Consider the following 72,089-nt stretch of genomic DNA (forward strand, 5'->3'; position numbering starts at 1 on the left):
ACAAACAGCTGCTGGCTAACCAACCAGACATCATGGTGGTTGACAAACACCAGAAGAGGGCAGTGGTGGTAGATGTGGCGATACCAGCCATCAACAATTCATTCAAATAAACACAAGAAGTCTGTGCTCTACAGAAAGGATCAGGACTCGATACGATAAGCTATTATGGCAAGGCTTAACTATACAGACCAGTGAGCAGTGATAACTAACATGTCTTTGGGGGTCATCAGGTGGGAACCTCCTTTCACCAGTGTTTCGTCTAGTTGGTCCCACAACACCTCCAGGAGGCTAGACAGTGATCTCTGGCATCCCAGAGACACTCCCCTAATGCCAGGTCTCACTGCTCCCCGCACCAACAGCATCAGAAAGAAGGAACATGTAAAGGTGGACAAGTATCAAGGGTTTAAAGAACTACTGGAACAGATGTGGAAGGTTGATGTGGTCCCCGTGCTAGTAGGAGCACACGGGGCAGTGAGAGTGGCTCCGGCAGATTCCAGGAATAACACCTGAAGCCTCAGTCCAGAAGTGTGCAGTCCTAGGAACAGCTAAGATACTGCGCAGAACCCTCAAACTCCCAGGCCTCTGGTAGAGGACCCGAGCTTGAGGATGACACAGATATCACCCTGAGAGGGTGTGAGGGGGATTTTATCTGTCTGTCTGTCTGTCTGTCCATCCGTCCGTCTCCGTCCGTCTATGTAGTTCATGGAGAATAAGCATTTTTGAGGGCATGTAGCCTATAGTAAATGACACCATTTTTAATTTAATGCAAGTTCTTTGAACACAGGTATAGTTTTGAGGTGGCAATCTGAATAATTTGCAACCAGCTGATTGCAAACCAATCACGGTGGTCAGCAATGTAGACAAATTTAAGGGAAGTTTCTCTTCTTTTATAATCACACAAAAGAAGAAATTCAAGGCCTCGAATCTTAGAGAAAATATTGTTAAGTATAAAGTTTCAAATAGAAGAAGTGTTGTTTAGAAATCACTTTATGCAATTAACCTTGAAGGTATTATCAAGAGTGGTAAAATTGAGAAGTTGAGTCCACCGGCGTCATGATTATTCATTGTAACAGATTTTTTCCACGTGAGTCCTGTTTTTTTTCCAAACAGAGTTGAACAGTATTTTGTCAGTTGTATTACATATTTGCTTATTATCCAACAGAGAGATTGCTGGATATTTTTTAAAAACAAAGTAGTGTCATAAGCATTATTATATCTGTTTGCAGTGGATATTCCTTGGATGTGTTATTTTTAATATGATTAGTAAGAAGCTGAGTACAAAGAATGAATAAATATGGGGAGGCCAGACAAGACAACCCTGATTGACCCTGATGGATTTTAAACCAAACTGGGGATGTATCATTTTTCAATCTGATTGAGCTATTACGTTTGGAGAACGTAGTTTTAATGGCTTTAAAGAAAAAGTCCCCAAATCCAATTTTTTTCAATGGAACGAAATATGAAAATATGTTCTACCGTATCACACGCTTTATAGTCCAGGCAAATGATAGTTTTAAGTCCAGAAAAAGGATACATTTCATCAAGGAATAAAAATGAATAATCACTTTCATCTAAAACAAGCCTGATTCATAATATGATGATATATTAGAAATATGTATTTTTTTATTTGACTTTATCAGTAATTGGATCTGATACATTTTTAATTCGTTCAGCAATTACTGAGGTAAATCTCTTGTTGTCATTGTTCAGTAAAGAAATAGGGAGTCAATAAAAGGGAGATCTTTTTGTGTTGGGAATTAAAGTAATCAAATCTTGTGTCACTGAGGGAGGAGTAGATCTTTTTTCAATACTTTCTACTTCTGCAGCTTTTTGTCATCGCCCCCTGCTGCCTCTGCTGCCTCTGCTGCTGCTGCTGCTGCGTCATTTCCTTCACTCTTGAGGTGAGGTGCAGTGTTATCATCCTTCAGGAGCAGATCATGAGATGGCAGGAATGAAGGAAGACGCTGAGAAGAAAGTGAGAAGATAATGAAAATGGACGCAGTCAGTCACAGTGAGAGTGAACAGGGGAGAGAGAGACTTACATGGCTGGAATGAAGATTAGGGGTTTGATCAAGGGGGCAGGAAGTGGAGTTCTGTCAAAACTAAGTCTGTTATGCTGCACTTTGATTTGGTGTACTTACCAGTACAGGAAGTATGTCCCCAAACCACTTCAGTGTAACAACTGTTTGAAGTTTGGTCATAGTTTGTGTGTGTGTAGAAGAGATTCTGAGACATGGTTAATGTAAAGAGAATGAATGTGAAGGAGACTGTGTGAAAGAACCAGAGTGTGTTCTTTGCAAAGGCAAGCATGCAGCATGGGAGGCTACCTGTCCAAAGAGAGTGAGGAAGGCAGAATGAAGAAATTAAATAGATTGGAGGAAGTAGGTAAAGACAAAATATGTACGATGGGAAGCTAAGGAGAACAAGTCAGCTAGGAAGCATTAGGAATATTGCTTGTAAAGAAGAGATGAAGTTTTTTGGCCTTTGTGATGACAGTTATTAACTGAACTGCTAGATCTGAAAGAAAATCTGAGAAAATTGAAATAATCATAGATGTGGCAAGGAGATTTCTTGATGGTGGGTGATTATTGAGAAGATGTACAGCAGCTTTTGAGAGTGTTTAGGCTCAGCTGGGAAAACTGGAAATTTTACAATAGAATGGGGACTAGATGGGAAGGGCTTATCATTATTAGGATCAGTATTATTTTAATCTTATCTAATACTATCTCAAGAAGAAGAAGAAGAAGTAGTAGTAATAGTAGTACTATCGTTTTCCAATCCCCAGGTGGCGCTGTAGAATAATCAGACGTCTCTATTTCACGGCGCTGTTTCTATGTAATAATACTTCCGGTGTACGATACGGGGGAAGCGCGAGTGCGGTTTTTTGTCAATTATAAACCATTTAGTGAAAAGTAAAACGAGTTGACTGATCTCTGGACTGTCTAATAAGGTTCAGCGGGATCGCTGTAACTGACGACAAACATGGATATGCCCAATCCCCCCGAAGGTGAGCAGTAACGTTACATTCCTTGCGTTGTATGAGCTGTGAGCTAGCACCCATGCTATCTGGAGCTAATGCTGCAATTCAACACAATGCAGCACCGCGGCATTTAGCACGTCGGCCAACGTTAGTAACGTCAGTAGGTACATGTGCATGTTTATTTAACCGGTTTTTGTGTACACCTTTGCACCAGTGTTAAGTAGTGTGAAATATGACGGCTTTTAGAGTAGTTTTGTAGTAACGTTAGCTAACGTAAAGATTGAGTAGTTGAGTGTATTTTCTAAGTCAACTAACTTTCACGGATGTAGTCATTTATTTTTCGTCCAAGTTTACGATTTCCTTCTTTTCTCTTTTGGTGCCATTGTCAAATTCTTCGTAAGTCATATAAAAAAATAGTAATATTAGCTTAGCTAATGTAGGAATGGGTAATATGTACCGTTAATATGTGACATGCTCACTTCAGTGTTTTTTGGAGTGCAGACCATCAATCCTGGATTGGGAAACTAGGATAACCTCTTCTCAGGCTAACGTTACACTACTAATATCTGTGTGTGTGTGTGTGTGTGTGTGTGTGTGTGTGTGTGTGTAAAAAAAAAAATCAGATGTCATTAAAACCGTCAGATGCCTGTACACATAGTTCTCCTTCTTGAGCGGGAATTTAGGTGTTTCAGATTAAAAACCCAAGATGAGCTGATCAGATAGGCCTACACATAACTTGTCCATTTTCACAGCGATGGTCAGAATTAGTCCTGGTTTGTGCCTCTTCGGTTTTTCTGAAAGATTATACCCATTACTACCCAGGCAGCCATTGAAAACCCAGACGATTGCTTAACTACAGGTAGCACTGTTTTGAAGGCATTTTTCAGGATTATCAACAACTCTTTTAACCACCTGGGCCCTGTTTAAAAAGCAGATTTAGTGAAAACTATGAGGTAGTTAGCACTGAGATGAGGGAAACTCTGGGTTTTCGGTTTCAGAATGAGAGTTACATTAAACTCTGTCAGTTACTGTGGTAACTGACTCTGAACCTAACCTGCCCCCTCGAAGGTTCTTCATCAACAAACCCTGCGAACGCTGTCTGTCCTCTCTGTCCCCTCCCTCTGACACAGCCAGACAGCTGTTTCATTTCCTCATTGATTCAGCTTGTAGCGCGGATAGAAGCACATTAATTCGGACCGTTTATTGTAGCCTATGTCAGAATCTAAATCCTGGTTGGATATGAGTTTGTTACTCAGGGCTATCTAAAGTTACCGCTTTTATGTGCTGTTTAAGTGTGTGTAGTCATTGCATCTCCTTATTTTTGCAATCAGTAGTGTTTTGTTTTGTTTTTTGTAGGTAATACTGGGCCTTTTTTAGGGTTGCAACAGCATGCAATTTTCACAGTACAATCATGGTGTCAGAAAGTATTGCGATTTCACAGTATTAAATAATTTATATCATTATCAGAATGACCCTTAAAGGAATGGGAACAGAAGGATTGTTGTTGGGTGAACGTTTTATTAACGTAATTGAAACTTGAAACCACTTTGTCAATGGAAGTATGTGTAAAAACAAAGTCTCCCCTTAGAAAATAACTAAAAAGGAGATTCTCCATTCAGTTGCATTTAAAAAAAAAAAGATATTGTAGATAAGCAAATGTACATGGTATGATAAAAGACACATTTTTTATCACAATGTATTTTAAAACCAGTATATCGCTGCAACCCCAATATCCTATTTCTCACCTCAAATGTTTTCACAAACATATTTTAGTGTACTGTTTACTAGTGTAAAATGAAAAGGTTAGTGATTCGGCCACCATATTGAAAATAGTTAGCCAAAGTACCAAACACCACCCATTGGCCAGACCAGTTTTCTCATTGTACAGTTAAACAGTACAACAGAAAACACTGGAGGAGAGAAACCAGCAATGCAGTAAAAGAAAGTTGATTCATATGTGATCCGCACTGCCAAGTTTGACAGTTGACCAGAGTTCATAAGCAATGATTGACATGATTGACAGTTGCATCAGATACTCCTCAGCTCTGATTGGTTGTTTTAATTCACAAGCAGTTTGCCCATTAGAAATGCTATAAGACAATGGAGTAGGCAGAGGAGTGTAATGTTTTTTCACAGATCTGTCTCATTTAGTGTGGTGTGGATATAGTGACAGTTTTTCCGCAAATGAGAAAAAAGTTATGTTTTATAAACGTTACCAACAACAGCTTTAAATAAATTTGACAACCTCATCACCCAACGTGACCTCTATAATGGAGCACTGTAGCCAGGGTTGCAGCAATATACCGGTGTCAAGGTATATTATATACAATATGATATAAGTAGATGGTTATATCATACCATATACATTTGCTTATCTATGATATTTTTTTTTAAAAATGCAACTGGATGGAGAATCTTCCCTTTATTTTAGTTATTTTCTAAGTGGAGAATTTTGACGCATACTTCCATTAACTAAATGGTTTCAAGTTTCAGTTATAGTAATAAAACGTTTGCTCAACCAAAATAATCCTTATGTTTTCAGTCCTTAAAGGGTCATTCTGACTGATAATAATATAAATTCTGTAATACTGCGTTAACATGAAACTGTGATATTTTCTGGGACGTTATGGTACTGTAAAAGTCTCATACCATTGCAACCCTAATTGTAGCCAAGCCATTTCTTAGGGTATGTCTGTCCATGACATAGAAAGAACACACATAAGGGCACTTGGATTCAGGTATAACTTTACTTTTTTTTTTTTTTTTTTTTCCTTCTTATCGTGTGTATGTCCGTGTCCCCTCTCTAAATTCGATGGTTTTTGGAGGTCTATGAACAGCAGTTTTGAGTCACGGTGTGGATACTTGATCAGTCAGTTTGATCAGATCACATCAGATTCAGTGCAATACATGGATAAGTTTCACTCTGACTGTACCTGACATTCTACTGCTCTGTCTGTACCCAGAATTTGCTCTGCACTGCAAGACTGTGCAGCTCTGAGGATCTGAATGGTATATATTTTAACAGCAATCCTAATGAATGGTCCAGCTTCAAAAACAGAAAATCAAAATGCAGATGTTTAATCATGGCGGGTTGCCACAAACAAATGTGTGGGAAACTTTGAGTTCTGCATCTGTAATATAATGATAACATATGAGAGGCACATGTTCCAACAGTGTCAGAAAAGCACAGGTTACTCTCATTTCTTCCTAAATTTTGCTATTTGTTTGTCACCACTTTTAGACAGGTCATCAGCTGCCACAGCTTTGACTGAATTTGTTTCCTCCTCTTCTTTTTCCTGGTGCAGATCAAGAACTGAGGAATGTCATTGACAAGCTGGCCCAGTTTGTTGCTCGGAACGGGCCAGAGTTTGAAAAGATGACGATGGAGAAACAGAAGGACAACCCTAAGTTCTCCTTCCTTTTTGGGGGAGAATACTTCAGCTACTACAAGTGCAAGCTTGCTATGGAGCAACAGCAGCGTATGTAGTGAAAGGGACAATCCACCATGTAACCAGGATTTGTATATCAATATTTCTATGATGTTGGAATGTTCAGTTAATGTGGTATTCAAGATAATTGGGTCTTTCCCAGTGCTACAGAATAAAAAAACATAAACAACAGAACTGAATTAAAATGAAGCTTGTGTAATTGCATAATCCAGTAGATGATTAACATGTATGTCAGTTCATCAAAATATCACATGTAAACTTGTATTCAAGGGACATAACTCAAGTGAAACTTTGTGCATCCATATACAGAAAGAAGAGATAGTGTTGACTGAACTCTTCAACATCATATTAATAATGTGTGTTCTGTTTTCGGTGTGGATTTGTCCCTCATGTTTATAGGCATCCAAAGCCTATCAAGCAAATACTGTACCTACTCACACTTACCCACTTCATGCTTCCTTATAGCACAAGATAGCTCTTAAAGGGATAGTTCTAATTTTTGTGTGGTAGTATGACGTACTTATCCATAGTCAATGTATTACCTGCAGTAGATGTCAGCATCAAAATGTCTTTCAGCCACTTAAAAAAGCCCTTAAAAAAATCATTATCTGTGTAAGTGTATGCTATAATAAGAATGTTTTCAGCATTTTACCTTTGCGTCTGACTGCCTGATCTGATGGAGAAGCCATTAATAGCTCTAGTTCCACATCTAAGCTCTCATCAAAGTCACCAGACAACACTGACAAAAACAGTTATTTTAGCTCACTGAACACAGGAGCTGTTGGTCTACCACTGCCTTGATCAGTTAATTTGTGTTAGTGTGTGACTTTGGTGAATCCAAGATAACCCTTTTATACACTGAGTCACACAATAACACAAACAAAATAACTGACAGAGGCAGTGGTAGACAAGCAGCTCCTGTGTTCAGCAACATTAAATCACTGTTTTTCTCAATGGAGTCTGCCTTTAAAGAAGTCAGTATAACGGCTTCAGATCCATGTTTGAAATTGCTTTCTGACAGAAAGGTAAAGCACCGAAAATATTCTCCATGTACCGTACACTTCAACTAATTCTGATTGTTTCAGAGGGCCTTTTTTTTTGTAGGCTAGAATATATTTTATTAGTGACTAGGGGTGGGAGATAAAATTGACAATATTGTATTGTCTCATATCGCCAAGTATCTTTTATTTTAAATTATAATTCTATTATATATATAAATTATTAACATGACAGATACAAATGAAACTTTAGGTAGCCTACTAGAATAATATAATCAATAGCTTTTTCAGTCCACTAGATACATTTTGCTGCTGCAAACAATGGTTGAAGTGGTATCAACAGACTGAAAACTTGGGGGTATAATTTACATTTGAAAAAAGGTAAGAAGTGGCAATATATTTTATTGCAGTACTCAGTATATCGCAACATATATTGCAATAATATTGTATCGTGACTTAAGTGATAATCATGATAATATCATATCGTGGATCCTCTGGTGATTCCCACCCCTATTACTGACCTCTCCTCAGCAGAACATTGCTTAGCTTCCATGTTGGACTTTAGCCTGCTCCTCCAAACTGGGAGCATGCAGACTGACCATTTACTACCAATAACTACTTCATACAACCCACTTAAAAAAAATCTGAACTATCACTTTAATGTTTGCTGCCATGTCAGCTGTGTTCTACAGTAGAGTAGGAATACAGCCACATGCTGCCTTGATGCTCTAAGTCATGTTTTCACAACAAAGCCACGTGGAGTTCACCTGCGCTGAACTCAACAGAACTTTGAACTTTATCTTTCTTTGAAACAAGAGTAGGGCTAGGTATGCAATCTTAGTGTGTTTTGAGCACAGATTGAATTGTTTACGTGGCACTAGGGGTGGGAATCTCTAGGCACCTCACGATTCAGTTGAATTCCGATTCCGAGGGCAACAATTTCGATTATAAAACGATTCTCGATTCTAAAATGAGCCAATAAGAAATTTTACACTAGATATTGAAAACATTATTGTAATAAAGCTGGGAATACATATCCAGTGCATACAAACTGTATTACTGACTGTGGTTGAAATGACTGCACTCCACCAGTCTCCTCCGGTTCATCCTCCTCATCCACAAATCTCAAGGGGACTCTCCTGTCCGTCGTCGACCTCCTCGACATTTCTCCTCCAGTATTTACAAAACTATAACTGACTATAACTATCTATGAACTATAAAAACACATACTATTAAAGCTCTCAAAAAACCACAAATACTGTTATTTACAACACTAAATATTATTTACAAAGAAAACGCCACCCAAACTCCACTAAAACTCACCAAAACACTGCTAAATCACTCCAACTTGCACTCTCCTCGTCAGCTGTCACTCTCCTCCTGCTGTGCTCACTTCCCTCCCCTCCTCCACAGGTAATGACGTCACTACCATAATGTACCGTATATCACTGGAAAGCTCAGCTTCTCAGCTTTCAGAATCCGTTGGAATTACGTTACGATAGTGTGAATGGTCGAGGAGTTACGGTGATTTGAAAAATAAAAATAAAATTTAAATCGATTTATGAGTTTTCCAAATTGATGCTCGCGTCATTTAAGACAGAATCTCGATGCATCTAAAAATCAGTTATTTCCCCCGCCCCTACTTGGCACTGAATTATCAAGTACCCACAGTTAGCATTCCATGCCAACTGATATCTCTTAATTGTGTTAACACATACTTTGATGAAATTTTTATTATTCAAATCATAATGTTCTCAGTTTTATAGTTAATTGTATTTAGGCACGGTTCCTATTAGTGGTGGGCACTACTATATAAACTGTGACATGACATAAATTTGTCAGCTGTCAGAGGTTTTGCCCTACCATTTACACCATATTATTTAATATGTCCATGTCCTCTAACATTTCTGGGTGCTCTATAACCCAAATTGTCAGCACTGTCCGGCATGTAAACCAAAATACTGTGTACTTACAATACAGTAAACCACACTGACTGATACACATACATTTTGCACAAGTCAAAGTTGTGACAACAAAGACTTGATAGGTTATTGTGCATTTGTCGTGCCTGCCCCATTGACCCCATTAGAAGTGGCACCAAAGTCTGACTCTGATGCAAAATTCAAACGCTGTCACTGATGCTTTTTCCTTCTTTTATAGTGTGCTTGGTCAGCACCAGTAGCTAAGCTGACACTACTAATGGCACACAACAGAGCTAACAGTTGTTAAGACTGCTAAAGGGGGTTTACGGCTCAAAATTGACCCGAGTGATTACCAGAGCGACCTTTGGGGATACCAAGAGAGTGGGTCTAATCTTTCCATAGGAAAACTGTTGGGTTGGGGCTGCGTTACAAGTAGGGTTGGGTACCGAAAGTCGTGTTTATATAGAACCGGTACCTATACAACCGATACCTACCGGACCGAAACAAAACGCACATTATGGTGCCTCCTTTTGGTGCTTTTCTTTAATGCTGTGTCTCCCTCTATTGGACGTTACACGTAACAGAATCAGTCATTCATTCATTCGTTCATTTGTTGAGTGTATATTATTATTTAAAGGCACACTAAGCACCACTGGGAGTCACTTCTGTTTATGTTCAGCTATGTTATCAAACACAATGGTAGGCTTGTGCTGGTTTGAAAATTTTCCAACTGGTTTGATTTAAAGCCAAATATCTAACCGAACTGATATATCGAATTATATACCTAATTTTAGCACTGGGGGTCGCATTTGAGCTATTTTTCCCAATAAAAGTCCATTATAGGTGTAATGTGCTTCCAATCCACTAGGTGGCGGTAATACTGTATTAACTACTAATACACAGGTTACACAAGAAGAAGACGACGCAGAAGGACACCAAGGAACCTTCTTCCGACTCCGCTCTCTCAGTGGAGACACGGCGGTTGAGAGGGCCGAGCGAGACGACGTTCCTGTAGTAGTTCCAGCCCCCAAATAGTATCAGGAACTTCTTCAGTGGAAACGGGTTACTAGGGCAACAAACAGCTGAGCGGAGTTGCTGAGTCCCTCTGAAGCCTCTGAGACAAACTAAACAAAACACTTGTAGGCTCCTCCACTTCATTTATAAACAAACATAAACCTTATTAAGTTGTCATAATGCATGTTACAATGCAAGATAAGTTGACATGAATTAAACCGGGTGGAGCTCTTAAACCGGACCAAACCGGTTAAACCGGAAATTGGCACAAGCCTACACAACGGAGCTAGCCCCAGATTCAAACGTCCAAAAACACATTAATTGAAACCACAAAATATCTCCATACTGCTCGTCTGTAGTGATCCAAGTGTCCTGAAGCCCCGACATAAAAAGTTGTTTGGAAAAACGTCATTTGAACTCTCTTTATAGCCTCATTGGCTCTCTGGGCACCGCGTTCACGTGTGCGCACTTGCGCGAGACCGTGAGACATGGGCACTGTGTTCATGTGTGTGTGCTTGCTTTCGCTGGTCTTGTGCTGGCTGGTTGGTACAGCTTGGACCCAAATGTTTTTGTTGCCATTTACGGAGCCTGGGCTGTCTACAGAGACCTCAGCAACAAATAAATAAAAACATTGTTTTTATTGTAATTTAAAACTGTTATACAAAATACTCACACACTTCTGAAAGGTGGCCCATTTGTGCCACTTTTCAACCTCCATAAAAAACTCATATTTTGAGGTATCGGCTCAGGCACCGTTTAAGCACCAGTACCGTTTTAAAAGTATCGGTTCGGCACCGGTATCGGAAAAAAACCCAAATACCCAACCCTAGTTACAAGCAGTGATTGCCAATTCAGTGGTGCCATTAGATAACATTAGCTTTCACCAGATCCAGGTAATACGCAGTGTTGTAAAGTGAAGCAAAATCAACCTATAGACAAGACATGCATAACTGGTCCAAAATATTCTTGGCAGTTAACTGATTAAAGATTAACCATTGACTTCCCTTGTGTGTGCCTAATAAAGTAGGTTAGTGTATGTATTGGGCATCTTTAACCACATTCAGGTATTGTATAGCACAATAACCAGCCCTACACAAGAACTCTGTTCCTCAAATTGACATCTTACACTAGTTGAAAACTGAGCGGCATGACTTGATGACATGAACTTTGACTGATCCTTTGTGGCCTTGTTGTGGAGACTGAATTGTTAGCTGTGGCTCAAATTGTCTGACCCAGTTTAAATCTTAAAGAGAAATTCAGGTTTCATGCAGACTGGATCTTACTGTGGGTAGCAGTTGTTGTTTTTTTCCCATTTCCACCAATAATGATCACTTTAGCCTGTTTGAGAAATCCAGCATTTACTCTTTTGATTACAGTGTTATCATGACTGATAGGAATGATGACCAAAAGTACAAAAATACGACCAATTTTGTAAAGCCAGATTTGTTTTTCTTTAACATTCTATACGTGCTTTAGGCTGCCTTTACACTACCATGTCTTGATGCCCAATTCCGATTTGTTGCCTATATCCGATTTTTCCTTACTGCTGTTCACATGTTCTATTCACCTTATTTTTCACGGAGACACGGAGGCAAAACAGAACGCAGCCAGCTTCCGTTTTTTTGTGTGACACTTCCGGTCCAGCACTCTTGACCACTGTGTAAATATCCCACGGTATTTGCTACAGTGACATTACTGCATGCATGTAAGTGTTTACATTACTGAAAGCAATTTTAAGGACTAACTTTAAATATTTGAAGTTAATCGTTAAAGAATAAATCACCTGGAAAGCTGGCGCTGCTCCACATAATTTAAAAGGTAACTTAGCCTAAACAGAGCGGTGGAAATGTCCGTGCAGCTGCAGACTGGTGCGGCTGGATGATTGATAGGTACATGCTGATTCGGGTGCTATCAGACCTGATCCGCGCATCACTATGGCTTAATAATCAACTCAGTCAATAAAAACAACCCGTCCTGTGTTAGGAGTGTATGTCGCTGACAGAAAGAAAGAAAGAAAAATAAAAAAAAAAGATAGAAAAGCAGCGTACACCTCACATATTTATTTCTCACAGCTGCGCACACGTTTGGCTGTCAAGCAAAAGCACCGTCTGTGTGTCGAGGGTGCGAGCCGCAACTTCAGCTGCTCAGGTAGAGAGGCTGTGTAGCCCGGTGTGCTGCTGGTACACTGGAGACGGGGATCAAGCAGTTTGTCTCACTCTGGATAGATTGTGCTTTTTTTGGTTCGTAGTTTTTGATTAACGTGCGATTTATTCGGCTTTCCTTCCTTTCCCTCGCTCATGAGCACGTCATCAAAATGCGCTGTTGTCGCATTGTTCATCACGTACGATGGGGATTGTCAGGAAATATCCGACCTGTCTGTTTAGATTACAGACCTATTGGCAGATATCTGATTCATATCCGATATATTTCCGCATATGAAGAAGGCCTGAATCTGATCTGACAATATCCAATATCATGTGTTTTTTTCCTGTTTAAACGTTCATGTTACAGATCCAATCTGTGCCACTTGAGAGGAAAAAATCGGAATTGGGTCACTTGAACCATGTACTGTAAAGTAGGCTTTAGTTGGACATTTGTATCCTCTGTGCTCTGCACTGAATGAATTGTGTGTGCATACTCATACATCTATTTTTGTGAGAACCATTTTGAGTAGCTGACCTTTAGAGTGAGGACACTTTTGGAAAGTGCAGACATTTTGGCTGGTCCTTACCTTCAGTCAGTCCTTCAAAGGCCTGTTTGAGGGTTCAGACTTTCTTTTAAGGTTCAGGTTAGAATAACAGTAGGTTTAGGTTAGGTTAAAAGAGAGATGGTAAGGTTGGGTTTAGGCTTTCAGTTTTGATGATTAAGATTAGGGTAAGCGGCTAGGGAATGCATTATGTCAGTGAAGGTCCTCACAAGTGTGTGTGTGTGTGTGTGTGTGTGTGTGTGTGTGTGTGTGTGTGTGTGTGTGCGCGCGCACGTGTGTGTGCACGTGTGTGCGTGCGCGCAACTAGGTAGTGTTTGTTGAACGTGCAATAGCAGAAAATATCTGTAAACTGAAGAAGTCTGTGCAACATCTGCATTGTAATGCACTGCTGCGTTAATGAGCCATGTGCTCAGCCAGGAAAATAGTGTGTAGACACTAGACGGCTGTTATTTGCAAAATGCAGGAACAGTTGATTACATCATGTATCATCATATCTGATGAGTCAAATGTTTAACTGAATATGTATAATACAGTGAGTTAATGTCAAATCTTTTAGATAGCATGTAAAAATAAAATGTTGTAAATAATCAAAACATGAGATGCAAAGTCTTGTTAGCAGTCTGGACATGTTAATCACAAGTAGGGATGGGAATCCCCAGGTCAGAGTCCTGTACAGGTCAATTTCTGAAAACCCTGCACCTGCCCATACCCTTAAAGCTCAATACCAGAATGACCTGTTACTCGTCATTATGTCTAAGTCAGTGCCGCACCTGCCCACACCTGTTAATAAAAGTCCCGTTACACGACCCGTACCTGTGATTTAACACACACAGGCTACACTCACTTACATTAAGCTGGGCTCTTTGTTCTTGAATTAGAAATCCAGTGGAGGAAAAGTTTCTTTCACTGGCTGTGCTCGATGCTGGGATGGTGAAAACGCAATCACTGCTAGGTTAGGAAACATTTTTGCATACTCCTTCCACCACTATAAACATCAAAATTAGGCTGCCACCTCATCTTTGGGCTGCAAAGTTTAATCGCTGGAGTCCTCCACCTGGGTGACAAATGTGACAATGGGGTCGAAGCTTCAACTTGTGTCACTGACTTTCAAAATAAAAGGAATTGCCGCCTGATGATAGATATCTAGTGTATGTGTAATATTTTGACATCTAAATCACTTTTTCATTTGTTTTATTCTAAAAAATAAAAAATATATTTTTGTTCTCACCTGCTGCCTGCCCGTGTGGAGCACATGCCCGTACCTATTAATTTATGGTTATGCATATTTTTACCTGTTACACAGTGTTTTATGGGTACCTGCCCAGTGTAGGACTCTGCTCCAGGCACCTCACAATTTGATTTGATATGATTCGGAGGGCAATAATTCAGTGAGAAAACGATTCAGTGCATCAAATTTTTTGATTTCTTCAGTATTTATTTTTCTCACTGTGTGACTACTTACTACTTTTAAAACATAGCATACTGCATTATCAGTGATCCATAATGTAGTTAATAGATTAATTTACATACATACAGGGCTGCCAACTTTTCAAAAAACCTTGGAGTGAGATTCAGCAGCGCCGACCACAATTTTGTCGTTTAGGCCTACACATTAATACCTATTAATTATTACCTATTAATATCACAGACAATTATATTTTAATACTTCATTTTTCTTTTCTTTACCAAATACAACAGGTAACCACAAAACCTTCATTTAACATAATGTGGCCCATTACACGGACATAAATTTACATTAAAAAATAAATGCAGTGTCGATAATAATATAAATTTGTCTCTTGCATTTGTCATGAATCATGTCTCTAATTTGCCTTGTTTTACATCATTTTAGTGTGGTGAGTACTAGATGAGCTCATAAGTGCACTTCCAATCACATAATTTCAATCACATAAAAAAAAAACAATGGCTCAATTCTGCTAAATATGTCCATCAATGAGCATATGCACAGTAAGCGCCCAAAATTTTAACAGCGGAATTTTTCACCTATCTACTGCTTGCTCTGCCCAGCTGCTTGAAAGGATGGCTGCTGCAGCAATAGGCTACTATTTTAATTTAGCTACTAACATAAAGTACTCTTTGCTGCTAATTTAGCATTTTTGACATTTACAAAGCTTTTTTTGAAGCATTTTTCATTCAGCTTTATAGAAGCCAAAATGCTTCCATACTGGAGCTTTTGAAGCAGAGAGTGCCAGTGGAATTGTATGCACACTGTTTATACTGGCACAGTGTCCAGTGTTTGCATACTATTTCACTGGGAATAGTATACATTTTATGATCTGTTGATTAATAATGGCCCCCAGCCTTTTTATTTTAAAAAGTTAATTTCATTAATTATTGAATATATTAATTTGAAAGCACCTCACCGTCTCCTGACTGTGTGAGAATAGCAAAATGAGAGGAGAGGCGGAGTGCTCCAGTCTGTTGTTTTAATGTCTCCAGCTCTGGAAAGTAGCCTCTCTGCTACATGTTAGCTGTGGGAAAGCCCAGATGCTGAGCCGGCCAGATGCAGGGAATAATTTTTTCACCACAGAGTTGGTTTAATTTTGTTCATACTCCAGTGTGTGTGTGTTGGTCAGCCAGTCTCATGTCCATTAACATCTCTGGGTGATGGTTTAGAAATTGTTTACAATATACTTCACATTCACCTCACAAATGTAATTATTTAGACATTAAATTTAGACAGCAAATTGTTGGTTAGGGACAAAACTTGTGTCAGCCTCTTATGCACCTCTTTTGATTGTTCTTTGCCTCACCACTGATCACCAGCTGTGTTGTGCTCCAGATCCAGACTGGCACAGTACGAGCCACATAGCTGTAGTTTCCAAATCCTTTTCAAGTTGGAGCATAGATTAGTTTAATTTTAGTGGTGTAGATATCAAGTGAATGTACAGTTGAGTAGTTTGAGTGTTATTAAATGCCACAGCTACTCAAAACCAACAAGAGTTTCCTGTGACTTAAGCCTCCTAAAGACTGTGAGATTTTAGCATTCTTATACATTTAGTTCAAACTACACTGTTTGACATGGGTCTAATAAACTTGGGTACGACATCAAGTTTATCAACTTGCTGCTAGGTTGGTGACCTGGAAGCTGTAACTCCACTGCTGTTTCCTTCCATGCTTCGTCCTTTTTTTTTTTCGCGATAATGGTAAGAGCTGGAGGCACACCTCCACAAGGTTTTCCTCCTGCTGTTCTCCTGACTCTATTTGTTTGGGTTGAGCGCCAGATTATCATTTCATGCTGCATTTCTAGTGGTTGGTTAGGAGATGTATCTCATAACAGCAGTCACACAGTGAGATGGTCATCCCAAATTTCTGACACTGTCAGAATTTAATCCCAGGCTGCCGTTCATTGCAAGATTGTGACAACGGCCATCCTTGAACCTCCCTCACTGTGTGACGTTTTAGAGCCACAACCAAAGATATCACCATGTTTCTTTCACGTTGGTCATCTTTTGTCTGAGACAGCCAAAAGTTGCACAGTGTATCCCAGGCTTTACACTGGTGGGGTGTGTTCACATCGAATGTGAAGCATTTCACATGGCAAGATTACAAACAAACTCGATGCAAAGACACAAATAGGTGCGAAATCACAACACAAAATTTGCGAAATTGTTTTTTTGCGTATTCGTTGGAGTTGAATTTTTTTGCAAGAAATTAGTACTGTATTACGAAAGCCAATCAGCGTTGAGAACCACTTCAGATTGTCCTGACGTTACAAAGATTTAGAAATGAAGGACAAATATATTGTTGCCACCTGTGGGCACCTAGAGCTCTCCCAGTCTAAAGCACTATTTGGACAGGATTAGTTTTACATGGGCACGTGGGGTAATGTCACTTTACCACAGAACGTCAGTAAAATGAATGACCGATTCGCACGGGATAAGAAATATCAGTAAAACTACCACAAGTGGGAGGGGTAAATCCATTCACGCACCGCTGTCCCCTCCTGCCGTCATGTGCGTATGATAGGACTGTCATAAACACCATGAAATTGAGTTTGAATATTTTTGAATTAATTTAGTAGAGTTCAAATAATATTAGAATTTATTATTATTATTTTTTTTTTTTTTCTTACAATATGAACATGACACTCGGATGAAAACACCCATTCTGACCTCACTGAAGTGCCAGGTATGACTTCCGCCTCGCTATCTGAGCAATGTTTGGATACTTCAGTACGTAGTTTTCCACCACAAGAGTGGATCCTGGTCGGCTCGTAGTGGTGTCTCATTTTGGTAACGTTTCATCTCTTCTTCAAAAAGGGTAGGCAGGGAGGCAGCAGGTGCAACACTCTCCCTGTATGTCTCCCCGAGCAGGTCACACATTGCGGACAGTGCAGTGGGTGGTGTTGGTGCAGCGGGCTCCTCTGTCGGCACCTCTCTCTCCATCGCTGCATCCCTCTCTGGCCCGGCTTGTACACGAGCCATCTGCGCCCGAACGGGATTCGCTGTGATATACAACATTATTGATAGTATAAATTAATTATTAATGATATTCGAATTATCAAATTTAGGTTTGAAATTATAAAAAATATATATATTTGAATATATTTCTAACTTTAATTTTTTTTTGACAGCCCTAATACACATACAGTACAGGCCAAAAGTTTGGACACGCCTTCTCATTCAATGCGTTTTCTTTATTTTCATGACTATTTACATTGTAGATTCTCACTGAAGGCATCAAAACTATGAATGAACACATGTGGAGTTATGTACTTAACAAAAAAAGGTGAAATAACTGAAAACATGTTTTATATTCTAGTTTCTTCAAAATAGCCACCCTTTGCTCTGATTACTGCTTTGCACACTCTTGGCATTCTCTCCATGAGCTTCAAGAGGTAGTCACCTGAAATGGTTTCCACTTCACAGGTGTGCCTTATCAGGGTTCATTAGTGGAATTTCTTGCTTTATCAATGGGGTTGGGACCATCAGTTGTGTTGTGCAGAAGTCAGGTTAATACACAGCTGACAGCCCTATTGGACAACTGTTAAAATTCATATTATGGCAAGAACCAATCAGCTAACTAAAGAAAAACGAGTGGCCATCATTACTTTAAGAAATGAAGGTCAGTCAGTCCGGAAAATTGCAAAAACTTTAAATGTGTCCCCAAGTGGAGTCGCAAAAACCATCAAGCGCTACAACTGAAACTGGCACACATGAGGACCGACCAGGAAAGGAAGACCAAGAGTCACCTCTGCTTCTGAGGATAAGTTCATCCGAGTCACCAGCCTCAGAAATCGCAAGTTAACAGCAGCTCAGATCAGAGACCAGATGAATGCCACACAGAGTTCTAGCAGCAGACCCATCTCTAGAACAACTGTTAAGAGGAGACTGCGCGAATCAGGCCTTCATGGTCAAATAGCTGCTAGGAAACCACTGCTAAGGAGAGGCAACAAGCAGAAGAGATTTGTTTGGGCCAAGAAACACAAGGAATGGACATTAGACCAGTGGAAATCTGTGCTTTGGTCTGATGAGTCCAAATTTGAGATCTTTGGTTCCAACCGCCGTGTCTTTGTGAGGCGCAGAAAAGGTGAACGGATGGATTCCACATGCCTGGTTCCCACTGTGAAGCATGGAGGAGGAGGTGTGATGGTGTGGGGGTGTTTTGCTGGTGACACTGTTGGGGATTTATTCCAAATTGAAGGCACACTGAACCAGCATGGCTACCACAGCATCCTGCAGCGACATGCCATCCCATCCGGTTTGCGTTTAGTTGGAGATCATTTATTTTCAACAGGACAATGACCCCAAACACACCTCCAGGCTGTGTAAGGGCTATTTGACCAAGAAGGAGAGTGATGGAGTGCTGCGGCAGATGACCTGGCCTCCACAGTCACGGACCTGAACCCAATCGAGATGGTTTGGGGTGAGCTGGACCGCAGAGTGAAGGCAAAGGGGCCAACAAGTGCTAAACACCTCTGGGAACTCCTTCAAGACTGTTGGAAAACCATTTCAGGTGACTACCTCTTGAAGCTCATGGAGAGAATGCCAAGAGTGTGCAAAGCAGTAATCAGAGCAAAGGGTGGCTATTTTGAAGAAACTAGAATATAAAACATGTTTTCAGTTATTTCACCTTTTTTTGTTAAGTACATAACTCCACATGTGTTCATTCATAGTTTTGATGCCTTCAGTGAGAATCTACAATGTAAATAGTCATGAAAATAAAGAAAACGCGTTGAATGAGAAGGTGTGTCCAAACTTTTGGCCTGTACTGTATTTACTGCTGGTCTATTCGCACAGGATTAGTATTACCTGAGGTAATTGTCCAGGACCATTCGGACATTCGGACGGGACTAAAATCTCTGGTAATTATTACTTTACCCCACGTACCTATGTAAAACTAATCCCGTCCGAATAGGGCTAAAGTCAGTAATATACAGAGACAGAACGATGAAGGAGAGGGCTTGCAGATTAGTGAGTACTGCCATAGGACTACGTGGTAAGTTTTGAAGTTCTGTGTTTACTTTTTTCACATCACTTGATCCCACCTATCCGTTGTACTTTACTGCAAACCAAGTTAGCCCAGTTAGTTATCAGAGCCATCAGCAAGGCTGGAGAATATTCACCATTTGCAAAACACTCCAAAAAAAAAAAAACCCACTCCAGTGGCTGTACAATGCAAAAATTTGCGTCATGACTGGTTTGAACACACCATTACTGTAGGCTACTTGTTGCTTTTTTACTGCTCTGTTGATTGAACAGACTAGGTAAAAATGCATTGTTGACACAATAATAAACAAACAAGATTAACTTTTTGTGATTCATTATTCATACGTTGCAGTTACATTGCATATGAAGCCTAGGTTATACTGCCCCCTGGAGTAGATCACAGTTAGTGAATATCCTGAAAAATATCAATTTTCCACAGACTGTATAAATAATGGATGCAGCTACCGTTACGTCACCCATGTGGACTGTCGTTTTGAAGCCTCAATTTTGGCATTTCATCAGTCGCCATCTTGGATATTTGGAGCCAGATTTGACCACGTTTTACAAGAGGTTGGAACTATAGAGGACAGGGGTAGATCTGACTCACAGACTGTGGTGAGAGCACACAGACCGCCTGTCACTCATGCGGCCCTGCCCTTAATTATGCATAACTTTAAGCCTTAATAAAACTGCAAATCGGTGAGTTCTATATAAATTCACCATTGTCATGAAATTAAATTATCTATAGAGACCAAAACTGTTTTTTGTACCAGGCTGTCAACATGTTTGTTACTGCTGAAAAGGCATTTTAACATTAGGGTCTACGGGGACTGACTCTGTTTTAGAGCCAGCCTCAAGTGGCCATGAGAGGAACTACAGTTTTTGGCACTTGTGCATTGGCTTCATTCATTTCAGCCTCTGGAGGTTGCTGCTTGTGATATTTTACACTTCTGTTAGTAACACAGGGCATACAATTATTTTTTTCTTAAAAGATAAATATAACAAAGCTGTAACATGACATTGAGGACTTTTCTTGGTTATTAGCAGAAAACAGCAGAATGACTGTAGTAAATATTAACAATAAGAGGGAGCGAGAAAGCACAGCTGGTACTCTTGCATCAGTACTGCGGAAAATGATTAATGAAACAATTTAAAATATTCAGAATGGATTGATACATCAATATTTTTGACAACACTAATCCCAATACATTATAAAGCAGTCAAAATGATGTTGTAGTACAAATGTACCAGCTGCTATGACAAAATATCACAAAATAACAATAAAAAAGCTAGCAATCGGCTGTTAATTGGCCAATATGGCTCATCAATCAGCAATCTGTACTGGTGGCCAAAAATAAATAAAAAAACATGACTGATTCAGCTCTACAAATGAGTGATGACACACAGTGTATTATAAGTATATTAAAAGGGTGAGAAAGTCGAAGATAAGTGAGCTCTAGACGCTAAAAATGGACAGTAAATAACTTTTGATGCAGTTGTAATTCACTGAAGCCTATCATTTGAGAAAAGGAACAGATGTAAAGATTTTTCTTTAACAAATCAGTAACTAGTTTTATGTATTTACTCATAGTTTTGACTCATCAGACTATTATTGCACTTGTTGCTAATGTAGAGGAAGTCTGAGCATTTTCCAGTATTATGGTGACTGTATGATAATCAGATAATCAACAGCTGTGTAATAATAGCACAGTGTTGTGCAGGGTTGCATGGAGTTCTTCTGTCAGTCGTGAAATACCAATGAAATGCATTAAAGTTTGCTTTTCCCCACTTAGATCCCTCTACCAACGATGGGGAGGAATATAAATCTGAAGGTATTTATTTGGCACTAGATTTGTCTGACCAATTCAAATGTCTAGTTGGAAATCCAATTTTGATTTTGCATATTTTTGCTGGACATTATGACATCTGTGCTTGAAAGCTTTTTGGTTTGTGTTCAGTTGCATTTTTCTTGTTAGTATGTTTTTCTTTTTGAGTTTGTGCTGTATTGTTTTGAAGCTGAAGATGTCTCGGGTATATCTATCTGATGAAGCTGATGAAAAAGTGCTAAATCAAAAGGCTGCCAAGTTTGATTAGACAAACAGGAGAAGGATACTGGTAACTTGTAAAATTTAATTGTGCTTCGTCTTGCGGTTAAGGGCAAATAAAGTGCGAGGGCTGCATGATTTCATCAGCAAGTGTTGGATTCACAACACTAGTATCTGGGGAATTATCCCAGGTCTTGTTTAAGTTATATCCCTGTAATGATTTTCCCTACCACAGTCATTGCCACACATCATACATCATGCCGCTCCAGTGTGTGATTTTAGACAGCATGCCAGCATTGTGGAAGCAAAAGAGGTGTGTTGGGCGCGACATGTAACACAACAGCATTTGCCTTTTGTGTGACATATAATATATGCAGCAGCAGAGGCTTCCTAACAATAACAATGGCATAATATGTCAATTACAGTCATTTACTCTCCCTGTTTAAACTTCAGGTAGACCCTTTTTGTGTTTGCAAACAGATGATGTATTTTGTGGGCAGAGCTGAACTGGTGGCAGAAAGGTACAATTGTAATGTCAGTTTCAGCACCAAATAAAACGTAGAAATCACGATAATGTTGATATTTCTCAACCGATTGAAATAAGTAATTTTTAGATCAATGACTTTTGATCTACAGTACAGGCCAAAAGTTTGGACACACCTTCTCATTCAATGCGTTTTCTTTATTTTCATGACTATTTACATTGTAGATTCTCACTGAAGGCATCAAAACTATGAATGAACACATGTGCAGTTATGTACTTAACAAAAAAAGGTGAAATAACTGAAAACATGTTTTATATTCTAGTTTCTTCAAAATAGCCACCCTTTGCTCTGATTACTGCTTTGCACACTCTTGGCATTCTCTCCATGAGCTTCAAGAGGTAGTCACCTGAAATGGTTTCCACTTCACAGGTGTGCCTTATCAGGGTTAATTAGTGGAATTTCTTGCTTTATCAATGGGGTTGGGACCATCAGTTGTGTTGTGCAGAAGTCAGGTTAATACACAGCCGACAGCCCTATTGGACAACTGTTAAAATTCATATTATGGCAAGAACCAATCAGCTAACTAAAGAAAAACGAGTGGCCATCATTACTTTAAGAAATGAAGGTCAGTCAGTCCGGAAAATTGCAAAAACTTTAAATGTGTCCCCAAGTGGAGTCGCAACAAGAGTCACCTCTGCTTCTGAGGATAAGTTCATCCGAGTCACCAGCCTCAGAAATCGCAAGTTAACAGCAGCTCAGATCAGAGACCAGATGAATGCCACACAGAGTTCTAGCAGCAGACCCATCTCTAGAACAACTGTTAAGAGGAGACTGCGCGAATCAGGCCTTCATGGTCAAATAGCTGCTAGGAAACCACTGCTAAGGAGAGGCAACAAGCAGAAGAGATTTGTTTGGGCCAAGAAACACAAGGAATGGACATTAGACCAGTGGAAATCTGTGCTTTGGTCTGATGAGTCCAAATTTGAGATCTTTGGTTCCAACCGCCGTGTCTTTGTGAGACGCAGAAAAGGTGAACGGATGGATTCCACATGCCTGGTTCCCACTGTGAAGCATGGAGGAGGAGGTGTGATGGTGTGGGGGTGTTTTGCTGGTGACACTGTTGGGGATTTATTCCAAATTGAAGGCACACTGAACCAGCATGGCTACCACAGCATCCTGCAGCGACATGCCATCCCATCCGGTTTGCATTTAGTTGGACGATCATTTATTTTTCAACAGGACAATGACCCCAAACACACCTCCAGGCTGTGTAAGGGCTATTTGACCAAGAAGGAGAGTGATGGAGTGCTGCGGCAGATGACCTGGCCTCCACAGTCACCGGACCTGAACCCAATCGAGATGGTTTGGGGTGAGCTGGACCGCAGAGTGAAGGCAAAGGGGCCAACGAGTGCTAAACACCTCTGGGAACTCCTTCAAGACTGTTGGAAAACCATTTCAGGTGACTACCTCTTGAAGCTCATGGAGAGAATGCCAAGAGTGTGCAAAGCAGTAATCAGAGCAAAGGGTGGCTATTTTGAAGAAACTAGAATATAAAACATGTTTTCAGTTATTTCACCTTTTTTTGTTAAGTACATAACTCCACATGTGTTCAGTCATAGTTTTGATGCCTTCAGTGAGAATCTACAATGTAAATAGTCATGAAAATAAAGAAAACGCATTGAATGAGAAGGTGTGTCCAAACTTTTGGCCTGTACTGTAGGTGTAGTAGGAAAAAAAACTTTTGTCTCCAGTTAAGGGAATCTGGATATGTAGGCTAATCCCTGCTGCTCAATGCTCAGTAAAGGAGTGTGTTAGGCTTATGTGAATTGAAATATTTACATGAGAGATATATCATCATGAGTAATTGTTAAAACTCATGTTTGTCAAGCATGGATTTGGCTTATTCCTTAGATAATAGTTGTGGAGACGTCCCCATATGATATGATTTAATGTGGAAGCGCAATTTATCAACTTGCTAGCGCACTAGCTAGCTAACGCTGTTTGCTTAGTAACACCTTGATTATAACGAAGTACTCTTAACTTTAGAAAGGCCTCCACAAGAAAATAAGTTCTTTGTTTATGTTAACATAGAGACTATAATGTGTGTTTAATCAGTTCCCATCTGCATCCAGGCAGGGGAAATGAAAGGCTTGCTAATGTTAGTGATATAGCTAATTTTTTTCAGCCTTCCAGTGATCTGCCGTATCACTGGCAGACAGAAAAAAGTCATCTATAATCCATCATCCGTTTATTAATCTTAACAAAGAACACGTTTTCTTGTGGTGTCATTTCTAAAATCAGCAGTGGTGAAAGTTACTGTATTCTGTCATGATCATTGAGTTAATTAGCAGATAGCATTATTTAGCTAGTTGAAAAGTTGTCTGATGTTACTTCTACATTAAATTATATTATATGGGGATGTCTCTAAGTATTAACAAGGACAATATGATAAATCCATGCTTGACCAACTTTGAGTTTGTGAGTTTTCACAGTTCCTTATGATGTTGAATTATCTAAAACCCCATCAGTAATTCAGTTCATGTAAGCCAAACATACTCCTCTACTGAGCGTCCAGCAGCGATTATAGCCTAAATATTGAGACTCTAATTAACTGGAGACAAAACTTTTTCTACTAGATCATAATGTTTGTATGTATGTGTTTATATCTTTGGTCTTGCACTAACATACAATGCCAACGTTACAGTTGCCGGACATCTTCATGTACCCAGTATCCATACGAAAGAATAAATCAAGACATATAAACCTTTCGGTGCATACACTTTTGTATTTTGCGTCCATGTCCAGAATGTTTAATAGTGAGATTTGTCAAATGATTTTTATTAATTATGGACAGACGTGCTGCTGAGCCAGTGATAAGGACATAAAACAAAGCTATGCAAGACATAAACAAGTCAAACAACTATATACTAATGGCAAACTGCACTTCATGGCTTGGTTAGTATTAACTTTTTTTCATTGTTTAATGCATTTAAGAACAATGTAAATACTGCTGCTACTAGGTGTGTGTAAATATACGCCTAAATATTTTTTCATGCTGTAACTGTAGGGCTCTATGACTTGCGTATGTGAATATTATGTGTGTTGTGACAGCACAAGAAGACATTTTATTCCAGGTATCTCAACCATTTGTCATCGGTGTCCGCTGTTTTTCTGCCACCAGTATGTGCGCGCAACTGCAGTGACGTAACTATGATGTCCACTAAAAATTGGTCTATAAAAGCCTAGTCCCAATCAAATGCCCATATCCCTAATGATCTCATTAGGGATATGCACACATTTCCCACCTAACAAAATAACGCTGTGACGCCAGAAATAAAATAATCACAATACTAAGATATTTGAAAAACTGGGAAAATGAAACATTGCAGCAGTCATGAACCTAAGATCAGCCAATTGATTATCTCATATTGTGATGCAGTTCACATCCACTGGGTGTCCACACCTTGCAGGCTCACAGAAGGGTGTATCTGTGACAACCAGTCACACCTGTCAAAAGAAAGCACCACACCTAGTAACAGGGTCAACCACACCCCCTCACTAAGATAAAAGTTTCTGTCCTTTCCGTGCTCAGAGTTGCTCTTAGAACTTTCCTAAATCACTCCTAAGCTAGGACTCCTTACTAAAAGTTTTAAGGCTAAGTTAGGAGCTCTCTGAGAGTGTTCTTAGAATGTTTGTGAATACGGCCCCTGGTCTGGTTGCCAAGCAGTGCTTTTTACTAGAAGTTCTTTGGATTTGGATTGCTGGTTATTGGCTAGATATTGGTCTGTTGATTTTTGTGATTTAAGCAAATAATAGCACTGACTATTGATTGAAGTTTTACATATATAGTGGCTGATTTTGTCCTCTGCTCTCAGGGTAAAGTGCTCCTGGATGTAATTGTTTTCTCAATTTGTTGACAATTTTGACTGCCGTTCTTGTTTGGGTTATTTGCTAACTTTGCTAACACCAGCTATTTTTTTTTTTTTTTTTTTTTTTTTTTAAATCTCCTGCGGTCTGTTGAACACATAACATGCCCTTAAAATGTCACACCTGTCTTGCCCATGATCCCATCCTGCCAGCTGACCCGTTTATACAGAAATTATTTCACTACCTCCAATGCCCCCTTAAAGGCGAGACAACTCTGCCCCCCATTCCGCGATTGTATTTTTTTAAACGGAACAGCAAGGCAGCATAACAGCGTGAAATCCCACCTCGAGGAAGCAGTATAGAAGGGGCTTTAATTTCAGAGGGATAAATTGGCAGCAATGGTTGATGACACTTTGTGGAGAGTGCCTTCCTTTTTGTACTGGCACACACTGCTGGGCCAGTATGTCCTTCCTGATTTGGATGTGTTATGAATATTCTGTCCACCCTTTTTGTTATCTGGAGAGCTCCTGGATAGGATGCACAAATGCACAGTTCCTTTAATATTATACTATAACATTTGAGAATATATCATAAACTCATAAACTGAGTGAACACTAGAGTAACATTTCTCCATGAGACTACAATAAATATGGACCAAATAACAAGGTATAAATAAATTATTGATGACAGTGAAAGATGCTAGGAAAGATTTTCAATATTGAGTAAGGTGAAGGGTTTCAAATACAGTGAATATTCAAGGTGGAAACTTCCCACAAGAATTATTATTAGAATTTATGGTTAATAGCTTAGTTGGATTAAAATGGAAATATCGAGGTTACTGGCTCTGGCTGTATTTGCCATGTCAGGTGCAGATCGAAACAAACTGTTTACTATATCTTATGCAGACAGAATCCATTATTTTTTTCCAATAAAGCCTTTAATTTTTTCATACACAATGAAACAGTGCCGTGTGGTGAGTTAGTTAGCTAGCAGAAATGCAGTGTTTCCCCTATGCTTTTAGCAGTGGCGCTGCTAAAATGGTTGGTGCCATTCTACTTTAAGCAGCAGGGTCAAGCAAAGATTACAAAAAACACCACCAGATAAGGGCGCTACGATTAATCTGCCATCGATCGTCATTCTAAACAGTTTGAAGGCTGATCAGATGAATTACAATATATTTCTGTCTTTTTGCTGATAGCCTGAATAATGCCTGAATAATGCAGAGTTCAGACTACATGACATTTTTGCCACATTGCTGACTGAGGCCAGCTTGCATATCCTGAGTTTAATTATTACATTGTCAAAAAACACTCAAAATAGACAGTTTTTACATGGCTGACATGAGCAAAAACTCCTTGATTATTTTGATATCAATCAGCTCAGGACATCCCTAGTTTAAATCATATATATTTAATTACAATAAAGCACTCTTTAACTTGCAGCTTGATTTGTAGGCCAGAGATTCTGTCTCAGATTAAATAGTTTTATTGGTTGTAAAATATTTCCATGTCATAAAAATTTGATACCATGTCATTGTACAGTCAGCTTTAGTTGAATAACCTAATATTTCTTTTCAGCAGTTGTTGTGTCTGCAGTAGTTGACGGTAGGAATGATGACTGGTTGTGGTAATGCTGCAGGACTTTTCCATTTTATTCACTCAGCTTTGTGTCTGAAACGTTCTGCTGGCTGTATGTAAGCTGTTCCATTTAATTTGAGCTTTAGAGGTGACTTTGATTCAAATATTTTCTGTGTAAATATCTGCCTTATACATGATTTATAGACTGCATTTTTCTCTGCAGTTGTTTGCATCAACCCTGCCAGCCCTTGCACCAAAATCAAAGCTCTACCTAATCTCCAGATTTCAAAGTTTCATCTTTCCTGCTATTCTCCCACTGCTGTTTCTGCAGAAATGTACAACCCGGGGGCCAAAGAAGTAGTTGACATCCCGCCTCCACCGATGCCAATAATGGCTGCACCTCAGATTCCTCCACCTGCCTCAGCTTCAACGGATGAGCTCATCCAACAGAGTCAGTGGAATCTGCAGCAGCAGGAGCAGCATCTGCACACACTCCGACAGGTACAGAGCAAGAAAGAAACAAATACACCTGGCACACAGGACATTTTCACCTCAGGGATCATTCATTCATCTGCTTTTTTTTTGTTTGGTTGTTACTACTTTTGAACTTTTGGCAAATAAAGAGCAGTGGGCCTCATTCACCAACCGTTCTTATGAGGAAATTTCTTCTTAAAACCCACTCACAAAATTTTGAATGTGACAGTCACCAGTGTTTTCTTAAGGATTTATTCCTGGGTAAGAACAGAATCTGCAGACACTCATGAGCACTCTTATGCACATTTTCTGATGACATGTTTGTGCACAACAGTAATTCAGGTTATTTTACAAAAAAGCATTATGGCATGATAAAGCATGATAAACTCTACACTAACACTTCAGTTTAAATCAGTTATGTTAATTGGAACATTTAGTCTAATAGTTAGTGATTGATCATGTTAGAAAATATCACAAAGCAGCATTCTAAGTTATTGTAACTTATAGAAACATTGCTTGAAACAGTATATTGTGTTTTATAACACCTCAGGTACTTGGAAATGTAGCTATTTCAAGATGCATAATTAAGTCATTGTCAGATTTTTTTTCCAGCAACCCAAGAATTTTAGATATTTAAAGATAAATTCAAGTAATTTCCCTCACTTTTTTTTTTTTTTATTTTTAAAGGTTATCACAATCATTTTGGTCAAAATTGAAATCACGATTATGCAAACGATTATGCTGCACACGTGATGACTAATATTGTTTACACAACGGCATGTCACTTCTGTCTGTATCATGCATGGTGGAGTTCGGCCCCGATGTGTGCATGCGCGTGTGCACACACACACACACACACACACGCACACACACACACAGACCAACCTCTCTCGCTCTCCCTCTGCCATTTTCCGCATGCTGTTTTTGAAATCTTCCGCATGAGCGGCTTCCATAGAAGACAAAATATCATCTCCAGGTGTCCGTGACCAAAAATTGTTTACCCTCAATTTCATTAATTTGGAAATCATTTGACCTCAAAATCGTAATCGCAATCACCAGACGATTAATTGCACAGCCTTATGACAGCCATCCCATTCCGGTGTCCGTTGAATTCCAACACAAGCACACCTCATTCTACTTAATGTGGTACTGATTAGGTGAAACTCTTATTTAACTAGGAATAGTATAAAAAACACTGCTGTGGTCATCACTATTCTCTTGCAATAGGGCCAGCTGTATGGCAAAAACAGTGCTAGTAGTACCTCAAAAGTAATTGGAATCAAAAAATAGCTATTGACCATGCCAAAGTTGAAAAGAAATGTATTGAGTGAGGAAAAATACGACTCGAATTCTGGCTTTACTGGCAGAGGGATACAGTGAGCATCAGGTTGCTTCCATCCTTAAAATTTCCAAGACGGCGGTTCATAAGAACAAGGTCAAGCAGCAGACATTGGAGACAGCAGAACTACAGACAGGCAGAGGGCAGAAATGACTCTCCACTGACCGGGATGACCATCAGTGTCAATGTCAATCCATAATGTCACTCAGCAACCGTAGGATGACATCAAGTGACCTACAAAAAGAATGGCAAATGGCAGCTGGGGTGAAGTGCACAGTGAGAGCGGTTCGAAACAGGCTCCTAGGGACAGGGCTGAAGTCGTGTTAAGCTAGAAAAAAAACACAAAGGACTGGAGTAAGGTCATCTTTTCTGATGAGTCCAGTTTTCAGCTTGGCCCAACACCAGGTCATCTGTGAAACGGCTATATATGTATGTAATATATATATGTATACACTGAACAAAAATATAAACGCAACACTTTTGTTTTTGCTCCCATTTTTCATGAGCTGAACTCAAAAATCTAAAACATTTTCTATATACACAAAAGACCATTTCTCACAAATATTGTTCACAAATCTGTCTAAATCTGTGTTAATGAGCACTTCTCCTTTGCCGAGATAATCCATCCCACCTCACAATTGTGCCCTGTGGAATGTTGGTCCACTCCTCTTCAATGGCTGTGCAAAGTTGCTGGATATTGGCAGGAACTGGAACATGCTGTCACATACGCCAATCCAGAGGATCCCAAACATGCTCAATGGGTGACATGTCCGAGTATGCTGGCCATGCAAGAACTGGGATGTTTTCAGCTTCCAGGAATTGTGTACAGATCCTTGCAACAGGGGGCCGTGCATTATCATGCTGCAAGATGAGGTGATGGTCGTGGATGAATGGCACAACAATGGGCCTCAGGATCTTGTCACGGTATCTCTGTGCATTCAAAATGCCATCAATAAAATGCACCTGTGTTCGTTGTCCATAACATACGCCTGCCCATACCATAACCCCACGGCCACCATGGGCCACTCGATCCACAACGTTAACATCAGCAAACCGCTCACCCACACGACACCACACACGCTGTCTGCCATCTGCCCTGAACAATGAACACCGGGATTCATCCGTGAAGTGAACACCTCTCCAACATGCCAGATGCCATCGAATGTGAGCATTTGCCCCCTCAAGTCGGTTACGACGACGAACTGCAGTCAGGTCGAGACCCCGATGAGGACAACGAGCATGCAGATGAACTTCCCTGAGACGGTTTCTGACAGTTTGCGGAGAAATTCTATACATATATGTGTGTGTGTATATATATATATATATATATATATATATATATATATACACACACACACACACACACACACACACACACACACACACACACAAATATATATATATATATATATAAACAAACATAAATATATATATATATATATATATATATATATATATAAAGATCCCTTCGTTCTGCTGTCAAGTTTGAAACAGTCTATAGATGAATTGGTTAAGTTTTGATTCACAAGAAGAACTAGTGGGTTCTCATGACAATGTCCCCCTTTTTCACTTTAACAGTGGATGTCTGAAGAAGGATGGATGATAGTATTTTCTCCTTCTTTTCTTTCTGTATTCTCAATAGGAACAAGTGACTGCAGCCATAGCTCTAGCTATGGAGCAGCAGACCCAAAAACTGTTGCTTGAAACTCAGTTGGACATCACAGAGTTTGACAGCCTGCTGCAACCCATAATAGACACCTGCACCAAAGACGCCATCTCTGTAAGCCTTCCATAATGAAGATTTTATTATTTTTTCATCTAGGGACACTTATGTTCATGGATTCCTAAGATAGAAAAAAAGATTAATATCTCACTCGTGTGTTTGTCTTCTTGTCAGGCTGGTAAGAACTGGATGTTCAACAACGCCAAGACTCCACAGCACTGTGAACTGATGACATCACATCTTCGCAACCGCATCACTCTTGATGGGGCACATTTTGAGCTCCGCCTACATCTTATCTATTTAACCAATGACGTCCTCCATCACTGGTACACAAACCTAAATACATATTTAAATACATTGATCACTCTACTCCTAGACTTTGTTGCTGGAAGCGTTACATAAAGACCTTCATTAACATGATCTCTCAGTATAATACAACTAATGAAATCCCTTTCTGTGTGCACAGTGGTGTCAAATGTTAAACAAGCATAAGCTTTGGGTAACCATTACTAGAGTTGTTATGATACCCGTACCAGAAATGTTTCAGATACTGCCGAACATGCTGAATTGGGTATTGGCAAGTATGGGAGTCTTTCCACTGATGTTATACCAAGGTTTTCATGATGTGGCCACCGGTTGTACTCCCTTGGAGCCAGTGGGATGCAACGTCTTTGGCATAGGAATGAGGTAGGAAGTCTTCACGGCACAGGGACCCTTTGAAGACACAGGGTTCATCCCAATATCCTTCCTCGACTCCTCCGTCCTCTATCCTTGATCACTTGGCCCGGAAATCGATTGAGACTCGCCATCTTGTAGGATGTCTCAATAAGTTAAATGCACTCGGAGGAGTCGAGGAGAGAGGAGGCTTTCAAAGGAGAGGGAAGCGAGGATGCACGAGTGCAGCCTTCACGGAAGTCTTTTACCATCAGACACACCCCCTGATTGGATATCAGTTATTGACTGGTCAGGGCAGCGCTGCAGCTGATCGGACTGCTCTGATACATCACAATGTCACTGGAGTTTCATACAGAGTGAAGACAGATAAGACATTAAACTCAAGTGTCATGCCATGCCAACATGCCATGTTTTATATTTTATTTGTTTTCTGATTCACTATCAAGTTAAAAATCTGAACAAGAAAAGAAAACAAACAACCTTCTTCATTTATTAGAAAGATTGTTCTCTTCACAATCTGTTATTTCCCTCATCAGCGTTTATTATGGATACAGTCAGAGAGCCTGTCGGTCAGAGAGTCAGCAAGAAACACTTTTACATCAGTGATCGCCTTTTCCATTCAGTCACACACAGGCTGATCACTCCTGAGCATTGGGTTGATGAGTTACAGAATTTTAATTTTCCCGGACACATTTGGCCTAATAAATGATTTCCAGTATTCAAAGACACCATGCTCATATTCTGGGTTGGGTTGCAGTAGTTAACCAGGGAGTTCTGGACAAGGCTGAATTTCAAAATAAAAGGCCCCTGATGGTAACAGGAACTTACTGGGGGCCCTGGACAAGGCTGGTTTTCAAAATAACAGCCCCTAGTTGGTAAAATGATTACATTTAAAGTTTTGTCAAATTTTAAATTGTTTCAGTAAATTGAAAAATATTCAAATCGTGAATCTACTTCACTTTGAAATTATGTTACTTTGCATAATTTTATCAACAGACCTCATTTAAGCCATAAACTGGTCACAAAGTAATTATACTACTCCTCTACATTTATTGATCACACACTTCTTCTGCATACTTGCAGCTAGAAACAATTTAGATGTCAAAACTTTCTGATCCTTAAGAGCATTACTGCTTGTATTTAACTTTTTCTACATTTTGTGCCTTTCAGATTTCTACCTCCAGACTTTTAATTAATTTCACCTTTACATTATTGCATCATTAAGCTGCCAGCTTTTCTAGCAGTGTATTTCAGCTTTTAGCTTCTTTACGTAATGCAGATTAGCTTTCATTTCTGCCAGATTTTTCACGCAGTTCATTTTAGATTTCTGCATTTTCACCTGTGCTGTTGTACTTATTTCAGCATTCACACACATTTTTGCAGTTAAGGCATTTCCCAGTTCAATTTCAAATTCATATTTGCCTTCATAATGAAAAAGGGTGCTCATTAATGCTGTTGCACTTTGTTTTGTACTGTTTTTTAAGTATCACTTCAGGCACTGTTTAGGCAGCAGCACTGTCTTTAAAGTGCTGTTTTAGCACCAGTATCAGGAGAAAAAAAAAGATAGTCAACCCCATATTCAAACATGAATACAGATTTAATATCAAGGTTTATTGAGGAGAAATTGTTGAGCTGCTTTAGTATGTTCCTTTTGTAACGTGTGTTTAAATGTGTCTTCTCAGCCAGCGGAAGCAGCAGAAGGATTTGTTGGCAGCGCTGCAGAAAGTTGTAGTTCCCATCTACTGCACCAGCTTTCTGGCTGTAGAGGAAGAGAAGCAGCAGAAGATCACCAGGGTAAACACCAGGCAGCATTTTGTGTCCATTTTCAGCATCCTTAACTCCTTACAGATTGCAGGGGTATTTTTTTTTTTTTTTAAGATTATTTTTTTGGGCTTTTTGCCTTTATTATACAGGACAGTGTGAAATGGGGAGACAGAGAGAGTGGGGGGACAACATGCAGCAAAGGGTCGCAAGCCGGAGTCGAACTCGCGACCGCTGCAGCGAGGCATCACCTCTATACATGGGGCGCCAGCACTATCCACTACGCTACCGACGCCCCGCAGGGGTATTTTTTTCTTGGTAGTAACATTAACATCATGGGGATACTACTCTCCTATTTAATCCCACTATTTTAAAATAAAAGATTAGAAGGCTAACAAAACTTTAATGGAATCTGTTCAGTTCTTAATTTCAGTTAGGTCAGTTTTAGGAGTTCCTATTGTCAGTTAATGGTAGGGTGACCAGACGTCCCGAAAAATTCGGGACAGTCCCAAAATCCAAGCAGTTGTCCTGAATCCTGCCCTGATTGTCCTGAAAATGACACTAGAGCAGAGTCTGGAGTAGTTATTGCCCGATAAAACATTAAAAACTGATCATGGTGGTTGAGTCGTCCTGCAGCTCCCGCCGGCTGCACATTGGCTGCAGCAGTTCCTACAAGAATTATGGGTGTTGTAGTTCTTAAATTGTGTACAGCAGTGGCGATGAAGTAGATGAAGAGAGTGCAAGTTGCAGCCGCAAGGACAGGGAAAGCGCGGGCAGCCACGAGAAGGAGATATTTGCACATTGCAGTGCAGCATCTTGTTCTAACTGTTCAAAACTGTTCTACAAAACTGTTCTATAAACTGATACGCCTGTAACGAATGTACCAGGCATCTTTTATTTTGTTAGCTTTTGTTTTTTATTGAGTTTAAAGGACAAGTGCACTTAGATTGATCACTTCCATAAAATAAAATGAGAAATTGGAAAAGAGGAGAGGATTGAAAAAAATGTTAAAATTAAATTAGGGAACTATTATTATTATTATTTTTCTCTGATTGTTCCCCCTCCTTCCCAGTTGTTGCAGCTGTGGGAGAAAAATGGGTACTTTGATGAGGAGACCATTCAGCAGCTCCAGAATCCAGCACTGGGCCTCGGCCAGTACCAAGTGAGTAGAACAAGACTGAATGCTTGACTTTCCTGCCAGTGCAAAACCAGCGGTTGGGAAAGCATAGGTTTATATAATTTCTTTCTTCTTCTTGGATTCAGTGATGAACTGTTTGGAATCAAAGGTCACTGTGACCTCACAAAACATGTTTTTGGCCATAGCTCAAGAATTTATAGACTAATTATGGTAAAATTTCACACAAATGTCTGATAGGATAAAATGATTAAGTAACGACATTTTATATGGAAAAGGTCAGCCTCACTGTGACATCACAGTGTTCAAAAAAAAAACCAGCAACAACACTTTTCTGGCCATTATTCAGTGTCATACACTATATGGACACAAGTATTCGGACGCCTGACCATTACACCAGCAGGGACTGAAATGACTTTGTATTCAACTACATATACTTTAATATGGAGTTTTTCCCCCTTTTGCAGCTGTAACAGCTTCCACTCTTCTTGGAAGGCTTCCCACAAGAGTGTTTCTGTGGGAATTTGTGCCCATTCATTCTCTTGAGCATTTATGAGGTTGAGCACTGATATGGACGAGAAGGCCTGGCTCGCAATTTCTGTTCCAGTTCATCCCAAAGGTGCTTGATGGGGTTGAGGTCAAGGCTCTGTGCGGGCCAGTTCTTCCTCAGCGAACTCATCAAACTATGTCCTTGTAGTCCTTGTTTTTTTTTGAGCCTTAAGCTTTGGCATGGTTATGTTGGAATAGAAAAGGGCCTTCCCCAAACTGTTGCCACAAAGTTTGAAGCATAGCATTGTCCAATGTATGCTGAAGCATTAAGATTGTACTTCACTGGAAATAAGGGGCCTATCCCAGACCCTGAAAAACTGCCCCATACCATTATCCCTCCTCCACCAAACTTCACATTTGGCACAATGCAGTCAGGCAGGTAACGTTCTCCCGGCATCCACCAAACCCAGACTCGCCCATCTGACTGCCAAACAGAGAAGTGTGATTCATCACTCCACAGAACACGTTTCCACTGCTCCACAGTCCAGTGTCGCTGCGCTTCCCACCACTCCATCCGACGCTTGGCATTGGACTTGGTGATGTGAGGCTTGCATGCAGCTGCTCAGCCATGGAAACCCATTCCATGAAGCTCCTGCTGCACAGTTTTGTGCTTACATTAATGCCAGTGAAAGCTCAGAACTCTTCAACTATGAAATCAATTTTTACGCACGATGCGCCTTCGCAGTCGTTGAAATTGCTCTGTGATTTTACATCGTCTTCCACTTCATGGTTGAGTTGCTGTTGTTCCTAAACGCTTCCACTTTCTAATAATATCACTTCTTATTGCAAAGGTGGCACCCTAACACACTTGAAGTCACTGAGCTCTTCAGAATGAACCATTTTGTATCACAAATATTTGCAAATGGAGACTGTATGGCTAGTTGCTTGATTTTATACACCTGTGGCAATGGGTCTGACTGAAACACCAAAATTCAATAATTAACAGGTATGGCCATATACTTTTGTCCATGTAGTGTGTCTCAGGAACAGATGCATAGGCATTTGGTCAGATACTGAATTGGTGACACTAATCTTGGGTGTCCACCTTGAAACTGTGCTGATTGTATAGATCTTCTGTGCTGTTGGGGTGAAGATGTGTGTGAAGCATCCGTGTTTTCACAGACATGGACTTAAACTGTGAGACAAACTTGAGTGGTTTGCAGAGGAATACAACTGTGAGGCGATAATTCTAGTTTATTTTATATTTTGGTGCTTCATGGAGGTGAACTGCTTTTTCAGAGACCTCAGCCTCTCTCCATCTGTTTCACCTACTGCTGGCTTTTGAAGGGGGTGACAGGAGCTCATGTGATTGCTCTCCTGATTCTGTAGTTTTCCTGATAATGTATTCTACCTCTCTTCCACACTGTGCAAACTGCACCTTGTTAGTGTCAGTGCCTGTGTTCAACTAAATGACAAATGTGCTGGTTACGCCCATTTATATGTGCACCTGGAGATTTTGCTGGTGTCTGTGCCCCATTTCAGGACAATAAAACCATCCTTGTTTTTCATTCCCTGATAACCCTGTGACAATCTCAGATAATCTCAACCCCTTGCCCTCTCACAGGCATCTCTGATAACAGAGTATGCTGCGGTGGTCCAGCCCATTCAGCTGGCCTTTCAGCAGCAGATCCAGGCTTTGAAGACACAGCACGAAGAGTTTGTTGCCAGCCTGAAGCAGCAGCCACAACCTACCCCTCTAGCACAGCTAGCAACCCCTGCTGAACCTGAAAAGGCCCCACCTATGACCACAAAAGCTGGTGAGTAGACACACACTTAATGAAAATATGTTTTGGACTTGCTCCACAATGAGCGAGTACATGTCTTGTGTGTTTGCGCGATAATTCGTCAGTGTGGTTGTGTATTGTGTGCAGGGGATGTGAAGCCTCCCATATCAGGTCCTCCTCCAGGGGAGTTTGATGGCGCTTCATCAAGGCCCCAGGACCCCAGCAACCCCAGTGGACCCTCAGATATCCCCTCTAACAAGCCTGCGTGGTATGACCCCCAGCACATGGGCCCCTGGAACCCCAACCAGCCGGTAAAGACCTGTGTGTGTGTGTGTGTGTGTGTGTGTGTGTGTGTGTGTGTGTGTGTGTGTGTGCGTGTGTGTGTGTGTGTGTGTGTGTGTGTGTGTCCATCCATCTACATGTGTTCAGCAGAACAGCCGCCCCACACTAGCACTAAAGACGGTGTGGAGCTGCCTTGTATGGCACTGCCCTGCCCTATGTTACCATTACCCCTCTCTGTTTCCATCATAATTCTGTAGTTAGATGATTTTGTAACATTTGTCACTATTGTTATTCCCCAGCCTCCTTTTGACCCAAACCAGCCACCCCCTCCGTGCCCACCGTGGAACAGCCATGAGGGGATTTGGAATGACCAGCGGGACCCAGGAAACTGGAGTGGAGGTCCACCCAGAGAAGGAGGCCCCTGGAGCGGTCCAGGTGGGTCAGACCAAGGCCCTCCATCCTGGAACTCATATGACCAGCAGCCACCATGGGGTAACCAGCCAGACCAGCCTCCATGGGGCCAGAGGGAGCCCCCATTTCCTCCACGCATGCAGGCATGTGGTAGATGATCATTGTGTTTTTACTGGCTTTGCTTAGATTTCTCTGACCTTTTTTATTGTATTGCGTCGTATACTCTACATTTACAGTCTGTATTTACAGTATATCCTTGTCTGAAATTCACTTTGAATTTTTTTTCTGTTATGTCAAGGACGTGATTTTGTTGCTCGTTTATAGTGTCAGGTATCGTTTCTTGTTGTGTCTTTGCGGCAGCGATAGCTGGGGCCTGAGGCATTATGTTTTCGGGTTGTCCGTCCGTACGCCCCGCCCCTGCTATGGCCTTTATAATTTTGCCCTGGGGCCGTTTCAAACTGGCTTGCATCCCATCCTGAGCTGGGCCACAGGGAGGTTGCTTTTGGGCCGGATGTGGCTCGCAGGCCACCAATTGAATGGGCCTGTAGTATGCTTTGTAAACTGTGAAGTCAGCTCTCTGTTAACGTAACATTAGGTTAGCTACCAAGCTAATGTTAGTGTCAAGATGTTGTAGAAAGAAAATCCAAGTGTAGTAACATTATGCGCTGGGAAGAAGTGCTCCCCAGCTCCCTGCCACTGCTTTTCTGCAGAAGATTAACACTACATGGACACAGGTCCTAATGAGCCTGGTGAGATTTCAATGGGAACTTCCTTCACTTTAAGCAGCAGGTGGCATGCAATAGGACGACGTGATATGGCTTAAAATGTTGTCATGATGAAAATGTTCATATCAGTCAATATCACTACAGTTATTGTCCTATCATTATTTCTTTAATGTTTAAAGGTTGGTTTTTGCTCCTAAGGAAAGTTGAAGAAAACAGTTAATTGTGGTTTAAACTTTTATTTTTGTCAGAACGTGACAACGGCTGCCAAACAGCAGAACATTTTACAAATCTGAGGTAGACTGAAATGAACTACAATCAAAATAATGTAAATAATGAGACAATGAATAGACAAAGAAATCCTAGTTCTGGTCAGCAGCATTTCAAACTCTTTGTGCAGAAAATGTTTTGTAAGCGTTTTAACTGAAAATGTAAAGAGAGTAAACAGACATAAGAAAAAACCCAACTGCGGTCAGTATTTTCTGTTATAGTTTTAAACCTACAGTATATAATTTCTGTTGTTTCTAGATCAAAACAATAACAAAAGTCAGACTTGTTGAGGCTGTGTTGCACTATGGCCTATTCAAGTGCTGCAATTTGTTTATTACGTGAGAACGCCTGAATGCAACACCGGCTCCGCTCCATTGAGTGTGTGTACTGTGTTGTGCTGCGGGTCCGGGCCTGGCTCGGTTCTAATTGTCTTGGACTCGGGTCGGGTTCGGTCAGGAAAATGCGGCCCAAGCCGCGCTCTAGTTCGCTCACCTGTGTGTGTCTCTGCGTGCGCGTGCACAGAACTTGGCCGTGTGCGATACAGTAAGCGGGAGAATTGTAAATGCGCGACTATGTAGAGACAGAAATGACAGGCTGTTGTGTAAATAAGATAAATAACATAAGGCTATTTAGTTTGTTTAATAAAAGAACAAGGTATAGACCTGTTCTATAGGAAAGGTAACTTTAAATGACTTCTGTTGTGATCTGGCGCTATATAGAAAATAAAATTTAAATAAAATTAGAGCGCCCCCCTAATATAATGGTAGGGGAAACACTGGTCAGTCATGCTAGCTTGCTAACTTACCGTTAGCCTTAGTCTAGCCAATACCTATACAGCTACTGTAGCTAACGTTGTCTGTGGTCAAATATATTCAGACTGAAATTAACTTTATAAGCATGTTGAATGTTGTTGTAACATTATAATGTTACTGTATGCATTAACTTTTCTTACTCTACCTCTTGGAGTGTGGCAATTGGTGTTTAAGGTACATCACTGCCCTCTCTTCAGGCGTATGGTTGGTTAAATTTTATCAAAGATTTACCAATAATTTATTCTCTTTATATCAAAGAAAGTTATATTGATATAAGTAAAGTTATAATTTTATTGCCCAGCCCAAGCAAGACACGGGAACTTGCCTTGGGTCTTGAGGAGTTGTAGCATTTATTCACTGACAAATAGCCTAAATTGTACACACACTGCACTGCTATGTTTTTTTAAGTCAATTTATTGAACATGTTAAAGTAATACAAAATAAAATTTCTAAGCAATAAAAACAAAAACAGACGGGATCCTCAGCAACATGTAAGCAACTAATGAGCAACTCAAATAATACTGTTCATGTTCAAAAGGAGTAAGAAGAAGTTAAACATTTTTTATACTCCATGTGTCCACCCTCTCCCTCACTCTCTCTGTGGTACACTCATGATGCACACAATCAGACACCAAAATGAGCCTCCGAAATCTGTGTTGTGATTTGGTCCAGTACACACTGCTCCTATAGTAACTGGTGCCATATTGGCATCAGATTTTGGTGCCCAACCCTCCTCACTGACATTAATGACTGTGTCCACCGTGTCCATCTTGCATTTTTACAGAGACCTCCCCATTTCAGAGGGCCCTTCCCTCCTCACCAGCAGCCACCTCCTTTCAACCAGCCCCCACCACCGCATAGTTTCGGACGCTTCCCACCACGCTTTATGCAGGACGATTTCCCTCCCAGGCACCACTACGACAGGCCACCATACACCCCACACCGCTTTGACTATGCTCAGGGAGATTTTCCCGGAGGTGAGCACAAAGGCACAAAGTGATTGAACAGTAATTTCACTAATATGCACCTGTAAAGCTACTTGGTTTTGCACGTGTAATTGTATTTATTAACTTTTTTTGTGTGCAATATCTACCTTCATCAGACATGCCAGGTCCTCCTCCCCACCACCATCCCAATCAGAGGCTCCCTCACCCAGGTATGGGTGCAGACCATCCTCCTTGGGGTGGAGGTCAGCACCCGGATTTTGGCCCACCCCCACATGGCTTCAATGGCCATTCGCCCCACATGCGTCATCGACAGCATCCTGTGCAGGATGATCCCAGTCTGGTGCCCAATGTACCCTACTTTGACCTGCCAGCTGGTCTCATGGCTCCGCTGGTCAAAGTAAGTCACCTGCCTCTGATTTGAGGACAAGGGCATGACATTAGTTATTAGCTGGTTCATCTCTCAGCTGACAAATTCACTTTATTGATACAAGAAAGCCATCATGATTTAATTCAACTTATGGAGAAAGAACAATGGTAAAGCCTGATGCAGCACTGCCACAGTGGCTTACAGAATGGACAGTGATGTCATTTATAGAACACTTTTTGAGACAACTTCGGAAACAGACCAGTAGAAATTGCCAAAAAGATTATAATACTGGAGAAGACCAATCCACACCTGCCGCAGTACTGTAGTTTTTAAATTCAAAACAGAAAAGTCTGATCTACAGTTTAAGAACTGGCTCACTAGATATATTTATCTATAACAGTCAACCCTACATGTCTTCTGATCCTCCTTGTAATGTCCTTTGCTCAGCTTGAGGACTGTGATTATAAACCTCTGGACCCTAAAGACATCCGGCTGCCCCCTCCCATGCCACCCAGTGATCGCCTTCTAGCTGCTGTGGAAGCTTTCTACAGCCCTCCATCCCATGACCGGCCCAGGAACAGGTACACACACACCTTGACAATGTCTGTAAAAACAAATCCACTTTGAATCCACTGTTAAACCCGCAAACGTAATAACGGCCCACAAACGTAGTAAACCACAAACGTAATACAAATCTGCAGCTTTGAATGTAATAATCCCGCAAATGTAATAAATTTCCCACAAACGTAATACCTGCCTACTACAAACGTAGCACACAATTTTCCGCAAATGTAATAACTATTACATTTGCAGGAAATTATTACATATGTGGGAAGGTGAAAATCTAAACTGTAATAACTTCCCACAAATGTAATATGAGACTGAATAATGATCTTTGTGGTTGTTGTTTGTTTACTTATACACCTGCCAATAGTGATGCGTGTGTTGACAAGCAACCCGCAGGTCGGGTGGGGCGGGTCAGAAAGTGACAGAGCAGCGTTCTGAGTAAGTTAGAAATAACTTACAGAAACACACACACACACACACACACACACACACACACACACACAGGTCAGTTCACAGAATTACTCTGTGGCAGCAAATATGTTGTTTAATTGGATTTATTTTATTTTCTTCTGCCTCTTGTTAATACGGATTTCTCTGCAGCATCTGGCCTACAGTACCTGTTCAGCACCTTGGACAGCGGCGCTGCGGGATGGGTTGGCTCTCATAGGGGGTCAGGTGCAGGTTGTAAGGTTTTAAAAAACATGGTTTACAATAATTTAATCCTCCTCCACTCAAAAATGTGTTTTCTTCTTGTTCCTACAGATGAATGTTTGAGCCTCACTGTGCAGAATGATGTATGTGCAGAGCTTGACACCCGAAGGCTGTTTTCACATTTATCTGCTGAAAATGCTCATGATTTTAAGGGCTAGGGCTACGAGCCTATGTTCGTGGCTTATGTAGCCTATGTTTGAACCATTTAAGTAAAATATGTCTGCATATCAAAAGCCAAAATCTTGAATATGTCGTTCTTTCTTTGGAAGGGCTACAAGCATGATTTGTGACATCACAAATATTTTAGAAGCCAGTCATTGTCCAATGTTCAACTTACACAAGTGTGATGTGGAAACTTGAAGCCTCCAGTGCACATACATTGAGAATGAACTTAACAGTGAAACCTTTGGGATGAAGAATAAAATTGGCATATTGATAGATTCTAGCATTTTTAATGAGGGAGAAGATGTAGATGTCATTTTAAGGATTTTAACAAGATAATTGAATTTTTTGTGGAAAAACTATATCATACATTATTATTCAAAGAGAAACATTTATATATGTTAAAACATGTCTTATCTTAGGAATCTTAAATGATTAAATTATCATTTATTTTCATAAAGATAACTTAATTGTGATAATAATCACAATTATTTTAATCATTATTATTATTATTACTATTATTATTATTTTTCTTTTAATTATTTCTTCCCCATATACACACATATACAAAATCACACATACAATAATATAACTAGAACACACATGTACGCCCACAGACAGAGCTATGCTACTCTTTTCTTGTTTTAATTCATGAAATTCATTAATTTTTGTTGAATTGATTCTTGATGCTTTGGCAATATTGTTGTGATATTTACACCAATAAAGCAAATTTGAATCTAACTGAATGAATAAACCACAAATACTAAAAATCTGCAGCTTATACAAGTTGCTAACTAAATGTCTTCAACAGGCAATGACATTTTCTTCCCACATATTCTTGTCCTTTAGATTCTTCCCTATTTAGACTTATCAAGTGTTGTGTATACAAATGAGCTGTTCCCTTACCGGGAAAGGGGTCAAAAGTTGTTCCAAAGTTGAACTGTTTTACCGCAAAGTGACCATTGCCTGCCCGTCTTCTTTGGTTTTATTGGTAGAGTTTTGATGCATACCCATAAATTCATTTATTTGCAGCAACTATCAAATAATTCATATTCAGATAATAATAAGTGGATGAGACCTTACATTACACACACAACTGAAAGGCTGTTTATTTAAAGTAATTTAGCATAATGTATCATTTTGTCTGGGAAATTTTCAGTTACCTACATGGCAATTCTCACTTTCCTGCATTCACATAGGCTACATTAATTTAAGTTCACCAGTCATTAATTATTTGCAAGCCTTTAATTGTCAGTGTTCAGATAGCCTTTGTCCATGTTACTATCAAAAAGTACCAGTCTTAAATCTTGAAAAATGTTTTCATTACTTCAAAGAATGAATGACATATTCAAGTTTTTGGCTTTTGATATGCAGACATATTTTACTTAAATGGTTCAAACATAGGCTACATAAGCCACCAACATAGGCTCGTAGCCCTAGCCCTTAAAATCATACGAGCATTTTCAGCAGATAAATGTGAAAACAGCCTTCGAGTGTCAAGCTCTGCACATACGTCATTCTGCACAGTGAAGCTCAAACATTCATCTGTAGGAACAAGAAGAAAACACAATTTTGAGTGGAGGAGGATTAAGTTATTGTAAACCATGGTTTTAAAACCTGCACCTGACCCCCTATGAGAGCCAACCCATCCCGCAGCGCCGCTGTCCGAGGTGCTGAACAGGCACTGTAGGCCAGATGCTGCAGAGAAATCCGTATTAACAAGAGGCAGAAGAAAATAAAATAAATCCAATTAAACAACGTTTGTGGGCTGTTAATACGTTTGGGGGTGTAACAATTCACTTTCAAATCTGCTGATTGAATCCAAATCCTTTCAAATCCCTTATTGACACGTGGAAGTTAAAAAAAAACACAACAATGATCTTTTGCTGAGTACAGCAGGGTGTACGCGGAATCTTAAAAAGTATTAAAAGTTGATAAATCAAATGTCGGAAAATTAAGGCCCTTAAAAAGTCTTAATCGCGATTTTATGAAGTATTAAATTTTCTTGGCATTCAAGCTTTGACAAAAGTATCCATGAATGTATAACTTATTTTCCTCCTCGCGACTATTACAAACAACAATGTGTAGGTAGACACACTCGGACTGCCACTCGGGGTGGGAGCTGAGCGAAAAAAAAAATCCAAAAAAGTTAACTTCAAAATTATGGCGAAAGGGTAGTTTCTTGCAACCCTAGAATTAAGATAAAAATATTCACAAACGAAAAAGCACTTCTAGTTGCTGATAAGTAGTGTTTAACTTTTGATTTAACACTAAAATTTAAAACCCTTGGCGCGCACTGCAGCGCAAGTAGACAGATGCGCGACTCAGAGCAGCATGTGTCACTGACACCAGACTCAGAGCGCAGTGGACCGGTGGAAAATGTCACCATCAGCATATTATTTTACATCAATAAAATCTATTTTATCATTATTTTGAGTCACATTGTTGAAAGAATTTAGCTGTCTGTGTTCAAGCAGGGTAATAGGTCTCCATTCATTGCACATTGGGCTTTCTATTTCCTTGTCGGAGATGTTTTCTTTTTTAATAACCAACCAAAAACAATCAATCAATTTCAAACACAAACTGGAACTGGAACTGGAACTTGAACATGAAATTTTATATGCCTAACAGACATTGCTACTTGTTCTTTGAGCTTACATATGGCTAAAGGGGAAAAAAACAACCGTAAACATACAGCATGATTAGTGTTGTGTTCAAAGTCCCCCAAAAAAATGTGAGAAAAAAAAGCTGAATATTTGTTTGTTGCTTTTTTTTCCACAATCGAATCCCACACCATCGAACGAAGCTTTGAATTTTTTGGGTCAGCCCTAAAGCCCTGGTTTCCGGTGCTAGGCTGTTTGTAGTCTGCGTGATATTGATCAATCACGTTTGAGCTGGCTGCAGTTGTTGCCAGGTTAAACGCTCCGTGCAGTGAACTAACGAGGCGGAACATAATTGGCGTCACTGCAAACTCTGAATCCATCGCAATGGTTCAGCATATTTTCTTATATATAAACAGAAGTCAGAAACGGAAATTCGCCTCCTCAAACCGGAATGCCAAAAAATCGGGGGTCTGCCCCCAGAGGCTGCATCACCATCTGCTGGAAGTCAGACGCCGAATACAGCCGATGGGTTCCGAGAATGGGCCTTGAATAGCTAATGTTGAGCTGTAGAGCTGTGTTACTTGTTATGACCTAAGGTGTATTTTAATAAACCTGCCTTTGGTTTTATTTATTCTTTCAAGCTTTATTCCTTCTCATTTTATCTGAATTATTTTGTATGTTTGTGCTCCATAGATTTAATTGCAAACTACAACTGTTTAGTAAGTTAAAGATGTGTTGCTGCTAATGACAGCTTGAAGTGGTGATGAGGTCTTAAGGTTTTTTTTGGAAGGTCTTAAATAAAGTCTTAAAAGGATGTTGAAATTAACCTCAGGATTCCTGCATATACCCTGTACAGACACTCACTACGTTTACATGTTTTAAAATACATGTAAACATGTTCGTCTGACTGTACTGACTGGAATTTTTCAGTGTCGGACTAATACACCCAGATAATGCGATTGGGTGTTGAATTCCTCCTGCATATATACGGTCAATCGGACCCAAACTAGCCTAGGTGCGCTGAACATGCTCCACAGTTTCCACCCCGGGCTTTGACCCTAAAGTTGAATAGCATTAAATGCATAATGAGAGGAAGCTGGTAATAACATGGCAAAATCCTCATCCAGAGCCATGTGTTTTTGGACAGACGAAATGAACAGAGCTGTAAAGTTGTCCACCATGGTACCAGTTTGCCACTAGCTAACTGTAGCTAACTTGTTTGTCAATTGTTTGGTCTGTGACATAATATGTCAACCAGAAAAAGGTCTAATACTAACGAGCTAAAAGGGAGCATATCAGCACCTATCGTAGTAAGACATACTTAGGTCAATAAATCAATTCCCCTCTTGTGCATGTATACTGGGACAAGGACAGTAGTCCAGTTAAACGGTCTAGTCGAGCTGTAAGTGTAGCTCCACTTAACTGTGGATGTAAACGTACTGAGTGGCTTGCAGAAACCACATTAACCAGATTATAGCTCAGTTTTAAGTATCTTGCAATGAATGTTGCCTATTTTATGGCTCAACACTAACTTTTAAAATTGGTTGCCAGGCTGGCAACCAGGTATTAGCTTTTGGTTGTCATTTTTAATCACCTTGTATTTTGAATAATTAAGATACTATGTAGTTATAGAGTTATAGTACACCCGCTTTGTAATGGAGATCGTGAAATTTAAAGAATGTTTAAAAGCTTCATCACAGTAACTGAACAAATTTTTTTATAGTTTTTATTTTATCAGATACTTTGCAGAATTTGAATCTTAATTTGCTTTGCCATTACATCTAAAACAGATCACCCTGTGTGCCTACAAGTAGATGCACCAATGTACATGAAGTGTTGTCTGGTTCTTGTTCTGGAGCTGACTCTGACAGCAATATTTAAATATCACTAATGCAATAAACATCTCAGATGTATTCATTTTGAGTTGCATATTTTGCTGTCTGTCCCCATTTTTATATGTTAATATGTGGTAACCAAAGGCCAAGAATGGGTTGCCAATTTGTATTTTAAGTTTTGCCATCTGAAACACAATCGAATGGTATGTGTTTTACTTTCTTTCTGGTCTATGACCCATTTTGGGTCAAAACTGCTATAGATCTCTGATCAGTAAGAGAGAATCATCACTAGAAACGTAGCTCAACATGGGACAGCCTGCACAAAGCTACTATTTATAATTCGCCAAGAGGCTGTCAGTAAAAACTGCAATTTTATCATTCACTCGCCCATGATTTAGATAAATTGCAAAACTACACAGTACTAAACCTGCCTTCACTGAGGGGGTACTGTCTGTATTGTAATGTATTCAACAACAACAATATGATATTTGCCAATATTACAAAGTCTGCCACAATAAGGTTTCAATTTGGTGCAGTTCAAGGGCCTGTGATTGATATGAGACAATATTATATGTCCATTTAACACAGTGCCTGTGGATATTCTCATTTATCCAGGTCATAGTTATCTCAAAGCAATTGAATCGAACGCAACTGGACTTAGTTTTGTCTTAGACGTTTGACCTCTTAAAAGAGGCTTCATCACTTCATGCTTGTCTGACTAGGCTGGAACTAGTCTGACAAACTGGTGTGGGGAGGTTAAATGATGTCAGTGACAATGATGTCACTGGTTCATTAGTACTCCAATGGTGTGTCAACGACGGTCGTTGAAACTCCTGCTGCAACTGTGGTCATTGGAGTCGTTAGAGTCACATGAGGCCATTTGTGAACGACCATTGTTTTTAGAGGTTAAGCTGTTAAACCTCCTGGGCAAGGATGAAATGACAGCATTATAGGTGGGGGACAAGTGGTGGTGTCGCAGACCTCCTCCTCTACTGAGAGATGGTTTTTCCAATTTCACATAGATGGCTTCTTTTACACCTCTTTCAAACCATCTGTCTTCCCTGTCCAAAATGTGCACGTTACTGTCTTCAAAGGAATGTACTTTCTCCTTGAGGTGTAAATAGACAGCTGAGTCTTGCCCTGAAGAGTTAGCCCTTCTGTGCTGGGCCATGCGTTGTTTTAGTGGTCTTTTTGTTTCACCAATGTACAAGTCTGGGCATTCCTCACTGCGTTGGACAGCGTACACCAAGTTGCTCTTCTGGGTGTGTGGCGTACGGTCTTTTGGATGTACCAGTCTTTGTCTGTGTGTGTTACTGTTTTTAACTTTTTATTTATGCTGTGCAATTCATACTTTCATCTTTTCACAAATAAGCATTTCGCATTTCTCTTTAACTTTGTATGAATTTAAGTAAAGAAAAAAACAACAGCGATACAATAAATCAGATACCCAGTACTAAAAAAACAAACACACAAACAAAAGGCGAAAAGAAAAAAAAAAACAGCTAAATATACAATAGGTGTGCAAGCGACAAAGATATAACCATTTTATGTTTTTTGTACAATTTCTTTTTTTTTTGTTTGTTTGTTACTGGGTGTTACTGGGTTTGAAATACACAGGGATGCAGTGTTTGTTGAAAATCCTCCTGAGTTTTTCAATACCTCAGACACATAGGAGACGACATTGCGCTTGTTCTTTTCTTCATCACCCACCTTGTTCTTTCTGGAACGGGCTGCTGTTTTCACAAAGGTCCAACTGGGATAACCACACGTTTTTAGAGCCTCCCTCAGATGTTCATGCTCTTTCCCTTAGGCCTTAGTGCTGGTAGGTACGTTATCAGCTCTGTGTTGTAGGGTCCTGAAAACACCTAGTTTGTGTTCCAGTGGGTGGTGAGAATCGAACACTAATTATTGGTCTGTGTGAGTGGGTTGCCTGTATACCCCAATGTGGAGGCCTCTGTCCTCTGTGATGTGCATATCACAATCCAAGAAGGGCAAACTGTTATCCTTAACATCTGCTCTCATGAACTTGATGTCTCTGTCCACTGAGTTGATGTGTTCAGTGAAAGCTTGCACCTCTTGAGTTCTGATTTTAACCCATGTATCATCCACATATCTGAACCAGTGGCTCGGTGCTGTTCCCTCAAAGGAGTTCAAGGCTCTGTATTCTGCATCCTCCATGTACAGGTTGGCCACAATGGGAGATACTGGTGAGCCCATGGCACAGCCATGTTTCTGTCTGTAAAAATTGCCATTGTATTTGGCATAGGTAGTAGGGTTGTGCCGATGGGCGGCGATAAAAGGGTTGTTTCACGATGTCTTTTTTTAAATGATGATACAGTTGCGAGGTGTGGGGGGGAGACAGCGCGTGTGTGGCGCATGCTGACGAGATCGAGGCTGAACGAGGCTGAGTGAGAGGAGACAGAGGGAGGCTGCTGTGGGGGGGGGGTCGCCTCCGCCTGCTCGACCCTAACGCGCATGTCGCAGAGCGGTGAACAAACCAAACAACACAATGTCAGGAGAAATTGAAAAGATATGCCGTCTATGTAAAGTCAACTTGCTAATTAAGGAGTCATTACATGTTTTATAAAGCTTCTTCGACACCAGCGCCATCTTCTCTTCTTGTCTTCTCTCCTTGCCACTGTGACGCGTAAGTTTCCCCCTACTCATAGCTTAACAAATTACATGTATCATTTATACTTTTTTTTTTTTTTTCTCACCATTGGTTTAAGTCAGAACAGAACAGCATGGTTAAATTTCAGCCTGCATGCACGGTTTTTCAGCCGAACATTATTGAAATAGAGCAGCTTGTGTTGCTGTGTTGCTGTAAGAAGTTAACAGAGTGGGCCAACCTCTAGCTCACCTGGTAGAGCGTGAGACCCATATAAGCTGAGCCCTTTGCAGCTGCCCATGTTCGATTCAAACCCGTGGCCCTTTGCTGCGTGTCATCCCTACTCTCCCACATCTCCTCTCCCTTTCAGCTATACTCTCATTAAAGGCAATAACTTCCCCAAAAAATTATGAAAAAAAAAGGAAAAAAAGAAGATAGCAGAGTGAGACTCATGGCCAGGCAGCTAACATGAAGTTGTGTTCTATTTCATAACGGTGTACATATGACATGTGCTTTGTCTGTTGACCCGTATAGTCTCACAAATCTAAAATATATCCACACTGCTGATTTCTTCTCTCAGCTGCTTGCCATCTGCCTGCTGCTGTTTGACACTGTTACAGACTTTCAAAATAAAGGCGTAACTTAATGATGATGATATGGATCAATGTTTTCACTTAGCATCAATGATATTGGATCGTTGATCATTGAATCGATACATTGATCCAGATCGATGGGACTTTACACCCCTAGTAAAAAAACTAACTTGAGAAACACACCTGGTACCAAAATTAAGTCAAGTCAAGTCGAGTCAAGCCGAACCATGCAGTGGGACTGAGGCATTAGCTTCTAATAGAAGTTGCTATGGGTTATAGTAAACAGCCTGCTGTGGTTTGTTCCTCCACCAGTGAAGGCTGGGAGCAGAATGGCCTGTATGAGTTCTTCAGGGCCAAGATGAGAGCCAGGAGGAAAAAGGGACAGGAAAAACGCAACAGGTGAGCTTCCTTTTCTTTTGGATTTTTTCCTCTTGTTCTGACTCTACATGTTTCACATGTGTTCAGACCTTATAGCTTGTGCATGTGCTTTGTTATTGTCTATCAGAATGCTCTCTGTATGTTCAAAGTTATAAGACCTATTTACAGAAACTTCTGAAGAAATCCTATCCTATCTTATCTCAGTTTAAGTTGACATTTAGGATTGTTGGTATTAGAGTAACATGTCCTAACTGCATTTAGGAGAAATTACTATCTTATCTTAGGATAGGAATTTAGCTAATATAGAACTGTCCTAACATAGGGATTTCTGAAAAGTTTGGATGGCACAGACCCTGTCCTAAATAAAACATTACTGCTACAAATGGCAACAACACTACTGTTGAGCTCTGTGAGGGTATGACAATGAAAAAGTCTAAATGAAAATGAAAATCCCTCTTCCTGTAACAATCTATTATTATTTTTTTTATTTAAGGTTTAGTGATCAGGAACAATGCACATTAATAAAGCATTTTAAAAAAAATGTAAACAAACCTTCCCCTCTCTCCCTCCCCCCCTTGGCTCACTCCTTCCAGTGGTCGTGGTGGCAGTCGCTCCAGGAGTCACTCTCGCAGCAGAGGGAGATCTTCATCTCGCTCCAGCTCTCGCTCCTCAAAGTCCTCCAGGTCACGGTCTCGCTCGTCTCGCTCCCAGTCACGCAGCCGCTCCCGCTCCTACTCACGATCCAGGTCACACGCATCACTCTATCACACAGACATGTGTATGATACTTTTGCTAGGATTAACTATTCTTAAGCCAGATTTATACTTGTATGTCAGCTCTATGCAGAGCCCATGCCATAGCCTATGCACGTAGCCTATCCCGTTGCGAGCATTTAAACTTGTGCGGTGGTGTGTCTGTGTCACTCTGCAGTTACACCTCCAAAACACTAGTCAGTGGTGGGGATTCTGTGAAGTGAACCTGATTCTGTGAACCTGCTAACATTATTAGCTCAAGCCTATGACATTTTACATTGTCATAGGCTTGAGCTCTCCAAGTATTGCAAAACAATGTTATTCGGTATCTGTTAAAAGCACCCCCTTTACAAGAGCTGGTAAGAGCTAATAATGCAGCTTAAAATTATTTCTTTTATACTGGTATCATGGCATGGAATAGTTTGCCAACTGCTACAAAACGGCTCTCATCATGAGGGATTTTTAAAAGACAGGTCAAGCAGATTTTATGGAATAAGGCGGATATTTATTGATGAATTGGATAGTTTTTACAGCAGTTTTGTTTCTTATTTATTTTGTTTTATGTGATGTCTTTTTTCCCCCTCCTAATTACTGTGTATATTTTTAGTCTGAGTTTGTCTGCTTCTTGTTTATTTGTTTCTTGTGTGTAAACACCAAGGACCATGCTGGAAATAAGTATTTTACTAGCATGTCATCCTTTGGATTACTGTCTTATTGTCTTCCAGAAATCAATCAATCAATCAATCAATCATATGAAGCCAGAATGAATCACACACAAGACCTAAAATGCTATTTTGTGGGGGCCTAATTGTCTTCACAAATTATTGTTTCTTATCTCTGAATAAAAGTCAATAAAAGCTTTGTTTCCACTGAAGGTATTGGTTTTCAGCTTACAAAAGTAACTCAAAGTCTGCGTCGCTGCAACATGCAGTTACATTTAGGTGTGCATCAGGCTACATCGTAGGCTCTGTGTGGACACAGGTACAGTGTTGATTTGATGCAGAAGTATAAATCCCACCTCGGCACAAAGTGAAGTAAGCAGTTTGGGACAGACAAAGATAGAAGAAGCAGGGCTGATCTTGTTAACAAATTTGCTAATGGCCATGTCTTAACATACTTCTCTTTAGGTCCAGGAGTAGATCCAGGTCATCACAGAGTCGCTCTCGCTCCAGATCCAGATCCCGTTCACGTTCACCTGCCAAGAGACGCCGTGGCCCCAAATCCCAGAGCTCTTCCCCTCCGTAAGTCCCCTTTGAAGTTCTTTGGTAAGATGTTTTCATGAACAGCCTTTTTCTGCATAGTGCAGAATAGATCACCACCTCTACTGTTCTCTACAGCTCCACATCAGTGTTGGGTGCCCCTCCCTCCAAACTGACAGCAGATATCAGGCTAGGAGAGGAGAACAAAGGCCATCAGCTGCTGATGAAGATGGGTACGGTCTTTTTGTTCTCATTATTTCAACTGAACTGAACTCAGTTTAAACGGACAAAAAATTCCGAAACACACCATGTACAGGTGCATCTCAAAAAATTTGAATATCATGGGAAAGTTTTTTTTTTTGTAATTTAATTGAAAAAGTTAAACTTTAATATATTCTAGATTCATTACACTTTTTTTGTTTTAATTTTGATGATTACAGCTTGCAGCTCATTTATTAAGAAGTAATTATTGATAAATGAATAAAACACTTGAATTAATAAACATGTCCTAAACTAATGCTACTACACAAACACCAGTACTGTGCTAACATGGGTGTGTGAAAGTAGTGGTAAATCTGATGTTTCTTACCAAACGTATGTGTGTCTGTGTGTGCGTGTGAGTGTGTATGTGTAGGTTACTATAAGAGGAAAGAGAGAATGAGAAAAAGTAGTGCAGGCACTCGAAAACAGCTTGAAGTAATAGTGGCCGTGGAGGGACACAATGGTTGATTTGGATCAGTGTGAGGGCATTGAGCTGCAGGTATTGAGTAACTGCTGGGTCGCTCTTCATTTCTCTGTGGATCCATGGAGTGTTCAAAACAAATGTAAAAAAAGGGTGTTTCCTCGTACAGTGAGTTAAGAACTGCAGTCTAGGGCAATTTAATTCAAACGTTTGAGGTACTCCCTTACAGTAACTTCTGTGCAGAAAGCTGGAGCTTCCGTCCAAAAACTTGTCACATGGGGATTACAGAAGGGCAGCGACACACTGCAGCAATTAAGGTCTCAGTGAGATCATCGGATTCCGCCTGACTCCACCTGGGTCCGACCAGGCTCGCCCAATGGGGTGTGGAAGCTTAAATTTTGGGAGTGAATTACACCTGTAATTTACTGGACCGATGGGAGATATGGCGTTCTCCTATTTTTTTTAAGCTTAGTCCTAGCATTAATAACACCTATCAAAAAAGGATTTACAATATAGAAATGTCAACCTTTAGAAAATTATGTTTATTTATACACCCAATACTTGGTCTGGGCTCCTTTTGCAGTAGTTCCTGCATCAAAGCACTGTTGCATGGAGGCAATCAGTCTGTGCCACTGTGGAGGTGTTATGGATGCCCAGTTTGCTTTGATATGGACTGTGGGTCTGTTGTCTCTCATCTTCCTCTCAACAATACCCCATAGATTCCCTTTGGGGTTCAGGTCAGGCATGTTTGCTGGCCACTTAAGCACAGTAATACCATGGTCAGCAAACCAAATGCAAATGGTTTCAAGCACTGTGGGCAGGTGCCAAGTCCTGCAGGAAAAAGAAATCAGCATCTCAATAAACCGTGTCAGCAGACGCAAGCATGAAGTGCTCTGGACTTGACTTTAGACTCCATAAAACAGTAGACCAACAACAACAGATGACATGGCGCCCCAAATCATCACTGACTGTAAAAACTTCCCATTGAACTTCAAGCAACGTGGATTTTGTGCCTCTCCACTCTTCCTTCAGACTTTGGGACCTTGATTTTGCAATGGAATGCAGAATTTACTTTCATCTGAAAAGAGGACTTTGGACCGCTGAGCAGTGGTCTAGTTCTTTTCCTCCTCAGCCCAGGTAAGCTGCTTCTGACATTGTCTGTGGTGCAGGAGTAGCTTGACACTAGTAATGTGACACTTGTAGCCCATTTCCTGGACATGTCTGTGCATGGTGGCTCTTGATGCACTGACTTTATCCCCAGTCCACTCCTTGTGAAGCTCCCCCATGTTCTAGAATCTGCTTGTCTTGACAATCCTATAAAGACTGCAGTCATCCCTGTTGCTTGTGCACCTTTTCAATCAATCAATCAATCAATTAATTTTATTTATAAAGCCCAATATCACAAATCACAATTTGCCTCACAGGGCTTTACAGCATATGACATCCCTCTGTCCTTTGGACCCTCACAACGGATAAGGAAAAACTCCCCCCAAAAAAACCCCTTTAACGGGGGAAAAAAACGGTAGAAACCTCAGGAAGAGAAACTGAGGAGGGATCCCTCTTCCAGGACAGACAGACGTGCAATAGATGTCGTACAGAACAGATCAACATAATAAATTAACAGTTAATCCGTATGACAGAATGAGACAGAGAGAGAGAGAGAGAGAGAGAGAGAGAGAGATATGTAGGACAGACGGTAATGACAGTAGCTTACAGCAACATTAATGAAAGTAATAATATTATAGTTATAATTCTGGCTACTGTGGTACAATATGTTGAAAGTATATATTAATATCTGGCAGTATACATGTGTGACAATAATCATATGTGGATAATAACAGTAGAAGTATGACTAATGATAACAGCAGCAGCAGGAGGCATCTGGCAGGACCACGGCAGCAGCACAACCACACGTCACACTATCCAGGCACCGCTGCAATACGAGTTAACCTGAGAGACAGTGGAGCACAAAGGCTCCGGAGAAGAAGCCGAGTTAGTGACATCCAGAATGGCCGAGTTAGCGAGAGAGAGCTGAGCCAGCCCTAACTATAAGCTTTATCAAAGAGGAAAGTCTTAAGTCTAGTCTTAAATGTGGAGATGGTGTCTGCCTCCCGGAACGCAACAGGAAGATGATTCCACAGGAGAGGAGCCTGATAGCTGAAGGCTCTGGCTCCTGATCTACTTTTGGAGACTTTAGGGACCACTAGTAACCAAGCGCAGAGTTCTGGTGGGATAATATAGCACTATGAGCTCTCTAAGATATGATGGAGCTTGACCATTTAGAGCTTTATAAGTTAACAGTAGGATTTTAAATTCAATTCTGGATTTTCCTACCACACTTTTCCCTTCCAGTCAACTTTCCATGACTACGCTTTGATATATCATTCTGCAAACAGCCAGCTCTCAGCAGTGACCTTCTGTGGCCTTCTAGAATATATACAGTATTCACTTTCTGAAATAACTGACAAGATATATTACACTTTTTTACTACATTGTAATTTTTTGAGATGCACCATTTCAAGATAGAATGAAATTACTCAAATATTCTTACTGAAAAATAAATAAAATGAAAGTTAAATGCTGTATATTGTGATCTGTAACTTTCCTCCTGTTGTTATTGTGTCCCCCTATCTGCTGTAGGCTGGAGTGGTTCAGGTGGTTTGGGGGCCAAAGAACAGGGAATCCAGGATCCCATCAAAGGAGGCGACATCAGGGACAAATGGGACCAGTATAAAGGTGTGGGGGTGTCACTGGATGACCCTTATGAGAACTATCGAAGGAATAAGAGCTACAACTTTGTCGCCCGTATGAAGGCAAGAGAGGAAGGTAAAAACACAGACTTCTATGCTGGATTTGAAACACAGTTCCATGCTGCTTACACTTAACTTTTGTCCGGGTATTACATTTGTGGGGGTCATATTTTATCCAAAAACAAGGCATTTACATTACACAACAGCACATTTTATCCGTTAATGAAGCAAGAACTGGAAAAAGGTATTGGATTATACCTGATCTTGTTGGAGTTGATGTAATTTTTATGAAATTATTAGATTATAATGCTCTTTGGATTACAATAATTCTGCAAGTCTAACTCTTCACTTCTTTCTTTCAGTCAATCGGGAACCTCAGGAGGCCCCTTCAACTGACTAATGTTATCAGATAGCATCAGACAACTCCTTATCTTCTCTGTCGCTACGTCCACTGAGGATCTCACTGTCAGTTTTCAATCCAGGATTGTAATCAGAAGTCCCAAATCCTTTCTATTTACTCAGAGACCAGAGTGATGAGACAAAAGTATTACCACAGTTGTGAAACCTTTGAAGGAGGGCAAAACCTTTTTGCTCTCTGATCAGTCAAGAGCCTGGATTGATGTGTCAGAGCAAAAAGCATCGTATTTGCAGATTGAAGTCAGCACTAAAACTAGTAACACTGCAAAACTTATCAAGAATTTGTCATTTAGCAGTCTTTGCAGGGACATTGGAACTAATGAAAAAGATTTGTTGCAGTACTCACTATTTCACTCCCAGTGTTTCTGTATTTTTTAATCGGTCTCTAAAATGAATGTTGGACCTCCTTCAGTGTGTAGGCTGATAACAGAGGGCTGACACAGACTGTGCCTCAACATTTAACAGCTGCAGAAACAAATGAGACAAATGGTTAAAAAATTAAAATACAAAAAAGTGAATTGCTCTGAATATTATGGAAGTTCTTTTAAAAGTTAGTGGACAGTCTTTAATTTGTGTATGAATGTCAACATTTGAATGAAGAGTGTGTTAAATGATTTTAATTGGGGTTGTACAATATTGTTTTTTTTGTCTCCCTGGAGTTGCTGAGTTAAAGGGTCAGTCAACCTGAATCAGAAAAATAAATAAAAGTCTCATTTGCCTCTCGTGGTATCTCCAATAAAATGCTTTCAGTTTTATTTGCTTGGGATTATGAAAAAACAAAACAAATATATATATCTTACTATATAATGAAGAAAACTCTGTCTGTGGGTGTGTCGGTCTGTGTCTCTGTTCCACGTTTTTCTCCTCACTGACTTGGGGTCCGTTTCACAAAGCAGGTTCATCAAACTCTGAGTCTAATTCTGAGCTCTGAGTTGATCTACTCTGAGACAGGAAACTCTGAGTTTCCGGTTCCAGAACAGCTGATTTGAATCAGTTTAATCAACTCGGAGTAGTTTCACCTGGAGTTAAGCGTGTTAAGTCATTAAGTTATTAAGTTAAGCGCGCACCACAACTATAAAAAGCCAGCATCAATGGAGCCCCGATTCGACGAGTCACCATGGCAACGGGGACATGGAGGACTACGTTTTTCACCCCACTAGAATTAGAAATCTTAATGCGCTCATACTGCGAGTTTGAACACGTTTTCAAAAAGAAGTGCAACACCGCTGCAGCTGCGAAAGAGAGGGAGACGGCGTGGGAGAATGCATAACGCCGGATTTCCACTGGATTCGTGTCCGTTGCGGAACGGCAGCGCTGGTTATCCGCTGTTTGCTCCGCCGTCCGTCAATACCCACCGGCTGCGTTTGCGGTGCGGTGCGGTGCAGCTCCGCCGGAAGACATCTCGGTGCACTGCCATGATTAATATCTCCTCGTCCATGGTGTTCACGGGATGAAATGACGTCTGAAAACCCCTGACCTGTTGACTTCAGGCCTGCCTCTGCTCATTATGTAGTTTTTAAGGTGTAGTGCAGTGAAATATGATCCGCCGTGAACATTGTGTATTTTATTTTGAAAATTAACCGGATGTTTTATTGTGTTTCTGTGCACGACTTCCTGCCCCGCACGATCTGCTCTGTGCTGAACATAGACATATATACAGTGCTGAATTGCTGCGTTGTGCTCCGGCGTCCGGCAAAAATAGAAGTCCTGCGTATCTGTTGCAGAGGGCTCCGGAGTGCCGGAGCTGAGACGGAGCTGGAACGCAGCACAGCCGCAGTCGATATATATATATATATATATATATATATATATATATATATATATATATATATATATATATATATATATATATATACAGTACAGGCCAAAAGTTTGGACACACCTTCTCATTCAATGCGTTTTCTTTATTTTCATGACTATTTACATTGTAGATTCTCACTGAAGGCATCAAAACTATGAATGAACACATGTGCAGTTATGTACTTAACAAAAAAAGGTGAAATAACTGAAAACATGTTTTATATTCTAGTTTCTTCAAAATAGCCACCCTTTGCTCTAATTACTGCTTTGCACACTCTTGGCATTCTCTCCATGAGCTTCAAGAGGTAGTCACCTGAAATGGTTTTCCAACAGTCTTGAAGGAGTTCCCAGAGGTGTTTAGCACTTGTTGGCCCCTTTGCCTTCACTCTGCGGTCCAGCTCACCCCAAACCATCTCGATTGGGTTCAGGTCCGGTGACTGTGGAGGCCAGGTCATCTGCCGCAGCACTCCATCACTCTCCTTCTTGGTCAAATAGCCCTTACACAGCCTGGAGGTGTGTTTGGGGTCATTGTCCTGTTGAAAAATAAATGATCGTCCAACTAAACGCAAACCGGATGGGATGGCATGTCGCTGCAGGATGCTGTGGTAGCCATGCTGGTTCAGTGTGCCTTCAATTTGAATAAATCCCCAACAGTGTCACCAGCAAAACACCCCCACACCATCACACCTCCTCCTCCATGCTTCACAGTGGGAACCAGGCATGTGGAATCCATCCGTTCACCTTTTCTGCGTCTCACAAAGACACGGCGGTTGGAATCAAAGATCTCAAATTTGGACTCATCAGACCAAAGCACAGATTTCCACTGGTCTAATGTCCATTCCTTGTGTTTCTTGGCCCAAACAAATCTCTTCTGCTTGTTGCCTCTCCTTAACAGTGGTTTCCTAGCAGCTATTTGACCACGAAGGCCTGATTCGCGCAGTCTCCTCTTAACAGTTGTTCTAGAGATGGGTCTGCTGCTAGAACTCTGTGTGGCATTCATCTGGTGTCTGATCTGAGCTGCTGTTAACTTGCGGTTTCTGAGGCTGGTGACTCGGATGAACTTATCCTCAGAAGCAGAGGTGACTCTTGGTCTTCCTTTCCTGGGTCGGTCCTCATGTGTGCCAGTTTCATTGTAGCGCTTGATGGTTTTTGCGACTCCACTTGGGGACACATTTAAAGTTTTTGCAATTTTCCGGACTGACTGACCTTCATTTCTTAAAGTAATGATGGCCACTCGTTTTTCTTTAGTTAGCTGATTGGTTCTTGCCATAATATGAATTTTAACAGTTGTCCAATAGGGTTGGCTGTGTATTAACCTGACTTCTGCACAACACAACTGATGGTCCCAACCCCATTGATAAAGCAAGAAATTCCACTAATTAACCCTGATGAGGCACACCTGTGAAGTGGAAACCATTTCAGGTGACTACCTCTTGAAGCTCATGGAGAGAATGCCAAGAGTGTGCAAAGCAGTAATCAGAGCAAAGGGTGGCTATTTTGAAGAAACTAGAATATAAAACATGTTTTCCGTTATTTCACCTTTTTTTGTTAAGTACATAACTGCACATGTGTTCATTCATAGTTTTGATGCCTTCAGTGAGAATCTACAATGTAAATAGTCATGAAAATAAAGAAAACGCATTGAATGAGAAGGTGTGTCCAAACTTTTGGCCTGTACTGTATGTATGTACATGAGGCCCCAGGTGATTTAAACCACTGGAAACACTGAAAATAGCAGTTCACAATTACATACCAGTGTAACTCCAGCACAGTTGGGCTTCTTCCTACCGCGGCCAAAGCGAAAATGCAAATGGCCCTATATGGAGCCTGTATTTGGTTTGTCCAGTCTGTAGAAACATGGCGATCCACATACTGTAAACGAGGACCTGCTCCCCATGTAGATATAAACAGCTCATTCCAAGGTAACGACAACACGGCTATATTTATTTTCAGGTGATCATACACACAAGAAAACATTGATTATATTCAGTTTCTGACTATATGTCCCCCTAAATACTACACACTGAACCTTTTACCAGTTGAGCTGTTCACATTCAGGGCTCAACAATAAGGATTGCGAGATTGCCCAGGGCAAGAAAAACTCAAGGCCGGGCATGTAAACTAAAAACTCACTTGCCCGATTGGGCAAGTTGCTAAAAATAGTAAAAGTTAACAACTAATTGATAAAATAAACGTATTTTAAAACGTTCTCCTTCGGCTCTGATACAGCGGTCTCTGCCTGAAGTCACAGGCACAGCTGTGTAACAATGTCCTGCCCACAGCCCCCATTGATATTATTTTGCGCGACGGATGCTTCATATAATAACAGAACAATATACTATTTATGGTGTTATGTCATCGTGTCATTTCTGTCTCTACATGGTCACACGTTAACAATTCTGCTCTGCTCTCTGTATCACGCATGGCGGAGTTCCGCCACACACACAGGTGAGCACGCTAGAGCGGCTCAGGCCGCATTTTCCTGACCAAACCTGACCCCAAGCCCAGTGCAGTTTGTCAGCTGACAAAGTTATTCTTATGGACACTGAGTAAATAATCAACAGACTGCTGTTAGACACAAACAGCTGCTCGCACAGCAGTGTAGCATGGTACTTGTGCTGAGCTTGTGTTGCGTTCAGGCGTTGTCACGTAAATAACAACTTCCAACACTTAGATAGGCCATAGCACAAAACAGCAGCATGTCATGTGACTTTTTACTTTTATGATATTCAATAAAATTGTATGTTCCTAAATCTTGAGACACCTCATATGTCAGCTAGACAGACATCTCACCTGCTCATTACTGTGCACACATGTACTGTATGTACTTAGTCCTAAAGAGCCCTTCTGGTGCCAGTAGATACATAGAAACATCCCAGAAGGCTGTGCTATGCAAACGTACAAAAAAGTTTCCCGCATGTGAAAATTATTTTTCATGTGTGTGCTTCACCTCTGCTGCTACAACTCCATCCTAGGGGAAACACTGTTGTGTGCGTTTTGTGCAACAGGTGGATGTGGTAGTCTACTGGTAGAGTGGAGAGAGAGCTAAGTAGCATTGAAGTAGAGTAGAGCAGGGCAGAGAGATGGAAGCAAAATATATTAAACCCGGTGTTAACACAGCAGAACTGGAGAGAGGGGTGAAAAATAAATAGAGGTGGGCATGGCTCAAGTAGGGAGCAAAATTATAGACGGAGAACAATTGACAAATTTTTCACTTTAAGCCCTGACACTGTCATTTTTGTGTAGGAATTAAGCTACAATACATGACACATGTTGTTTTAATTAATAAATACAGTGTGAATAAAGATTATATAACATAAAAATAACTGCAGTCTTTGTTATTTGATAGCTGCTTAAATTAAACAATTTTTATAGAGCAAGTAAAAACTGACTTTGGGCAAGTAGATCTCTGACCAACTTCCCGACCAGGCAAGTGAAAAAAAAACCTTCGCGTTGAACCCTGACATTGCATGCACTGTAGCACAGAGCTTCACAGCTGGTTGCAATCTAAAGTGTTGTTTCGGAGTGAATCTGCAAAGAAAACACACTGATCATCTGTAAAGAACGATATAAAGGATATATATAATCTAAATGATCACATATAATCTAAATGATCTGATTCATATGAATTATAAAATATGCATTCCATGCTTACTTATTTCACATTTTTGTCAGACAGAGCTCTACTTGTGATTATAAAGAGCAGAGGAGCAGACTTGCTTGCTGACTGGCACAGAGAAATGAGCATCTGGTGTGAGCAGTTACGCAACTGTTTTTGCCACAGTTACCACTGCGCTTCCGTGTCCAGTGTGAACATGGCAAAACAATCCTTGGGGGTTTTTTTTTTTCACTACTGATTATTGTGATACTTTTTCATGTCATCAGTCTTATGGAGATGTGAATCTGTCGTTTAGTTGTAGTAAGGAATCCCACAAACCAAACGTCATAAATATGAGATCACTTGTATTTTTTCGCAACATCTCTTTTCTTTCTCTGTAGAGATATAGGGCTCTAGTTTCGCAGGCCGGGCGAGGCGGGGGCGCAGCGCACCTGTGCTTTGCTGACTGGGTGTGGCCAGGCGGATTTTGCAAGTTTGGCACACCGTGCACCTGGCGCAGCTACTCCTCTTTCCCACCTGCGTCCCTCCTACCTGCGCAAGTCGGAAAGAGGGAGGAGAGAAGGCGTGGAGTGGGTCTTACACGCATCACGCCAATCAAATGAGCCCCTCTCCTTGCCCTTAAATGCGCCATGCGAAGGCATAATGAGAGTTTACTCAATTCGCCATGGCAGAAGAGAGCAGCAGCATCAGACGGCCAAACTTCTCGCAAGCTCGCAGTGTCCGAATATACGGAACTGCGAGCAGACCTCCACGGGCTGATGATGCAAAGGTAGCCTGGGAGGAGGTCACCACAATTGTAAATCACTGAGCGCGGTTACATGCACACTAATAAACCGATCATTATCTGATTTTTGGAGTTACCTGATTATTCAAGTGGTCATGTAAACAGCATAATCCGATAGGCTTTATCAGATTAAAGCCATTATCTGATTATGAGAAATCAGATAAACACACCTAGCTTTTTCCCCAATAGTCAGATTATTCGGTGCATGTATACCCTTTAATCTGGTTTCTTTTGGGTTTTGCTTTTTTGTACTCCCACTCCACTACATTTTAGAGGGAATTATTGTACTTTCTACTCCACTACGTTAATCTGACAGCTTTTGTTTCCTTTCAGATAGAGATTTTACATAAAATAATATATTTTTATATTCTCAGTGTTTAAATTGTCACTTTTATTTTATCTTACTTATATGTTATGCACTTTGTGTGACAAGTTTATATACAATACACTTGTATATTGCACTTTGCAGTACTTTTACTACGAATCTACTAAAGTATGTAAAATTGGCACATTGATAAACTACACATTAGAATGCTCTCACATGTATTTGTTAATGATAAAAACAAACATTACTGTAAGAATATAAGATGTCAGCATGATGAGTGCTTTATCCTGCAAATATATGACTTGCGTACTTTTCGAGGTTTTTCAAGGATATGAGTACCTACTGTAACAGGAAGTTTGAGTTTTATGTCGTGTACTTGGGGAGAAATCCAACTGAAGGACTGAATCACGTAAACCAGGTTTTTCTGATTATCAGCTTATTGAAGTGCATGTAAACACGTCAGATCAGATTATTACCATTACCTGAGTATTCCCAGTTATCTGATTATTGTGCGCATGTAAACGTGCTCAATGTTGCGTTTCTCTCGTGCGCGCGCGCTCTCTCTTTCTCTCTCGCAGTCTCACTCGGTTTCTTTTCTTTTGACTTTTCTAAGATGACAGTTGCTGAATATATACTCCCTATCTGATGCTGTGGCTGTTTGCGGTTGGCTGAGAGGCATGTGAACTCATTAGTTGGCAGCTGTGTTAATCAAATCAGGTTGGTTTCCATTACGTGTGCCAAACAGTGCCAATCCCCTTTGATCTGACATCAGATGTGACGGGACAGTCAATATAAAGATACATTTATGTGCTGATTGCAGATAGTTGCATTGAATAGTGGTTTTGTGGCTATTTATTGCATCGTTAATGTGCCTGATATTCTGGAAACCTGCCTGTGAGGTTTTGGTGACGTGCGCGCACTGTCCCCCACTCAGCCAAACTTCGGCACTGGCTGCGCTCCACCTGCGCTGACAGTAGACCTGGTTTCAGCTGGCGAGCTTTTAGCACACCTTCGGCGAGGCCTTTTGGCACGAAACTGTCACTGTGCCAAGCTGGATCTGTCGACACCTCCCCGTGCTGCGCCGCCACACCCATCTCAGCGCACCTCGGTCTGCCAAACTACCAAACTGAGCGCGCCTCGGGTTGCGCTGCTCGAAACTAGCTCTGCGTGGGGTTCGCCACCCTGCGCTGTGCCGGGAAACTAGAGCCCATAGTGTCAATAAACAGAACTCTGACTCACAGATGTGCCTTTTCTTAGATTACATGTTATCGTTTCTCCTTCAACATGCATCAGGTTAGGTTATTCTTCATCCTTTTTAGGTGAATGTTGTTCCTCCACCATTAATAACAGGACATTTTGGAAAGTATATAACCAATGACCCAGTTCATCTCCACATGCACTCCAGTATAAGTTGTCTTATTTTTTTTTTTTTTGTTTTCATTTTTCCTCAATTGAAAAAGTGAAGATGTGCATCTGTTTGAAAGTGTTGTGTGGTATGGAAGCCTGTTTTGCTAGAAAAAGAAGAAACAGAAGAATCAACAGTTTGACTAAAGCCGCATTTCTACAGCATGGTACTGCACGGCTCTACTCAACTCGACCCGCGCTTTTATGGTTTTCTATGAGCAACAGTTGTGGATAGTACCTGGAACTTTTCTTTTTGGGTACCTCCTCGGTCGAGGTTCCAGATGAGCTGAGTCGATACTAGAAGGTGAAGGTACAACAACAGCAATTGATCAGAGAGAATCAGCACTAATATCATCACTTGTGTGACACAGGAAATTTTGCCCAAATATGCCATTTTTTTAAATACCTGAGCTACCATCAGTAGCAACTGCAATTTTGTTATGCTTCCGTGCTGCCGATAGCAGTGGCTGGAGGCATTATGTCTTCGGGTTGTCTGTATGTACATATGTACATCCCATCTTTGTAAACGCAATATCTCAAGAACACCCCACGGGAATTTCTTCAAATCTGGCACAAATGTTCACTTGGACTCAATGCTGAATTTGGTTAATTTTTTGGTTGATTGATTTTGGTCAACTGTCAAAGGAAAAGGTCACCATGACCTTGCATCCATCTAATTCTTGCTAATGCAATATTTCAAGAACGATTTGAGGGAATTCTTTTTTAAATTTGGCACAAATGTCCCTTGGACTTAACGATGTACTGATTAGATTTTAGTGGATAGCGGTAAAGGTCACTGTGACCTTGTATCCATCTCATTCTTCTTTCATTCTGACATCATAATGCTCTACATAAAACACTTTTCTGGCCATTATTCAAGGTCATATCTCAGAAACAGAAGCAGAAGTGTTTGGTCAGATACTGAATTGATGACACCAGGGGCGGATTGGCCATCTGGAGGTTCTGGAGAATCACAGAACGGCTGGTACTCCAGGACGGCCGGCGGCCGCCACGCAGTCATCACTGTTTTTTTTTTTTTTTTCTCCCTGATAATCTACTGTTCCACATCCAGTCTGCTAGGTGGCAGCCTTTAAATTGGATGCCAGCCAGCCCATAGATATCTATGAGCCAGCCGGCCGCCAATCAAATAGAAGAAGAAGGAAGCGCATACTGTATGCGCACCGGTTGTTGTGGGCTGGGCTGAGTCAAAGTCCAGGGCTGTTTTTTAGTCCCAGTCAGCCCCTGGATGACACTAATCTTTGGTGTCCACCTTGAAACTTGTGCTGATTATATAAATGTTCTGTGCCATCAGGGGGGAAAATGTGTGTGAAGCATCCATGTTAAGAAAAACTTGACTGGTGCACAAAGGCATACAACCACAAGGTGGTAATTCTGGTTTAACACAGATTTAGAAATTGGCAGACCACAGCACTACAGCATACACTGTGCCATGCAACTGACAAAGTGCAGACCTCTGTTTGGTTCTCAATGAAAGGATTCAGGGAGTGTCATGTTGAAGATAATGTCACAGCACTTTCAACTGGCATGTAATGGCAAACAGCTGAGAATTCGGCCTACACTGAGGGGGTACTATCTGCACTCAGGGTTCCTACGCAAGTATGGAAAGTATGGAAAAGTATGGAAATAAATTAGATCAATTTCCACGTATTAAAAAGTATGGAAAATGAAAAATAACGTATGGAAAAATATTAATGTTTCCAGACTATTACCACTGTTCTAAAATACTGTTTTCTAAAATAGAAAATTAGGTATTTCCAAAAATAATTTAATCAATCCGGATCGTGTTTTATGCCGGGCCAAGCACAGTTTGTGTGAGAGCAAACGTCTCAGAAAACATACCACTCCTTTTACCTGATTGACAAGTGGTATGTCCAGTCCGCTGCCCCATGACCCTCCTCCAGCCCCCCCAGGTATCAAGTTTCACTCCAACACTGCACCTTCGACAAGAAGACGAGTTTCACGTGGTTCACGATGGGTAGATGCAAGTTTTTGGATGGATGGCTTGACAATACCGTATATAAATACTAGTTGGCCAAGGATTCCCAATTCACACACAGAGCTAGATGCAAGCTTTATGTGAAATCGTTTGACTTCGCCAGCAGGGGAGAGAAGGCGATTCTTAGCCACATGAAAGGAAAAAACACCAACATCTTGTTACTGCATCGCTTGCACCCAGAGTCCCAACTTTTTTGCCTCAGCCCAGACATTGAACTTACCTGAGTTTTTATTTGCATGCCATTATGGTACTTTGTTGCAATCGCCTATTAAGAATAATTAAATATGATGTGAAATATAATACACTGATATATTTACTCAGATGTCGCATATTCTCTGGGGAAAAAAAACACAGAGAAGTCTGGAAATTAAAGTATGGAAAAGTATGGAATTTTGAAATTACAAATGTGTAGGAACCCTGTGCACTGGAAAACAAGAAAAAGAAAAGGACCTGAGCTCTGTTTCACAATGCCAAATGTCAAAAGTAGACAAGTTTGTGAAGTAGCTCCCACTACAACCGTTGAGGATGAGAAGTGTCCATCACTGCACACTCAACTTTTGAACCGTTTTGAGTATGCCAGTAGTACACTGCATTTTCCTGTACTATACAGTGTAAATGCACTTAGCGCACTTGTGCACTCAAAATAGTGCCCACTAAGTGTTTAGTACAGAAGTATGCAATTTGAGACACACTGCTTGGGTCCTGGCAGCCATGTTGTTGCCACAGACATGCATCATCACCACCCAACAATATTAAAGAACAAGTACTCCCCCTCATGACAAAACAGCAATCCGAGCTGGTAGTGCTTCCCCAGCAGGACAATGCACCATGCCACACTGCAAAAACTATTCAGTAATGACCCGGGGAACATGAGAGCTGAAGGCACCTACTTTGCTTCCAAATTCACTGGATCCCAGTCTAATCGAAAAATGTTGTACATGGCAGTTTCCCAGAGCCAAGTCAAATCCACAGTGTGGCCTCCTTGGATTGGACTTGGCCCTGACCTGACGAGATATGGACACAGGACCTCTGAGTGTGTCCGATAGTGTCTGGCACCAGGGCGTGAGCGGTGGATCCTTTGAGTCCTGTGGGTTGCGAGGTGAGGTACCAGCACTTCCCACAGATGTTCGATGGGTTTGGGACCTGGGGAATTTGGAGGTCAGAGTGATGCCTCCAGCTCTTTGTGACATTCCTCAGGCCATTTCAAACAGTTCCTGTAGTGTGGCAGGGCACATTGTCCTGCTGGATGGGCCACTGCCATCGTGTGGAGCTCTTTCCATGAGGGGGTGTACATGTATATGTATATACACTGAACAAAAATATAAATGCAACACTTTTGTTTTTGCTCCCATTTTTCATGAGCTGAACTCAAAGATCTAAAACATTTTCTATACACACAAAAGACCATTTCTCACAAATATTGTTTACAAATCTGTCTAAATCTGTGTTAGTGAGCACTTCTCCTTTGCCGAGATAATCCATCCCACCTCACAGGTGTGGCATATCAAGATGCTGATTAGACAACATGAATATTGCACAGGTGTGCCTTAGGCTGGTCACAATAAAAGGCCACTCTGAAATGTGCAGTTTTGCTTTATTGGGGGGTCAGAAAACCAGTCAGTATCTGGTGTGACCACCATTTGCCTCACGCAGTGCAACACATCTCCTTCACATAGAGTTGATCAGGTTGTTGATTGTGGCCTGTGGAATGTTGGTCCACTCCTCTTCAATGGCTGTGCAAAGTTGCTGGATATTGGCAGGAACTGGAACACGCTGTCGTATACACCGATCCAGAGCATCCCAAACATGCTCAATGGGTGACATGTCTGGTGAGTATGCTGGCCATGCAAGAACTGGGATGTTTTCAGCTTCCAGGAATTGTGTACAGATCCTTGCAACATGGGGCCATGCATTATCATGCTGCAACATGAGGTGATGGTCGTGGATGAATGGCAATTCAATTCAATTCAATTTCAATTTTATTTATAAAGCCCAATATCACAAATCACAATTTGCCTCACAGGGCTTTACAGCATACGACATCCCTCTGTCCTTATGACCCTCGCAGCGGATAAGGAAAAACTCCCCAAAAAAACAACCTTAAACGGGGGGAAAAAAAACGGTAGAAACCTCAGGAAGAGCAACTGAGGAGGGATCCCTCTTCCAGGACGGATAGACGTGCAATAGATGTCGTACAGAACAGATCAGCATAACAAATTAACAGTAATCCACATGACACAATGAGACAGAGAAAGAGAGAGAGAGAGAGAGAGATGCAGGTAATGACAGTAGCTTACAACAACATTATTGAAAGTAATAATATTATAGTTATAGTTCTGGCTACTGCGGTACAATATGTTGAAAGTATGTATTAATATCTGGCAGTATACAAGTGTGACAATAGTCATATGTGTATAATAACAGTAGAAGTATGACTAATGATGGCAGCAGCAGCAGGAGGCATCTGGCAGGACCACGGCAGCAGCACAACCACACACGTCACACTGTCCAGGCACCGCTGCGATATGAGTTAATCTGAGAGACAGTGGAGCACAAAGGCTCCGGAGAAGAAGCCGAGTTAGTGACATCCAGAATGGCTGAGTTAGCAAGATGCAGTAATAGAATACGAGAGAGAGAGAGAGAAGGAGAGAAGGTGCCCGGTGTATTATAGGGGGTCCTCCGGCAGACTAGGCCTAAGTCAGCCTAACTAGGGGCTGGTACAGGGCAAGCCTGAGCCAGCCCTAACTATAAGCTTTATCAAAGAGGAAAGTCTTAAGTCTAGTCTTAAATGTGAAGACGGTGTCTGCCTCCCGGATCGTAACAGGAAGATGATTCCACAGGAGAGGAGCCTGATAGCTAAAGGCTCTGGCTCTTGATCTACTTTTGGAGACTTTAGGGACCACAAGTAACCCTGCGTTCTCAGAGTGCAGTGTTCTGGTGGGATAATATGGCACTATGAGCTCTCTAAGATATGACGGAGCTTGACCATTTAGAGCTTTATAAGTTAACAGTAGGATTTTAAATTCAATTCTGGATTTTACAGGGAGCCAGTGCAGAGAAGCTAAAACAGGAGAAATATGATCTCGTTTCTTAGTTCCTGTTAGTACACGTGCTGCTGCATTCTGAATTAGCTGGAGAGTTTTTAAGGACTTACTAGAGCTACCTGATAATAGAGAGTTACAGTAATCCAGCCCTGAGGTAACAAAAGCGTGGACCAATTTTTCTGCATCTTTTCGGGTCAGGATAGGCCTAATTTTCGCAATATTATGCAGATGAAAAAATGCAGTCCGTGAGGTTTGTTTTAAATGAGAATTAAAAGACAAATCTTGATCAAATATTACTCCGAGGTTTCTTACGGTAGTGGTAGAGGCCAGAGCAATGCCATCTAGAGAAACTATGTCATCAGATAAAGAGTCTCTGAGTTGTTTGGGGCCAAGAACAATAACTTCAGTTTTGTCTGAATTTAACATCAGGAAATTGGTGCTCATCCAAGTTTTTATGTCTTTAAGGCAGTTATGGAGTTTAGTTAATTGATTACTTTCTTCTGGCTTCATTGATAAATACAACTGAGTATCATTCGCATAACAATGGAAATTTATAGAGTGATTTCTAATGATGTTACCTAAAGGAAGCATATATAGAGTAAATAGGATTGGTCCGAGCACAGAACCTTGCGGAACTCCAAAACAAACTTTAGTACGTAAGGACGATTCATTATGAACGTGAACAAACTGAAAACGATCAGATAAATAAGATTTAAACCAGCTCAGTACAGAACCTTTTAGGCCAATTAAGTGATCCAGTCTCTGCAGTAGAATTTGATGGTCAATTGTGTCAAATGCCGCACTAAGATCTAATAAAACAAGTACAGAGACAAGTCCTTTGTCTGAAGCAATCAGAAGGTCATTTGTAATTTTAACTAGTGCTGTCTCAGTGCTATGATGCACTCTAAATCCTGACTGAAATTCCTCAAATAAATTATTATCATGGAGAAAATCACACAGCTGGTCTGCGACTACTTTCTCAAGGATCTTTGACATAAAGGGAAGATTAGATATTGGTCTATAGTTGGCTAGCACCTCTGGATCCAGGGTGGGCTTTTTTAGTCGAGGTTTAATTACAGCTACCTTAAAAGACTGTGGTACATAGCCTGTTAATAAGGATATAGTGATCATATCTAATATATGAGTGTTAACTAAAGGAAAGACCTCCTTAAGTAGCCTAGTTGGGATGGGGTCTGATTTAGATGAAGAAATCAATGCGGTCAGTTCTTGAAGAGAGATTGGGGAGAAGCAATCTAAATATATATTAGGTTTTACAGCTGTGTTTGAGGTTAGATAAGTACTATCTGAGGACAGGAGGTCATGAATTTTGCCTCTAATAGTTAGAATTTTGTCATTAAAAAAGCTCATAAAATCATTACTGCTAAGGGCTAAAGGAATACAAGGCTCAATAGAGCTTTGACTCTCAGTCAGCCTGGCTACAGTGCTGAAAAGAAATCTGAGGTTGTTCTTATTGTCTACTATTAATGCTGAGTAATAGTTTGCTCTGGCATTGCGGAGGCCCCTCTTATAAGTTTTGAGACTGTCTGTCCAGATTAAACGAGATTCTTCCAGTTTGGTTAATCGCCAATTCCTTTCAAATTTTCACGATATTTGTTTTAACTTACGGGTTTGAGAGTTATACCAAGGAGCGAACTTTCTTTGCTTTTTTTAACTTCTTTTTAAGAGGAGCTACAGAGTCAAGTGTTGTTCGCAGCAAGCCTACAGCGCTATCAACAAAATGATCAAAGTCGGTACAGGAAACCTCTGTTACTGAGGGACTTGGTATTGAATTTAATGACGGAGTAATATTTTCCTTAAATTTTGCGACAGCACTATCTGATAAACATCTAGTATAGTAACTGTTGCTGAGTGGCGTGTAATCGAGTAAAAAGAAATCAAAAGTAATCAGATAATGATCCGATAGCGAGGGATTCTGTGGAAAGACTTTTAGATTATCAATTTCAATTCCATCCGTCAGAACTAGATCGAGGGTATGGTTAAAACAGTGAGTGGGTTCATGTACACCCTGACTGAAGCCAATGGAGTCTAATAATGAGATAAACGCGGTAGCCAGGGAGTCATTATCAACGTCAACATGAATGTTAAAATCGCCTACAATAATAACTTTATCTGATTTAAGAACTAAACTGGATAAAAACTCTGAGAATTCAGATACAAATTCAGAATACAGGCCAGGAGCACGGTACACTACAACAAATAAAAGTGGCTGCGAGGTTTTCCAGGTCGGATGTAAAAGACTAAGAACGAGGCTTTCAAATGAATTATAATCTAGTTTAGGTTTAGGGCTGATTAATAGGCTAGAGTTAAAAATGGCTGCAACTCCCCCTCCTCGGCCGCTGCCTTGAAGAATGTGGGTATTATTATGACTGGGAGGAGTGGACTCATTTAGACTAACATATTCATCTGGACACAGCCAGGTTTCAATAAGACTGAGAAAATCAATATGATCATCTGATATTAATTTGTTTACTAACACTGCTTTAGACGATAGAGACCTGATATTTAACAGTCCGCATTTAATTCTCCTATTTTGTCTTTCTGTCACAGAAGAGGTTTTAATTTTTATGAGGTTGTTATGCACAACTCCTCCTTGTTTAATTTTAGATTTAAATAATTTCGGTGGTCAGGGGACAGACACCGTTTGTATAAAACTATGAAAACGATGGCAGGGTAACTGAACTGGAAGCTCAGAGAGGCGTATAGGACTGCGACTCTGAGTCCTGGTCTCAACTCTGGGTTGTCAGGGATTTAAATTACTAATAAAGTTTGCCAGGTTCCTAGAAATGAGAGCAGCTCCATCCAAAGTGGGATGAATGCCGTCTCTCCTAATAAGACCAGGTTTTCCCCAGAAAGTTAATCAATTATTAACGAAACCCAAATCGTTTGCTGGACATCACCTGGACAGCCAGCGATTAAATGATGACATGCGGCTAAACATGTCATCACTGGTCAGATTTGGGAGGGGTCCAGAGAAAACTACGGAGTCCGACATCGTTTTTGCATATTCACACACCGAGGCAATATTAATTTTATTGACCTCCGATTGGCGTAACCGGGTGTCATTGCCGCCAACGTGAATAACAATCTTACTGAATCTACGTTTAGCTTTAGCCAGCAGTTTTAAATTAGAT

At 40.7% G+C, this 72,089-nt stretch overlaps 1 protein-coding gene across 3 annotated transcripts; it reads left to right on the plus strand.

Moving 5' to 3' along the window:
• Positions 1 to 2,829: 2,829 nt before the first annotated feature.
• Positions 2,830 to 56,685, plus strand: LOC125895866 (calcium homeostasis endoplasmic reticulum protein). Of its 3 annotated transcripts, XM_049588035.1 has the most exons (20): positions 2,830 to 3,007; positions 6,286 to 6,459; positions 21,316 to 21,354; positions 27,828 to 27,997; positions 30,952 to 31,089; positions 31,207 to 31,358; positions 33,390 to 33,501; positions 34,541 to 34,630; positions 36,717 to 36,909; positions 37,024 to 37,187; positions 37,458 to 37,712; positions 40,158 to 40,350; positions 40,476 to 40,717; positions 41,135 to 41,268; positions 50,079 to 50,165; positions 50,738 to 50,890; positions 52,024 to 52,137; positions 52,234 to 52,328; positions 55,418 to 55,603; positions 55,890 to 56,685. In XM_049588035.1, the coding sequence occupies exons 1-20, from the start codon at positions 2,983 to 2,985 to the stop codon at positions 55,925 to 55,927; spliced, it is 2,754 nt and encodes a 917-aa protein (XP_049443992.1). In that variant the 5' UTR covers positions 2,830 to 2,982; the 3' UTR covers positions 55,928 to 56,685. The 3 variants fall into 3 exon arrangements, with proteins under 3 accessions (XP_049443992.1, XP_049443993.1, XP_049443994.1); XM_049588036.1 differs by lacking the exon at positions 21,316 to 21,354; XM_049588037.1 differs by lacking the exons at positions 2,830 to 3,007; positions 6,286 to 6,459; positions 21,316 to 21,354 and adding an exon at positions 6,468 to 6,487.
• Positions 56,686 to 72,089: the final 15,404 nt, after the last annotated feature.

This window comes from Epinephelus fuscoguttatus, linkage group LG10, assembly GCF_011397635.1.
Source record: "Epinephelus fuscoguttatus linkage group LG10, E.fuscoguttatus.final_Chr_v1".
Classification (NCBI taxonomy): Eukaryota; Metazoa; Chordata; class Actinopteri; order Perciformes; family Serranidae; genus Epinephelus; species Epinephelus fuscoguttatus.

Coding starts and splice junctions, on each gene's coding strand:
- LOC125895866 (XM_049588035.1), top strand. CDS start 2,983: ATGGATATGCCCAATCCCCCCGAAG. Junction 40,718..41,134: donor TCATGGCTCCGCTGGTCAAA/GTAAGTCACCTG, acceptor TCCTTTGCTCAG/CTTGAGGACTGTGATTATAA. Junction 50,166..50,737: donor GGACAGGAAAAACGCAACAG/GTGAGCTTCCTT, acceptor CACTCCTTCCAG/TGGTCGTGGTGGCAGTCGCT.